Genomic DNA, 72089 nt, shown 5'->3' on the forward strand with positions numbered 1-72089 from the left:
GCCATACCTTTCTGCCTGGGCTGTTTTCTGATCTCTTCTACCCCAGTGTGGAAAGGTTCCACAGTCGTCTCTCACAACTCGGTTCTCCTTTCCTGTACCCGGGTCCCCTTCCTTGCCTCTTCAGAGTCACCTACTGTAGCTTTTCCTCCTTGCCTCTTGCATCAGTTACTTTCTCTTTGCTGGGAACCAATATCCAGCCAGAAGCAATTTATGAAAGGAAAAGGGTTAAATTCAGCTTGCAGTTTCAAGGGTGAAGTTTCATGATGGGGAAAGCAAGGCAGGAGCAGGGTATATGTAGTCGCATTGCCACAACCTTCCCAAACTGTGCCACTTCTCTGGGGAAAAATATTCAAATCCATGAGGCTGTGGGAGAGGGGCGTTTTGCATTCAAACCACAACAATTCTGTTTTCTTCACCCTCAAAGTTATTGCTCATTTCCCTCTAATTGTTTCAGCAGGATGAAAGGGGCCAGAGTGATTGCTGTGGTAGCTCCCGCTGACAGCTAGGCTATGGTGCTGAAGGGTGGAGAGCCAGCCTTGTGAGGAGCCATGGCTGTTGTACATTTTTTGTCATTAAGACTTACTTCAGGCTGGAGAGATTGCTTAATGGTTATGATACTTGCCTACAAAGCCAAAGGAACCAGGTTCATTTCCCCAGGACCCACATAAGCCAGATTCACAAGGTGGTATATGCATCTAGAGTTTGTTTGCAGTGGCTGGAGGCCCTGGCATGCCCATTCTCTCTTCCCTTTTTAAAGATTTTTGTTTTTATTTATATATTTTACAAAGAGAAAGAGAGAAAGAGAGAGAGAGAGGGAGAGAGGGAGGGAGAGAACGGGCGCACCAGGGCCTCCAGCCACTGCAAACGAACTCCAGATATATGTGTCACCTTGTGCATCTGGCTAACGTGGGTCTTGGGGAATTGAACCTGGGTCCTTTGGCTTTGCAGGCAAATGCCTTAACTGCTAAGCCATCTCTCCAGCCCCCATTCTCTCTTTCTATCTGCGTCTCTCTCTCATAAATAAATAAATATTTAAAAGGGAGAAATAATGGTGGGGGTAAGGCATGTGAAAAATGCTTATCAGAAAAAAAAGTTAATACAAGACAAAGGAAAATTGGGACCAATTGCATGTTTTTCAAGTTGATTTATGTTTTACACATAAAGACTGATGAAAACCATTACTAGCCATATTAACATAAAGTCAACACTGTGACTGAAAAGTGCAGTAACTATATTTACTCATCCAATTCTATATACACCCACCCATAGCAACATGCATACACTCATGAATACCACACACACACACACACACATACACATAGTAAAAGAAAGCATTTAGGAGCATCCTCCTCCCACACCTCTTCCCACAGCAGAAGTGACAATGTCTAGATCTTCTGGAGAGCGGGCTACCATGCTTGTGCTGTTCACTCTGCTTGTGCCACCATCCAACTGCGAACGTTTTTCCCTCACCTGCTGCGGTAAGGGTTGAAGTCTTGTCTGTAGTCCATTTTTATCCAGGGTGGTTTAGTCTCCACCTGTACAGTTCCTCATAAGAATGGAAAATCTGTGGCATCTATTTTTATGGAAAGAGTAAAAATAACAGTCCCACAGTTAAGCATCTACTTCCCAACTGCCACACTGGGCACAGCCACCCTAGAAACTAAGTATGTCCCAACTATAGTGTGCTCCTCATAGGTCAAGGACTTAGGCACAGATGTATTTAATAAGGACAAGATAATAAATCAAAAAGTTAAAGATAGTTGTGGATTAAGATAATTTTGTGAGGTTGTTGGGGATAAAATAAATATAAATTAATACTATTCATATATACCAAAAATATCCAACTGGAGATATTAAAGATCCCACTTGTAATTCACTTAAGGTAAAAATACAGACAGGGGCTTAGTGGTTAAAGTGCTTGCCTGCAAAGTCTAAGGACCCTAGTTCAATTCCCCAGGACCTTCATAAGCCAGATGCAGAAGGTGGGACATTTGGAGTTTGTTTGCAGTGGCTGGAGGCCCTGGCATGCCATTCTCTGTCTCTCTCTCTCTCCTTCCCTCCTTCTCTCTCAAATAAATAAAAACATACAGAGAAGCAAACTTAAGATACTCAACACCTGTTTGTTTAAATCTCAAAACATTCCGTGGGCTGTGAGAGAGGTTCAAAAAGTGGAAATATGGCCACATCTGTCAGGTGATTGGTTATCAGAAAGAAATCACTTTTCCTATAGCTAATCCATACATTTGGTTCTAGTCCCAAGAGGATTTATTTGGGCATTCCAAAGTTGCGTTGGAAAATTAGCAAAGATAGGTAGGAAAACGTGGGTGAGTGCAACCCAGCACTACCATGCTCTAAGCTGTGGCGTCACCTGCTGTGTGGATAGACAGGTGTCAGAAGTGTGGTAGAGGGCCATGGAACAGGCCTCACCACACTTTGCTGTGCTATTCTATGGAGTTTTAGCTTTGGAAAAGATGAGTTATTCAGTGAATCATATTGGAGCACAGCCTAGTGCTCTATCCCCAAAATGAAATGTGATACCAATCTCATGTCTTTCATCATATTAATATAAAGTGGACCAAATACTTAATTTGCAATACAAAGTTGTAAGAGCTCCCAATACAAAGCAACCATTTTTGTTTTATCTGAATCCTGGGATTTCCTAGAGGGAACTCTTCCTATGCATAAGAATTTATAGATGGTAATCCAATTACAGTCAAATCAAGCAATTCTTTTCTTTCTTTCCTCCTTTCTTTTTTTTTTCTTGCTATCTCTTTCTTTTCTCCATTTCTTTTTTCTTTCTCTCTCCCTTCCTTCCTCCTTCCTTCCTTTCTTTCTTTTTTTTAAGTAGAGTCTTACTCTAAGAGCCCATGCTGACCTGGGACTCACTATGTAGTCTCAGATTGGCCTCAAACTCAATGTGATCCTCCCATGTCTACTTCCTAAGTGCTGGGATTAATGTGTGCACTACCACTCATGGCTTTAAGCAATTCTTTTTAAAATTTTTTATTTTAATTGTGTGGTGGTTTGATTCAGGTGTCCCCCATAAACTTAGGTGTTCTGAATGCTAGGTTCCCAGCTGATGGATATTTGGGAATTAATGCCTCCCAGAGGGAGTGTATTGTTGGGGGCGGGCTTATGGGCTTTATAGCCAGTTTCCCCATGCCAGTGTTTGGCACACTCTCCTGTTGCTGTGTTCCATCTTATGTTGGCCAGGGGGTGATGTCCACTCTCTGCTCATGCCATCGTTTTCCCCTGCCATCGTGGAGCTTCCCCTCGAGCCTGTGAGCCAAAATAAATCTCTTTTTCCCAGAAGCTGCTCTTGGTTGGGTGATTTCTACCAGCAATGCGAACCGGACTGTAACAAATTGATTAATTAATTAATTTATGAGAGAGATAGAGAGAGAGAGAGAGAGGGAGAAAGGGAAAGAGACAGATAGAGAACGGACACACTAGGGCCTTCAGCCTCTGCAAACAAACTCCAGATGCATGTCCCACCTTGTGCATCTGGCTTATGTGGGTTCCACCTGGGTCCTTTGGCTGCACAGGCAAGTGTCTTAACCATTAAGCCATCTCTCCAGCCTGAAGCAAGTCTTAAGGACAAAAATCATACACAATAAAATTAAGAGATAGGTGTACATTATGAATTAGTAATTTCTTAATATGTGACAATTATTTTCAAATATATATATATACACATATATATATACATATATATATATACACACATATATATATATATATATATATATATATATATATATATATATATATATTGGTTTTTCAAGGTAGGTTTTTACTCTAGTCTAGGCTGACCTGAAATTCATTCTGTATTCTCAGAGTGGCCTTGAACTCATGGTGATCCTCCTACCTCTGCCTCATGAGTGCTGGGATTAAAGGCGTGTGCCACCACGCCTGGTCCAAATAATTTTTTAATTAGCATAGGAATAGAAAAATGTGTACTAACAGTTTATATGTAAGCAAATATCCATGGCTCTTAAACATGCTGAAAATAGTCAACATTACTTATAACTAGAGAAACACAGATACCCAAAAGATACAAATTTTTATAACACAATGGTTTCAAAGAGCCTAAAGAAGCATTCAGACTCATTTGTTGCTCCCAGTGGTATAAATTTTCACAAAGTTTATGGAAAACTATTGTCTAATACCTAACAAAAGTACAAGCTTCCATATACTGTGACCTAGACTGACCATATGAATTTATTATACACATGTATCTACACATGTGTGAAATGTATATGAAGATATTTATCGTATCAGTGTTTTAGCAGCAAAGATTAAAACGGTGTCCAAGAGCATAAAGAAGATTCTAGATAAATAGTTCATGGTCCCCCCATTCTATGGCATGCCTTTGCAACTGTGAGGAATCTGAAGCAGTTCTGGGTTATGGCTTGAATATAACCCACCCCCATCTGCTCATGTTTGAACACTTGGTCTCCAGATGGCGGCACTATTCGGGAAGCTTGTGGAACCTTCCGCAGGGCCAGCCTTGCTGTAGGATGTGGGTAGCTTGGAGCTGGGCTTGAGGTGTTACAGCCTAACTCCAAGTTCAGTTAGCTCTTTGCTTCTTGATTCTGGTGACAATTGACAAAGTCTTCCTACCCTGCTCTGCCATACCTTTCCCAGCATGAAATTTCCCTTTGAAACTAAACCAAATGAACCCCCCCCCTTTTTAATTCCATAAGCTCCTTCTATTTGGGTATTTTGCTCCTACAATGAAGAAGTAACTAAAAACATTCTGCATGCATTTGTACGCACCTGTTATGGAATGCTAACCACCTCAGTCATAATCACCCTATGCGTGTCCTGGCAGTGGTGGTTGGTGGGAGAAAGCTTCCAGTCTACCAGCTCTGTTGGCGTCATTGGCCTGTGTACATACTGGCATGACATAATCAGTGAAAATGAATCATCATTTTTGGTGGTGGTCTGGTGGTCGTGGAGAGGGTCAGGTGTTTACTGCACCTGAATCACACTGAAATGCACTTGTCCTCTCCTGCTGTGGGACAATTGAGAAGGTGGAGAGTTGATGACAAACTTCCTACCCACTTGGGGTACCGCTTGGGGACACTTAGCCTTCCACAGAGGCTCCTGCTCAGGGAGTGCTGGGCTTGGAGGTGGGGAGGTGTAAGAATGACACTTCAAAGAGCCCTCTCTACAACCTCCTTAAGTCCAGCTGGGGAACACAGAGACCATGTGTGAGGCACACTGTTTCTGATGGCCATATGTCACTGTCACAGACCTCAGTACCACGGTGGCGAAGGCCTGAGGAGCAGGCCTGACCCCATGCACTGCTGTTGTTTTGTGATGACATCTCAACTTGGAAAAGACAAATTATTTAGTAAATTATATCGGGGGACTGCCAGCACTCAGTTCAGAACATTGAAACCTGACCCAGAGCTGTAACTGCTTATACGAGGTCAGGGTGGCGGCTGTGAGGCCTTTGAGGAAGGCTCCTGTTGCTTTCTTGATGTGGTTTTATAAAGAGGGGCCACTGGCTCTAGGTGTATTGGACAGGGGACTCCTGAGGCGACATCCACAGGGCTAGGGTTGATCGCGACAGATGCTGGGAGAGGAGAAAACACTCATTGAGGGCTCACTCAATCACTGAGAGGTCTGAGGACCACCTGCCCACTGCAGGCCCTGGGAATCTTGCATCAGGAGGTTGACATGGTAACTCTCCATCCAGGCTGGCCACCTCTTGAAAGTCTGAGGGAGTGGGGGCACTGCTCATGTCTCAGAGTCCTCTGGGGGAACAGAGCTGGAGATCTGTGTCTCAAGGCTGGAAAGGGAAAATAACAGATTCTCCCCCTAAGAACAGAACCTGCCAACACCTTGGATTTGGCCAGCTCAAGGAAACGGATTTCTGACCTTTGATCCCCAGTGCCTGTGACAAGGCGCATTTGTGTGACTTTTACGTGTGTGGCACTTTATTAGAGCAGCAGGAGGAAACAGATACGGCTGCCTCCAGGTGGTCCGTCCCTTGTAGACACCTCAATTCTAGGGGCATAGGCTGCTTGCTTCCTGGTGTACCTATGAATGACGTGATGCCAGAGCTTCTTGTTGAGGGAGGCAAGCTGAGGGATGTGCCAACAGGCAGCTTGTGGCAGCTCAGTGGTACCAAAGTGCTGTGCTCAGGAGCTTTGGGGGACATCTTTAGGAAATGCTGTGGAGGATTTCTGGCTTGCAGATTATTGATACATTAGGTCCAAGACAGTCTCCACCTCACTCTCATCTCTGTGCGTGGGAAGCAGATACCGTGCATCCTGGCCTGCCCCGCTGAATCTTCTGAATATGATACGAGGCTTTGATTGTACTGTCATCTGCTTAGTTGACACAGCGGATGTGCAGAGGAGCAGTATTCCCAAGTCCCCCCGCCCCCAGCGTTGCATCAGCCCAGGCTGGGCTTCATGGACGCGGCATTTGCTACATTTAAGACAAAGGTCTAATTCTGGAGACACATGGACCGCTTTTGCAGATGGGACTTCTCTCCCTCTCCAGATAAATGGGGGCTTTTCTGACGGGTACCCGTTGGTGAGGTATTTCGGGGCAAGAGGGACAGTATGCCCACAGACATTCCTGTCTGTGAAGTTGATGCTGTCAGGGATGACTGAAGGTGGCAGAGACAAGTGTGATGTCTGGGCACTGATGTCAGTACTTAGCTTTTGTGATGTGAGGGCGGTGAGGATACTGAAGGGACTTTTGGGACAGTTTGTGTTCCTTCGTTCAGGCAGTCTTTCTGTGCACGGACTTCTGTTACGTTTAGAAATCTCAGCGGTAGAGGTCTGGGACATGCCCAAGGGATGACGTCACATTCCCTCAAATGACAACAAGGCCAAGTGGGCCAAAGGGTTTCCACGGGACCACGGGATGGGGTCTTGGAGAATGTATGTAGTCCAACTGCTAGTATCAAGATTTTCCTACAGTCTGGACAAGCGACGTGGCAGATGTTTGTTGATTGGCCTCTGTCATAGTCAGCTTTACCTGGATGGGAAGAACTTCCAAACCTGGCACAGTTTATGGGAGGAATGACATTTATTTGAGGCTTACAGATCCAAGGGAAGTTCCATAATGGCAACCGAGGCTAACCTCCTTTCACAGGTTCACACTGAGAGATTAATTCACCCCAGCACTATAAGCAAGCTCCAGGAACCCCAGGCAGAGCTCAAGTACTCTGCATATCTTTAGACTGGAATTCCAGATCCTCCCCTCCACCTTAGGGATAGACCTTAGAATCCAACCACAGTGACACCAAGACAGAAGCTTGAATAGCATTCCTGAACTATTGGGGGAACATTCATTCAAACTACCACAGCCTTTCAGAGCATTTGTATTTATTTTGAATGTATTTCTCTCTCTCATTATGCCCTTTTAAAATTTTTTTATTATTATTTATTTATTTGAGAGCGAGAGAGACAGAGAGAAAGACAGATAGAGGGAGAGAGAGAATGGGCGAGCCAGGGCTTCCAGCCTCTGCAAACGAACTCCAGACACGTGTGCCCCCTTGTGCATCTGGCTAACGTGGAACCTGGGGAACCGAGCCTCGAACCGGGGTCCTTAGGCTTCACAGGCAAGCGCTTAACCGATAAGCCATCTCTCCAGCCCTCATTATGCCCTTTTACAAGGTTAAATTATCCCAAGAAGTTGGGAGAACCAAGTACTAATATTTATTCATATCTACAAAGGGCCAGCTAGGGTTCCTTTGAGTTTGTGGAGAGCTATTCTGAGGCTGTGTAGGACATAGGCCAGGCTGCTGAGCTCTGGTTTGGATGTGAGAACCAGGACCAGGGAGAATGGACAGCCACATTGCCTGAGAACATCATCCCTGAGGATATGTCTGCTGGTGTTCCTGACAGATGGAGCTTATGGGCTGATCTGCTGCATCCAAGAGCAGGACTCAGAGGAAGGGCACAGGGTCCCAAGTGAAGGTTGCAGCCTCCCGTGGAAACACAAGGTGCTGCTGACCACAGCATCTCAAAGTCAAGGTGCTTGGTACCGACCTACATCTGGTCTACCAAGGAGACAAGCCTTATTCACACATGCTCCAGAGCATATTAATTTGCACACCTAACAGATGATTATATATACAAACACATGGGCACATTTTTACCCCCTTATAAGAACTTTTTTGGGGGGGGGGAGTTGAGGTAGGGTCTTATTCTGGCCCAGGCTGGAATTCACTCTGTAGTCTCAGGGTGGCCTCGAACTCATGGCGAACCTCCTACCTTGGCCTCCTGAGTGCTGGGATTAAAGGTGTGCACCACCATGGCTGGCTTAGAGAAGGGGATCTTGATGGTGAGATGGCTCTGGTACTGTCTCTTCCAGGTCCACCCTGGTGACCTCATCTGCTCACCTGTACGGCAGACTTAGGACCGATGTTCTCTGTAGTTCCTGTCACTTAGTTCTGACAGTCTTTGGCTGGAGCCCTACACATCCTATCTGCACAGAAGACAAACAGCCTGCTCAGGGTGCTTATTATTTGCAGACAATGCAGCCATGCCTCATTTTGGAAGTGGTCTGTAGGGAGATCACTAGCTGCCTCTTGTCAAAAGTACCTGGTTTTTATGCTCTCCCCAACCTCAGGTATTTTGCCAAAGGCAGGTGTGGGCAAGAACAAGGTAGTACATCCCAGTGTTAACAAAGAGGAGTTTTCAAGATGTCTCATAATGCTATGACCAGGTGTCTCAAACAATGAAATGGAAAGGACTGGAGCAGTGCTGAAAGTATGGATTCATTAAAAGTGAGCGCCTGGCTGGAGAGATGGCTCAGTGGTTAAGGTGCTTTACTGTGAATCCTAAGGATCTAAGTTCATTTCCTAATGCCCATGTAAAGCCAGATGCACAAAGTGGTGGTTGGATCTGGAGCTCATTTGCAACAGCTAGAGGTGCTGGTACACTAATTCTCTCTCTGTTTCTCTCTGCTTGCAAGTGAATAAATAAAATTTAAAAACAAAGTGAAAGTAAATGCATGCAATACCACCACAGGGCAGGTGTGGGCTGAAGTGAATATGTGGCTCAAGAGCCCTTTCTTCTCTCCCTCCCTCCCTTTCTCTCCTTTTCTTCCTTCCTTCCTTCCTTCCTTCCTTTTCTCTCTTTCTTTCTTTCCTTCCCTCCCTTCCCACTCTCTCTTTTACTTTCCCTCCCTTTCTTCCTCCCTTCCTATCTTTCCCTTCTTCCCTCCCTCCTTTCCTGCCCTCCCTTCCTCCCTCCCTCCCTCCCTCCCTCCCTCCCTCCCTCCCTCCCTCCCTCCCTCCCTCTCTCCCTCTCCCTCTCTCTCTCTCTCTCTCTCTCTCTCTTTCTTTCTTTCTTTCTTTCTTTCTTCTTTTCTGGGGGTTCCTTTTATGAGTTTTGGTAGAGGGAGGAGCCAATCCCCAGGGGTGGGGATGAGGGTGGGTCCTTATTCTGATTGAAAGAAGGGCTGTTAGATAACTTAGGACAGTCTGTACATATGTAGGCTGCACATGGCATAATTTTAAGTATATGCATGCCCTGTCATGCATACACATGAGATGGTAAGCAGGGCTCCTTCCCTTCTCGTCATGTCAAGTACAGATTGGCCTTCCCTTTGATTGTGCCTGACACTGATCTAAGCTGGCCTTTCTTCTGTCTCTTTCTACCAGGATGTGCCTGAACACAAAGTGCTCACAGGAGGAGAGGTGTTAAGTGCTGCCCAACTGGGAAACAGGCAGCCGTGGGGAGATGCAGGCTGGCATCGTGTTAGGTACCATCACTGAGAATTAATCTGAGGAAGTGGAATGTGGCATGTGAAGACTGAAGGTGGACCTGGGGGGGGGGTCACACCCCTACTTTCACTTCTCTTTGTTAACGGATGTGATGAGAGGCCATTGACAGATTGGCTTCCAGAGTCTGACTCCATAACCCCCAGTGACGCAGTGTTTGTGGTAATGACCGGCCTGACAGTTTATGAAGTATTTGGGACCATTATTATGCTAAAACTAGTTAAATAAAACATAACCCGTACAAATGTTCAAGCTGGAAATGTTTCCCTGTCAACCCATTTTGGTGCTTCTCTAATATGTCCAACTCAACACAGGGATAGGACTTGTTAACTTGACATTATTAAAAACACCTGGTATCATCATGGGTTGTACAAGTCAGATAGCCCATGGCTCTTTAAAATTTTTTTTGAATTAATGAGGGGGGAGGCGGGACGGGAAGAGAGAAAGCACCAGAGCCTCTTGCTGCTGCAAACTCTAGATGCATGGACCACTTTGTGCATCTGGGACTGTGGAGTTGAAGCTGGGCTGGCAGAATTTGCAAGCAAGTGCTTTGAACTCCTGAGCCATCTCCCTAGCCCCAATCCCTGGTTCTAAAAGGGGGTCAAAAAAAAAAATCTACTTTTTTGATAAATGAAAAAACTAATGAGCCGGGCGTGGTGGCACATGACTTTAGTCCCAGCTCTAGGGAGGCAGAGGTAGGAGGATCACTGTGAGTTCGAGGCCACCCTGAGACTACATAGTGAATTCCAGGTCAGTCTGAGCTACAGTGAAACCCTACCTCAAAAAAAAAAAAAAAAGAAAATAGATTACTACTCGAAGCCAGCAATTTGTGCTCACCTCAGCAGCACATATACCAAAGACAGGAATTAGAAGCCATGAAGACCGTGACAGGACAAACTCTTCCCTCCTTCTAGCCTTCCCTACTTCTTTCCCTCTCTCCTGCACTCTTCTTCCCTTCCATTTTTCGAACCATGTACCCTTTCCCTCTCCTACCCACTCCCTTCATCCAGCCACCCTTATGTCCCTCCCCTACCATCCAGCATCACTTCTTTTTTTTAAAAAAAAAACAAAACATTTATTTATTTATGAGAGAAAGAGGGAGACAGATAGAGAGAGAGAGAGAGAGAGAGAGAGAGAGAGTGAGAGAGAGAGACAGAAAGAGAGGGAGAATGGGCGTGCCAGGGCCTCCAGCCACTGCAAAGGAACTCCAGATGCGTGTGCCCCCTTGTGCATCTGGGTTATGTGGGTCTGGAGAATCGAACAGGGATCCTTTGGCTTTGTAGGCAAATGCCTTAACCACTAAGCCATCTCTCTAGCACCCAGCATCACTTCTTTATATCCCTTCTTCCTTACCATTTTCCCTCTCTTCACCCACCCACAGTGCTTCTTGTGTTCCTGCTATGTGCTTGCTGTTCGAGAACCTGAGGATTTGTGTCCCTATCTTCCCGGAGCTTAGACCTCAGCAGGGAAGATGGACAGTCAGTAACAGACAGCAGACAGTGCGACCGCTGTGGCCCGGAGACCGCTGGTTACTATTACCGAGGACCCATGACGACTTGGCTAAGGGTAGGGGTCTCTGAAGAGTTCTGAGCAAAGCAGCAGCGAAAGCCCAGGGCCCATTTGCAAGTGTAGCCCGGGGGGGGGGGGGCTGGGTGTGGCAAGGTCTGTGTGTTTGGAGTGTGTCAGGGGAGAGGATGGTGGTGGTTGGCCAGGTTGGTCAAGGTGTAGACATGTTGAGACATCGTCTTCAGGGGATGTGACCATGTACAGAAAAGGAAGGCAGCAGAGAAGGGCTCCAGGACTCAGGCTTAAACATCTGGATGGAGCTGCTTGTGCTGAGGATGCTGAGGCCGGGAGACATACGGACTGCAGGTAAGTGGGGAGGTCCTGTGCCCAACTCTGGATCTGTCAGTGCGGTCTCATCACCTTCCTCCCTCACTTCCTCTTTTCCTTTTTCCTTCCTCCTTCCTTCCTTCGTTCCTCCCTCCCTCTTTTCCTTTCTCCTTCCTTCCTTCTTTCCTTAAGTTGCTTTTGTCAGGTGTTTGGTTGCATCACCAAGAAAAGTAGCTAACATGGCGAGGTTTTAGATGCCCAGTGGACACTAGCAGAGGTTCTAGATGTGATGGGCGGCAGCGGGGCGGGGGGCGGACCTGCAGGGAGGTGTAAGAGGAGCTGGAAGCAGGCCTCAGCAGAGAGGTGGCTGTGAACTCACAAGCTGGGAGGCAGTAGAGGGGAAAGCTGGCATGGGGGTGGACTGGGGTAGCGCAATGTCAGAGAGAAAACTTGAAGGCCTGCCTACAAGACCGTGGAGGGGTCATTTACTCTGGCTGGTGGATTTATAAGTTATAACTTCAGCAAACCTTGCATCCTGTCCAATACTCTATGGTCACTGCTGTCACCACAAGGTCCCCAGAGGGGACAGCTCCAGTGGCTCTTATGGGAAGGGACTGCTCGGTCACACTCTATGTTTTGACTCCACTGATCAAGGAACAAGGTCTCAGAAGGTCAGTGGCCCAAGACTGGGCCTTAGTGGTGCTCGGGGCACTGTTGAGAACTGGTCTTGTTTCTTTCTCAGATCTCAGCTGATACGTTTAGAAGGGGTTCTGGAGATCGTGTTGCCTTCTTCCTGGGGAAGGGCCCCATTGCATGACGAAACACCACTAAGCTGACTTTGTCAGGAGCCCAAGCTCAGCTGTGAGGGTGCCCAAGGTGGACATGTGACGTGCCTGCAGGGACGAGATAGCACTCTGGTGTCCATGTAGACACCCCGAGGAGGTTCCTCTGTGACCTCTCCTGTGGATCAGGAACTTCCCTTTAGTTGGTCCCCCCTGTTTGGCTTATCCCAGCCACATGGCATCACCACTCAATCCCCTGCACCTCCTTCCCCGTCTGGTGCTTCCACAAAGTTCTCTCGTGTGTAACATGAGCTGGAAGCAGTCCTCAGCAGACAGGTGTCTGTGACATCACAAGCTGGGAGGCGGTACAGGGAAAAGGCTGACATTGGGTGGCCTGGGGTGGTGCAATGTCCCAGACTGCTGCAAAGAAGTGTGGTTATCTGTTGCGGGGAACAAGTGAGCACATTTCTCAGGCAGAAAATATTTATTGGTGGCTTCTTTATCACTGTGTGTCACCTGAATAAAAATAATTTTCTAGGGGCTGGAGAAATGGCTTAGCGGTTAAGTGCTTGCCTGTGAAGCCTAAGGACCCCGGTTCGAGGCTCGGTTCCCCAGGTCCCACATTAGCCAGATGCACAAGGGGGCGCACGCATCTGGAGTTCGTTTGTAGAGGCTGGAAGCCCTGGCGCGCCCATTCTCTCTCTCTCCCTCTATCTGTCTTTCTCCCTGTGTCTGTCGCTCTCAAATAAATAAATAAAAAATTTAAAAAAAAATTCTTTAATGGGGGGCTGGGGCTGGAGAGATGGCTTAGTGGTTAAGCGCTTGCCTGTGAAGCCTAAGGACCCCGGTTCGAGGCTCGGTTCCCCAGGTCCCACGTTAGCCAGATGCACAAGGGGGCGCACGCGTCTGGAGTTTGTTTGCAGAGGCTGGAAGCCCTGGGGCGCCCATTCTCTCTCTCTCCCTCTATCTGTCTTTCTCTCTGTGTCTGTCGCTCGCAAATAAATAAATTAAAAAAAAAAAAATTAAAAAAAAAAATAATTTTCTAGGACTTGAGTTGGCTAAAATATAGATGGGCAAAGATAAATGCCATTAACTCATTGTGAGATGTTAGTTGCACACACACACACTACCTCCCTCCTGAGAAGCCATGTTGTCCCACGCGAAGCCTGGTGGTAGTCCATCATCCTCACTGGAGTCTGCGATGTCTCAGAACTGCTTTCTGAGGATGATTTCTGGCTGTGTCCCCTTCCCTGTTGTCCAGAGCAGTGACCAGAGAGAAAGCCTGGCCTGGGTAACAGGGGCGGGAGCTGGTGAAACCACTTCTGGGATGAAGCCAAGCCTGTTCTCACTCCATCCAGTGGGAGGTCTCTGTCTCACTGGCTCAGCCTGGGTTTCTGTAGACCAGAGAACTCCATCCACAGACATGTGTTTAAAGCAGCCCCTCATGCACTATCTGGGCTACCTTACTTCACATCTAATAGGATGTGTTGATTTGGCCAGCATATCTGTTTCTCACATGAAGAAACAAAGTACATTTATTTCAGGGGACTGCTGGTAAAATTTGAAGAAAGCTGGCCTTGGCCCTGGGTTTGGGGACGTTGGCCAGCCACGAGCCTTCCTTCTGCTAGCCATACACCTTGTTTCTGTGGGTGTTTTCTGATTGCTGGACATGAAGCCAAGAGTCTTAGTGATGACAACTTGTCTCTCCCTGTTGAAGCGTGGAGGGGAAGTCTGTCAGTGTAGAGGGCGGGAACTAAGACCGTAGTTTTGGGATTCCTTGCCAATGTACAAATGCATACCAATGCACCAGCATTATACAGAAATTGGGGTTCCTCTGCCAATGCACCAATATACACCCATACAGAATACGATACCAGAATTTTGGGGTATCCCTGGATTTTTGGGGGGGTGATTTTTTTTTTTTTCAAGGCAGGGTCTTGCTCTAGTTCACACTTACCTGGAACTCACTCTGTAGCTTCAGGTTGACCTCAAACTCACAGTGATCTTCCTACCTCAGCCTCCTGAGTGCTGGGATTAAAAGTGTGCCCCACCAAGGCTGGCCACCCCTTCTTGTCCTATAAATTCAAAGAATTAAAATCCACAGACCAGAGTGTAAAGTTTAGAGAGACCGTATTAGGTTAAGAGAAGGAAAGAGGGGAGAGTACAAAGAGCTCCAAATTGGGGTCATTTATAGGTTCTGAACGGGGGCTGAGCTAACTAGCTCTTAACCAACATAGTGCCAGGATCAGGGATCTTAATTTTAGGAAAGGGGAACTCCTTCCTAGGAGGGATTCAGGTTGTTTATGGGAAAACAGATCTAGGATACTCCTTTAGGAAAGAGATAAAGAAAAGCCAGATCCTTCTGGAAGCTGAAATAAAGTGAAGACTACAAGTGTGCTCAAGAATAGGTGTTCATTTTAAGGGTCCAGTCACCCCAAATTGCCACAGAATGAGGATACAAACATCTTCCACAGGCCAGTGTGGGCACCCAGCAAGCCCCAGTTTCCAGATACGGCCACGTTCATTCAATCACACATGTTATTGGAGGAATCAAGTCCAACTCACATAAATGAAACATGTGGTATAGCTCCTTTGAGGCTTTTTGCTTTGGCTGGGGGAAGGCGCTGTTCCCCTCTTCCTGTGGAAAGTCTGCCTTAGACCATACTGTCGCCAAAGGACCCACTGGATGAATTAGCCCAAGGAAGGACACAGAGATTTCCAGAGAAGGACAGGCCTTCAGATGTATCCGAATAGAGTGACCTGTCAGGGGAAGTGACAAGGACACACAGGTGTTACCAGGGGGATATCCTCCCAGCCTGTTTCCATTCCTGAAACATAGCTTACTGGGTGAGCACATCGTTACCTTGGATAAGCCTGGATGTGATCCCAGACAGGTCAGAAAGTTCCAGTTGGAATTGGGGACTTGGGGTGTGCATGGGGAAGCTGGAGCAGGTGGACAGGTCTGAGGTAGGCAGACCCAGTTCCTGAAGACAAAGAGAGGGTCATAGTGTGGGTGTGACTGTTGTGACAACCGCAATGACTAGAGGTTTTTGTTGAGGATTTGTGGACGTTCAGCTTTGGGGGCAGGACTGCCGTGAAGGACCTGACTTCGGGTCCCCAGTACCTTCATGAAATTCTGGGCATTGTGCAGCAAGCACTTTACTTTACTGACTGAGTGAGGTCCCCAGCTTTGCATACGTAATAAGAGTTAAGACAGATATCTGAAGTTGCAAAAAACCCACAATTGCTCTTTTTTTTTTTTTTTAGGCAGGGTCTCGCTCTAGCTCAGGCTGACCTAGAATTCACTATGTAGTCTCAGGGTGGCCTCGAACTCATGGCAATTCTCCTGCCTCTGCCTCTCAAGTGCTGGGATTAAAGGTGTGCAACACCATGCCTCGCGATTTTTTTTTTTTTTTGAGGCAAGCCCACCCCACACACTGGCTTTTTTGTCATGTGAGAGTGGGGGTGGGGTGAGAGCTGGTGCACCAGGGCCTGCAGCCACTGCATCAAACTCCAGACATGTGCACCTCCTTGTGAGCATGTGCGATCTTACACACATACGTCACTGTGGGTCTGGCTTATGTGGGACCTGGAGAGTAGAACACGGGTCCTTAGGCTTCGCAGGCAAGCACCTTAACCGCTAAGCCAGCTCTCCAGCCCTTAGTTTCCTTTTCTTTTCCACTAAAGAACCTGGGGTCAGCTCTCAGAATCATCATTACCTTCATGTACTTCAAGTACTGGGGAGGTGGAGGCAGGAGGACTCCCCGGGGCTTGTTGGCTGGCTAGTCGAGTGGAATCTATAGCTCTAGGTTCAGGGAAAGACCTTGTCTCAAAGAATACGGTGGAAAACAATTGAGGAAGACAGCCAGTATCGACCTCTGACTTCCTCCTGTGTGTGCACAGATGTGCACCTGCACACACATGTGCACTCATAGTCATATGAACACATACACACACACCACATACACATGTTTAAAAAGAAAAACATTTCCTTGTAGGACTTGTGGTTAAAAAATTGAATAAGAAACTCACTACTTTCCTGTAGGAGATGGTGTCAGTTAACTCAGATACTAGGCAGAAAGCAGTATTTCCCAAGCCCTGTGATCCTTTGTGTGAACAAGGCGGGGGGGGGGGGTTGACTGGCACTCTGTGACATTTCCGCTGTCTTGGGCTGGTCTGTGAGCCCTTGCGTTAAGATTTTGGGCTGTGATTTGGAGCCAAGAGAATCATCATTTTGCAAACAACTTTGCAAACAGTGGAAAACAAAACAAAACCAATCTACCTCCCCTCCCACCCACCTCCAACATAGTTTCAATTCCTCAACAAGGAAGAATAAGCCATCTTCTTTGGATTTGAGACACTAAAGTTTAAGGACAGGCTCCCAAACTCAGACCCCAAGACCGGTGGGCAGGACTCAGCCTGTGCAGTGAGTGGGGGGTGATCTCTGCTGGCAGAGGTGACGGGAGCCTCTCTGGCCCTGGCAGGGAGGGCGAACCAGCTGCTGCCAGCAAGGCTTCAAACCTACTAGTGCTTTCTGAGAGGGACTGTTTCTGCTCAAGTGTTCCATATGTGGGGGAACTTCCTTTAACTTTTCAAAAGCTCCTGAAAAAAAAAAGTCCTCAACACTCCTAACCGTTTATTTATAATGGAGATATATTTTTCAGACTGATCACGCCATACCCCTTCAGAATGGACAAAGACCCCCACTGTCTTGAAGGTAGGGTGGAGAACATTGTACCCCAGGGCACATGACAACAAATTCTCCCAGATTGGCATGTCAACTCAGGCTACCTGGATGAAGGCAGTGGAGTGTGTGACCACTGGGGACCATCTGTGGCCTGCTCTGTCCCTGCCCATGGGTTCCTTGTCCCTTTTCCCAGAAGCAATCCGCACTGCACTACTTTCTGGGCATGGGGACATAAAGCTATGCTCCAGTTAACACCCCCCAAAATGACTAACACCGTCTTTGAACATCCACGGAGATCAGGGGGTTTCATGCTGCTTGATGGAGACGGGCTTCACAATGAAAAAGTTGCAGTAAATCTTCACACTCTAGTACAATTTGGCTCAGTCCATTTTAGTCATGGTCTTTAAACAACGAAAGCGAGGCACAGACTGACTGATGCCAAAATTAGTCAGTCCCGAGGAGCAATAGAGGCTGATTAAATCATTTTCTCAGAGGGTGGGAGGGGGAATAAAGCAGTGGCAAGGATTCCATAAGCTAGAGCCAGCAGCTTCACACCCTCTCCGCTGGGTGCGAACTCCCCTCTTCCACTTCCTCCATCCTTGGGATATCCAGTCCAGGCCCCTAGAGAGTAGAGGTCATGGGCCAAAGCTAAAATTCGGGCTCAGACCTGAGTTGGGAGGGAGACAGCTTTGCTAAATGCCAGTGGGTGACCAAGGGTGAATTATTTAAACTCCCCCGAGTCTCAGTTTCCTCATCTCTAAAATGGGCTGCATCATCTTAGTATCAAGGCCACTGTGGTGTGTAAGCACAGGACTAAAGTAAGATAAGCATAAATAAAACAGGGGCTGGGAGGATGGCTCAGCAGTTATGGCTCTTCTCTGCTAAGCCTAACGATCTGAGTTTGATTCTCTGGTACCCACATAAAAGCCAGATGCACAAAGTGGCGCATGCTTCTGGACTTTGTTTGCAGTGGGTGGATACCTTGGCACACCCGTTCTCTCTGTCTCTCATCTCTCTATCTCTCTCTATTTTCAAGTAAATAATTTTTTTTTTTTGTTTTTTTGAGGCATGGTCTCACTCTGGCTCAGGCTGACCTGGAATTCATTACGTAGTCTCAGTGTGGCCTCAAACTCTCGGTGATCCTCCTACCTCTGCCTCCCAGGTGCTGGGATTAAAGGCATGTGCCACCATGCCCGGCTCAAGTAAATAATTTTTTAAAAAAGTATTTAAAAAATGGCATAAAGGGCTGGAGAGATGGCTTAGTGGTTAAGCGCTTGCTTGTGAAGCCTAAGGACACCGGTTCGAGGCTCGGTTCCCCAGGTCCCACGTTAGCCAGATGCACAAGGGGGCGCACGCGTCTGGAGTTCGTTTGCAGAGGCTGGAAGCCGTAGCGCTCCCATTCTCTCTCTCTCTCCCTCTATCTGTCTTTCTCTGTGTGTCTGTTGCTCTCAAATAAATAAAAAAAATTTTTTTAACAATAAAAAAAATGGCATAAAAGATTGGGGGAGATAGCACAACCAATAAAGTACTTGCCTTATCAGCATGAGGACCTAAATTTGAGCCCCACATTTAAAAACAAAAAGCCGGGTGTGTTGGCATGTGCTTGTAATCCCTGTGTTGGAGAAGTGGAAACAGGTTGATCACTGGTGCTGCTCAGCCAGTCTGGCCTATTCCGTAAGTTCCAGAGCAGTGACTGATCTTGTCTCTCGAAGGGTGGATGGTGCCCGAGGAACCACTCCTCATGTCTGCACATGCATGTGCACACACGAGGGCACACACACACACACAGGTATGAAAAGGACATACGTGTTTCATGTTAAAAATGACCCATAATTAATCTTTAATTATAACCCAGGTAAATCCTATCATCACTAAACTTGCTGTCCACCCCTGTGACCTGTTACCTGTGACCTGATGCCAAGTACTCCATGTAATGACATGTTTTCTTTGAACTAGAGTTTGTGGGCCATCAATTTCCTGCTAAAGAGCAATATGTCTGAGAGAAGACTTGAGTCTGGGCCCGCACACACCACTGTGTTCATATGCCCTTTCTCTGCGACGTATGGGCATCTTTGGGTGGCATGAGCCATGAGCCTCCCCTGCTGACCTGACCTAATGAGAGTCACAGTGTGTGTGAAGACCCAGACTCGGGTCTTCCTGGCTGGCATTTGGTGCCAGTTTTTGCCAAGTTCTGGCCTGTTGGGCAAATGGCATCAACTTCTTTGTGGGCTGAGAGGGGCTTACTGGGCCGGGGGGCTTTTCTGCCTGTGGTCAGGTTCTCGGTGCTCCTGAGCTCCACTTGCATTCTATTGGCCCTTGTGACTGTGCAGCATCTCAGAAGCCCTTAGTACTGTTTGGGAGGGAGGCCTCTGTGGCCCCAGAGAGGCCTGGCTGGGAGTATAAATATTTTGTCACTTGGAGTCCTTTTAGGGCGACCCAGGTGGCTGTGCTCTATGTTCCACGACATCACACAGTCTGGTGCTAACCCCAAGAAGGACCTTGGGTGCCCAGTAAGAGAAAGAGGCCTGTCAGAAGTATAACAAAAGTATATTTATGGAGCCTACAGACCCCAAATAGCTTTGAAATGAAGTTTCCTGAAGCCAAAATTGAAGTAGCCAGAATTCCTTTTTGTAGTGTGCCTGCATTTCAGAAAAAAAAAAACCCAAAACAAAAAAAAAACAAAACAAAACAAACACATGATAATGTTTAAAAAAAAAATAACTTACTCAGCATGCAAAATTTGGGGTAGTAAAATCAATCCTGGGAAAACCTGGAAGAGCCTAAGATTACACAAGACATTCATCCTCATGCTGATTTTTTTTTTCTTTTTTTTTTTTTTTTTTGGTACAATCCTGTGTTGTGCTCAAAACAAAAATCTGAGAATACTTCTTAAAGGGGAAAACAAAGCTCGAGCCGGGCCATACATCTGTGAGTTTTGAAACAAAGGTTTGTTTGTGTGTCTCAATCACTGTGCCCCTGAAAGCAGACCCTTCCTTGAAAAACTTTCCAGGGAAACACTCTAAACCAACATCCTGGTATAAATTTGCAAAACGCAATACAGGCCTGATTGTTTTTGGAGTGGATGCCGGCCGCATACGAATGGCTCTTTCTGAAACGTAATGTTCTTTGCACGGCTCAGTGGCTAATGTACAATAAATCAACAAAAGAGCGCTTCAATAAAGCTATTGGGCAGCAGCAAGGCCACTGTTATTTTATCTTTTTACAGTATTTAATTGGAAGGTTTTTCCTGAAACTTTAGCCAGCCTTCAAATTACTAGACTCCACATAAGAAGAGATTGATAAGAGAGAGAAAAAAAAATTTTGTGTCCAGGATTTTTTTTTTTTCCTTACAAGAGAGCAAGTTTTTTTTTTTTTTTTTCAGAGGGAGAATAAAGTTACAAGTGTCTAGCGTTTTGCTGAGAGAGAATGAAATTAGATGCTGAATGGAGCGGATAGGAAGGCTGGGAAAATGCAGAGCTGGCAAGACTGCCAGGTCAGTGGAGAGCCCCCACTGTCCGCCCCTTGCGCCAGGTGTCCGGCATTCAAATGATACTATTATTCATAGACCAAGCAGAGTATTAAACTCCCCCCACCCTAAAAAATCATTTGCAACTGAATAAAGATATAATCCTGGAAATATAACTCTCCATTAACAGTCCTCATCAACAGTACAGCAGCCCCATTGTAAAGGAGTTATGTATATTTATCAAGTGAAAAAAAAAACTTGTCTTAGTGCTTACATGTTAATAGAAAACTTTTATAGCCTGGGTCTCAGAACTAGTTATGCATAAAGCATCTATTATTCCTTGGCAAACTCTTTAACTTTGACAGTGGATTGCTGATACATGAATGGTGCCCCTGGCAGAGGGATGCCTAGCGTCTTCCTGGCTAGCTCAGGCTGCCTGGGACTGGGGGACTAATTCCAGTGAGTCCTGTGAAGGACCTGGGCTTCTTCTTTTTTTTAAATAGTATTTTTGATGAATTAGATACCTTTCTGTGGCAGATAACGTGTTCTGCTTGGTAATAGACACATTTGGTATATCCCAAGACAACTGCGGCTGTCCTTGCTGTTCTCTCGAAGTCTCCTTGTCCAGGGTTGGCTGTGGCCTTCTGTGATCATGTGGCCTGTGGCTGGGCAGCTCCTCCATGGATTCCATGCACTCTGAAGGAGCCTTGGCCGGTGGGCACTGCTCTCCCTGCATCAGTCCTCAAAACCACGGAGCTGCCATCCACAGCAGCCCCAGGAAGACAGTAAACTCAGATAAACAAAACCCCAGAAAGTTCAGCCCTTCAGTTCTTCAAGGGCTCTCCCTTCTCTTCCACAAGCCTGTCTCACTTTTCACAGGTGGACGTGATCTACGGCAAAGTGGTGTGAAGACGTGACCCACTTTGGACAGCTTTGTTGCCATGCTGAAAGTGTCTGGGGGGCAGTCTGGGACTTGTGGCATTCCTTCCGGGTTCGTGCCCTCCCCAAAGCCCCGGCTGCCCAAGGCAGTGTTGCTATAGTAGGTGAATGTTCCAGTATCATGTGTACCCCATTCAAGGAAAAGAGCTTTGGCACAGAGGGAGACACAAGGGGCTCCCTGGGCCAGATGCCCATGTTGGAGGAGACATGTGAGCTGGGACCGGTGTGCCTCACCTCTTCCCTTCACTCTCGTCTTTGTTCTCCCCTGAGCTGACCTCTCTGGCATCCTTTCTGCCGCGTGCCCCTGATTCCTATCCAGGGTCCTGGCCCTCTACCTGTGACTGTGGCCGTGCCTGAAGCTGTTTTCACAGCTTCAACCAAGCTAAGATGGAGAAATTCAGGGGCGTGCCAATCTAGCACGACTTTTCCTACGGAAAAGAAGAATGTGCAGACAGAGACAGGCTCGTGGGGGAATATGTCACTTGATAAGGAAGGTAGAGATGCGTGATCCTTCCCTGTGCCAAAGGGCCCCAGAAATGGCTATGCTGGAGTCTAAAGGGACAGAGGGGTTTGTCATTTGTTCTCAGGGCCCCTGGCTGAGCCTGAGAGGCAAGCCTTTTATGACCCCTGTCTGAACCACCCCTATAGGTGGATGTGGGACACACATGATTTGGCAGAGGTACACATCTGCAGACTGTAGCTTCTGGACCCAGTGTGGCTTCCTCACCTGGTGCTGCCTACCTTGGGTGCCAGAAATTGTAGGGGAGGAATGGTTTGGGGATCCTTGTGTGCAGGTCTTGAAGTCAAACTGATGAGGACAGATTGAGGGAAAGTGCATACAAATTAAAGTAAAAAGCTTCATGTCATACTGGAGCCAGTGTAAGGAAAGGAAGCCTTTATGTAATGGGTAAACTTGTACAGTTTTCATGCTGAAAGTCCACCTGCCCATAGGAAGTTCACCTGCCCATAGGAAGTACATTTGTCATAAAAGTCCACCTTCCCGTAGGAAGCCCACCTTCCCATAGGAAGTTAATCTGCCTATATGAAGTCCACCTTCCCATAGAAAGTCCATCTTCCCATAGGAAGTTCATCCACCCATAGCGTATCAGCCAGAGAAAAGATAGCTCCCTTTTCAGAACACTTGCATTATGGAAGGTGACGCCGACTGACTTTTCCAGCCCTCACTGACCACTCTCTTCACAGTCTGAGAACTATGGTGTAGGTATGGATGAAGTCTTTTTCAGGTCTCACCTCTCCCACTTCTGTGTGACTGTGTGTGTTTTTTATGTGTACTTGCATTTATGTTCACATGTATTTGAGCATATACATGTGCGTATATGGAGGCCAGAGGTTGATGGTTTTCTCCTTAGATGCTCTCCTCCTTATGTTTTGAGAGAAGGCCTTTCATTGGACCTGGAGCTGATTTGGTTCAGCAAGTCTAGTTAGCCAAGGAGCCCCAGGGATCCTTCTGTCTCTGCCCCCTGAGGCTGGCATTCCACCATGCTCAGCATTTTCTTTTTCTTTCTTTTTTAAAAATTTATTTGAGAATGAAAGAGAGAGAGAGAGAGAGAGAGGGAGGGAGAGAGAGGGAGAGAATGGACATGCCAGGGCCTCCAGCCACTGTAAATGAACTCCAGATGCGTGCGCCTCCTTGTGCATCTGGCTTACATGGGTCCTGGGGAATCTAGCCTCGAACCAGGGTCCTTAGGCTTCATAGGCAAGCGCTTAACCACTAAGCCATCTCTCCAGCCCCTGATTCTCAGCATTTTCGACATAGGTTCCAGGATTCCAAACTCAGGTCCTCATGCTTGCGCAGGAAGGACTTGACCTATTGAGAAGCCTCCCAGTCCCATTGCTTTCTATCTCCATTCATCTCCATCCTCCCTTCTCTTACCTGCTGCTCAGCAATGCAGGCAACCTTCATTTGGGAGCCCTGCTGCTCCCTTTTTCAGTCAGAGAACAGAGAAACGAGGACACAGAGGAGAGCTGATGTGTTTCCAGCACCTGACTCAACACACTAGGCCTGAGGGGTACTAAGTCCCTGCCACTCTCAGCTTCCATAGTTCATTCTTGCCTGGATGACAGGTAACAGTGTGAGGCCGGCTTATTTCGCTGGGGTCCTCACCTGAGATCCACAGTTGCAAGCTCCTCCCAGCTCCCGTAGCCCAGGTATTGCTCATATCTTCCCACTGGCCTGTGAGCAGACCCTGGCTACACCAAGCTTGGCGAGAGAAGTACTTTGCCAGAGTAGCTGGTGGAGTTTCCCAGAGCAAGTGATAGGCCTTTTTATTTTTATTTATTTACTTATTTATTTTTAAATTATTTATTTATTTATTTGAGAGTGACAGACACAGAGAGAAAGACAGATAGAGGGAGACAGAGAGAGAATGGACGCGCCAGGGCTTCCAGCCTCTGCAAACGAACTCCAGACGCGTGCGCCCCCTTGTGCATCTGGCTAACGTGGGACCTGGGGAACCGAGCCTCGAACCGGGGTCCTTAGGCTTCACAGGCAAGCACTTAACTGCTAAGCCATCTCTCCAGCCCTATTTATTTATTTTTTACCTAGGAGAAACCCAAGGGCACAGTCCACTGCTCAGGATGGAGGTCAGAAAGAGTTCAAGGGGGACGCTGGCTCAGAATGCCTGAAGCTTCCATGTCAACTTGTTGCCAGAACTGTTTAATCGCATAGAGGTTTGGGATCCTTCATTCCCAGTTGGGATGAACAATGCTTCTTAAAGCCCAGGGGCATACCAGCTAGGTTCCTGCAGCGCACTTCAGGGTGGTATAGTGTCTCAACCTATATTCCCCTCCTACCTCCAGTCCCTTCCCCTCACCCTTCATCCACTTCCTTCTTCCCCCATTCTTCCTTTCCTTGTCTTTCCTTTCATCTCTCCCTCTTTTCTACTCCCCTTCCACTTTTCTGCTCAATGGAGTACCTTTTTTGTTTTTGAAAAAAAAAAAAAAAACAGTCTCGTTGCTTCAAATTTCATGAATGTGAGCTGGCAGATTTGTAGGAAAAAAAACTGTTGAGAACAGATCCTGCCTCCTGTGCTTGACAACGTGAGACAATACTGTAATACAGTTCAACACCAGGCTCATTTTTGTATTGGAGGCAACTAAACTTAGATAATGGAGCTAGTTTGCTGATGAAATTATTTCTCCTTGCAGGACCAAGCTGCGCAGAGCCAGCAGAACTGACCACGAGCCCCCACTGCAGGCCAGGACCTCTCTCACTGTCCAGTCACCTTCAGAACAGAGTGTATCAGAGATTCCATCCCGGATTTTGCTTTGGTCTAATTAGTATGTGAATTTTATTTAATCCTGACAATGTTCTGTGGCGTTCACAATTACCTCCTTACAGCTGTGAGGATACTTGCTCAGATTTGAGCAGCATTTACACTCCAAATGTCTGAGGGAGGCTCTTCACCTTAACCCCAGGCTGCCCTCAACCAGGGGTTCAAGTGTACAAGTGACTCTAAGTGTGGTCTAAAGATCCCCTCATGAAGAAAACATCGACTGAGTGGTATTTCAACTCAAAAGCCCAGATTTTAAAATTGCTAATATAGACGGGTGTGGTGGTGCATGCCTTTAATCCCAGCACTCAGGAGGCAGAGGTAGGATGATCGCTGTGAGTTCGAGGCCACCCTGAGACTCCATAGTGAATTCCAGGTCAGCCTGAGCCAGAGTGAGACCCTACTTCAAAAAATAAAAAAAAAAATTGCTAATATACAGACTAGAGAGATATCTCAGTGGTTAAAGCACTTGCCTGTGAAGCCTAAGGACCAAGGTTCAATTCCCCAGAACCCATATAAGCTAGATGTACAAGGTACCACATGCATCATCTGGAATTCATTTGCAGTGGCTGGAGACCCTGATGCACCCCATTCTGTCCCTCAATTTCTCATAATAAATAAATAAATCTCACACACACACACACACACACACACACACAGAGCTAATATTGTCTATTGTAAATTGGTAATGGCATCAGAAAGGTTAGAAATGAAAGGTAATTTTTTTTTTTGTTTTTCCGTGGTAGGGTCTCACTGTAGCACAGGCTGACCTGGAATTCACTATGTAGTCTCAGGATGGCTTAGAACTCTTGGTGATCCTCCTACCTCTGCCCCCTGAGTGCTGGGATGAAAGTCGTGCGCCACCACACCTGGCTTAAAAATTTTGACAGGGTAAAGAAACTGAGTGGAACCAACTATTTCATTAGTGTGTTTCCCATCAATATTGTAAAAAAAAAAAAACCTGGGACCGGTCATCTATAAACTGTCTATGTGTTTCACAGCTTTCGACTCTGAAAGTCCACACAGCAGGGTACGGGCTCTGGTGAGGGCACCTTGGATGCATCACGTTATGGTGGAGGGCACCGAGGCTGAGTGTGTGAGAACAGGAAGGAGAACATGGACACAAGAATCCAGAGACCAGGAGGGAGCTGGTCTTGCTCTTCTATGACAATTCTCATGTGAGAACTGACTTTCTGAGCAAAGCCCCACTCGTCCCTCTGAGGGTGATAGCTCTCTCTTCGTGATCTAATCCCTCCCACTAGACCTCCTGAAAGGTCGCACTGCCTCCCTCACAACCACACTAGGGACCGAGCATAGCACAGATGTCCATGATTTGGCTCTAATTTCCAGATGAACTGAAATGGCTTAAGCAGTCATCTATTCTTTTCCTCTAGTTACTGGCAAGAAAAGTGACTGGTCAATATATGAAAAAAATAAACTTATTAATTGGAGAAATGGTACCAACAAATAAATTTATTGTCATCCTGGATCCTAGATTTATAAATTAGATTTAACATGTCCAATTACAAATTGTATGCAAATTGTATTTATACAATATAAATTAAATAAGCATCTTTCAAGTCCTCTAGTATGCTAAAAACACAATGAAGAATTTCATGATTATTTGGTCATAAAGTGAATGGATTTTAAACAGGGCCTTGGAATTTCAACAACCTGGCAGCATAATATAGAGATTAAAAAATACATACATTTCAATCTCTAGTGCTGTAAATTTAAATATAACATATTTTTATGAGGTACAGATGTCAGGTCATCATTTATCAGAAGCCATCCCTCTTCATCATGTTGTGATATTTCTTTTTAAATTTTAAATATCTTTCTGTGTGTACTGTGCTAATGCATGTGTATGTGTGTGTTTATCTGGGTGTGAGTGCAAATGCATCTGTGTGCATGGGCATGTGGAGGTCAAAGGTTAATGTCTTTCTTAGTTATACTGCATCTTACTTTATTTTTTATTTATTTCAGGTAGGGTCTTTCACTAAACCCAGAGTTTACCGATTCAGTTAGATAATGCTAGCCAGCAATCCCCAGGGATCCACTTGTCTCTACCTCACCAGTGCCTGGATTATAGGTTCATGCTGCCATGCCTGGCATTTTATATGAGGGCTTGTAATTGAACTCACAACCTCATGCTTGCACAGTGAACACTTTACCCACCAAGCCATCTCCCCAACCTCATATCACAATATTTGTAGGCCCCCAAATTATTTTCTTTTTTTGAAAATTTTTTATTTTTAATTTTTTTTTCTATTTATTAGAGTTAGGGATAGAGAGAGGGAGGGAGGGAGGGAGGGGGAGAGGAAGCGAAGGAGAGAGAGAGAGGGAGAGAGAGAGAGAGAGAATGTGCACCCCAGGGCATCCAGCCACTGCAAATGAACTCCAGACGTGTGCGGCCCCTTCCTGGTGCATTTGCCTAACGTGGGTCCTGGGGAATTGAACCTGGGTCCTTTGGCTTTGCAGGCAACTGCCTTAATTGCTAAGCCATCCCTGCAGCCCCCAAATTGTTTTCTGAAAGGATACAATTAATTTCAAACATCATGTCACATCTCTAGGTGTGGCAAGCAAGTCCAGCTTGAGCATCCCTATTTGTATTGCTGTCTGGGATTACATAGTGTATTTCTCTTTTCTGCTGAGGTAATTGTGGGGTCCATTGCTAATAATCTACTTTTGAACCCTTCTTCTGCACTCTAATTATCCACAAAGCCTTTTAGTATTTTCTCTCTTATTACTTCTCATTTCTTTGCCCGGTGGAAGGAGTGAATATCTGTGAGGAGTGTTCTGTTGGGTGTTATTGTTTTGGGATCTGAATTATTTCTGTCCTTCAAGATTAATACTTCCCCATCAAAATAGAGGTTTTCCAACACAAGTATGTTCAGCCAGCACAGCCTACCCACGGCGACCAGCCCTGGGAACCCCATGCTGTTGTTTGTGTCCACGCCTTCTGGATCAAATAAATCAGGCAGGTGCAAGGTTTAGAAGTTACCGATTTCTTATGGCTTTTCCATACTTTGTGGGTTTAGCTGGTGAGAATGGTTTTATTCCACTCACATGGACAAAACCCAACCAACTGTCTGGGCTGATTAAATTCAATTGTTGCATGAGCACATGGCAGGCAGGGGAAAAATTATGGAATCTCAGTGCCTATGCCATGGCAACTGGGCAAACGGCTCTCCAGAAGAATGTGGATAATAGGAAATAGCACTATTTCTCTGAGTGTTCTCCCTGCTGACAGTTTTATCCTCACATCTGCCCTGTGTGCAGCGTAGGCGGCGGGCACTGGGGCCGCCGCCACCCTGAGCTTTTGGCTCTGCCTCCACCTCTCTCACTTGCTCTGTGAGGTGCTTGGAAGGCAGCAGCACTTTTATCTAAGTTTCAAAGACACAGGCAAGGAAAGTTTACCTTCTGAGTAACTAAAGAGGAGTGAAAATCAGCAATGCAGGCCGAGAAACTGCAATTGGCCACTTAAATGTACCCAGTGCAGTATATTATGAGTGTTTATTCACTAAGACCATACAATGGCAAAGATACTATGTGGATCAGAGATCAGGGCTCAAGAACCTTTAGCTAAAGGGAGAAAATGGAGAATGCATACAAGTATAGCTCTAGAGTGTGAATCTCTATTTTTAAAAGTTTGTGTGTGTGAGTGTGTGTGCTCAAGCCAGGGCTTCTTACTACTATGAAGGAATGCCAGCTGCTTGAGCCATCTTTTTTGTTTGTTTGTTTGTTTGTTTTTGTTTTTTCAAGGTAGGGTCTCACTGTAGCTCAGGCTGACCTAGAATTCACTATGGAGTCTTAGGATGGCCTAGAACTCATGGCAATCCTCCCACCTCTCCCTCCTGAGTGCTGGGATCTAAGGCATGTGCCACCATGCCTGGCTTCTTGTGCCACTTTTTGCATCCAGTTTGCAAGCAAGCATCTTTGACCTCTGAATTATCTTCCCAGTCCCTGTATCTCTATTTTTATTTTAGGAATAAATTGCAAATCAAAGACACATGATCTAGAGTTCTAAGAACAAATATAGCAAATAGTTATTCTAAATAAATTCCCTTTCTACTTTGAATCAGCTGGGAGGGGGGAGGGGCCGGAATCACCCTCATTCCATTTTGGGCCCCCTCTCACCCACCAGCCAGCCAGAACTTGAGATTGGGGCAGGATTTCTAGAGGTCTTAAAAGTATATGTATATATATTTTATTTTATTTTTTTTTATCTATCAGAGAGGCAGAGATAGAGATGAGACAGATGGGTGCAGGGAGAATGGGCATGCCAGGGCCTCTAGCTACTGCAAATGAACTCCAGACACCAGAGCCACTATGTGCATTTTGCTTACATGGGTTCTGGGGAGTCGAACCTGGGTCCTTCTTAGGTTTCACAGGCAAATGCTTTAACAGGAGCTAAGCCATCTCTCCAGCCCTCTAGTGGTCTTGAAACAGAGGAAGCAGGACCATGGACAGCACCACAGTCTGGGGGTCTGGGGGCTGGACCCACTCTTGTTTGAGTTACAGCTTTCATTTCCACCTGCCCTACCTATTGACTGCAGGGATTCTCTTTGCAAAATCTCCTTGGACCTGTCTTGGCAGTTCACTTTTGGATCAAAGTCCTTGCTCTGCCAATGGCTTCTCCGTGAATTTGGAAAATAACCATGATTTGTATCCAATTTATTGAGGTCACGAGAGGAGACAGTTCATGAATGCATTTCGACAAATGTCTGACATGCAGACAGAAATGATTATTATTTTGTGTGTACATGTGTACATCCTTTCCATTTATTTATTTATTTATTTATTTATTGATTGATTGATTGATTGATTGTGTGTGCGTGCATGTGAATGTGTGTGGTGTGTGCTTGGGCATGCCAGGGTCACTTGTCATTGCAAACAAATGCCAGACGCTTGTGTCACTTTTTATATCCAGCTTACATAGGTGGTTTGGAAATGGAATCTGGGACGACATGCTTTGCAAGCAATCACCTTTAACACCTGAGCCATTTCCCTTTCCATCTTTTTTGTTTGTTTGTCTTTTTGGAGACAGGGTATATTGTTGACTTGGAGCTCACCAAGTAGGTTAGACTGACTGAACACAGAGCCCCAGGAATCTACCTTCCTCTGCCTTCCCAGCACTGGGATAAAAGGGGCACTTCACCATGCTCAACTTTTTTTTAACATGGCTTTTGGGGATCAAACTTAGATCTTCATGCTTGCATAGTGAACACTTTACTGACTGAACAATTAACTTGTCAGTGCAGTTATTGCATTTTTAAAACTCTTTTTTAATAATTTATTTATTTGACAGAGAAAGAGGGAGACACACACACACACACACACACACAGAGAGAGAGAGAGAGAGAGAGAGAGAGAGAGAGAGAGAGAGAATTGGCGTGCCAGGACCTCCAGCCACTGAAAACAAACTCCAGGCACGTGCACCCCCTTGTGCATCTGGCTAACGTGGGTCCTGGGGAATCAAACCTGAATCCTTTGGCTTTGCAGGCAAATGCCTTATCCGCTAAACCATCCCTCCAGCCCCTCGGTTATTGTTTTTGTAGGACTCAGGTGTGGGCTTGTTTCACAACATAACAGAGGCAGCTCACAGTGTGGGTTCTTTCAGACTTAGATCTATTATTAACCTGCAGGCAAGACTACTCCATTTATTTATGAAGCAGGATACTTATGTAGTAGGAGCTGAGATGGAACTTCTTGCCTGCTGAAATTCCTAGACCTCCAGATTCACCATCAGATTCATCAAACACTGAGTATCAGAAATCAGGAATAACTCTTCATTTATCTTTCCCATTTCCAGGGAGATGGTCATATGCTTTTGTTATTCACTTTATTATGGGGCTCAAATTGTGCCATGTCATTCATAAAGAGTCAGTGATGCTACCTTCGGAAAAAATATTTACAATCTAAATGTAGTCTGATAGATGAATGTTAAATTTCTGCCTGTGTGTATTAACATGCTAGCTTAATATACACATTTTATTTTATTTTTATTTTTTTATTTATCTGAGAGAGGAAGAGAGAGAGAAAGAGGCAGATAGATAGAGAATGGGCATGCCAGAGCATCTGGCCACTGAAAACAAACTCCAGACACATGTGCCATCTTGTGCATCTGGCTTATGTGGGCACTGAGGAATTGAACCTGGGTCCATAAGCTTCACAGGCAAGCACTTTAACCACTAAGCCATCTTTCCAGTCCACAAATTTTACTTTTAAAAATTATTTAATTATTTATTTGAGAGTGACATACAGAGAAAGAAGGGGAGAGAGAGGGAGAATGGGCATGCCAGGGCTTCCAGCCACTGCAAAAGAACTCCAGACTTGTGTGCCCTCTTGTGCATCTGGCTAACGTGGGTCCTAGGGAATTGAACCTTGAACTGGGGTCCTTAGGCTTCACAGGCAAGTGCTTAACCACTAAGCCATCTCTCCAGTCCACAAATTTTACTTTTTTTTGCATGTTTTTTTTTTTTTTAACAAATGAGTGCTTTCATGTCACTAATTTCTTGCATCTTTTTGATTGATGATCAATCAGTCAGTCAAAGTATCATAAAACACCAGAGGCCAGAGCTTCAATGATAGAAGTGTGCTTTCTTATAGCTCTGGATGATAGAAGTCCAAGATCTGGGTTCCAGCATGGTTGAGTTCTGGTGAGAGCTTTTCTTGGGTTGCTACTGGCTATCTTATTGCTGACATAGAGAAGTGGAGAGGAGAGAGAGGCTGGGACAGAGAGAAGATAAGAGAGAGGAGAGGAAGAAAAAAGAGGAGAGGAGAGGAGAGGGGAGAAGAGAGAGAGAGAAAGAGAAAGAAATAGAGAGAGAGGGAGAAAGAGGGCATGCACTCATAGCTTTTCTTTTATGGACATTAATCCCATCCATAAGGTCCCCACTCACATGTCATCCCCAAAGCTCCCACACTCCATCCCTTGAAGATGAAAATCTGGGCTTATGACCTTGAGACGTATCAATATCAGTCAGTTACAAGAAGGTTTCGGGACCTCTGTGATTCCACATGGCATTTTATTTGACTTAGGCAGCATAGAACCAGTCCAGATAGAAGAGACCAAGGTTCCTGAGAGGAGCTGTGGCTGACACACTAGGCAGGCTTCTTCACTGAGAGGTGGTGGCACCTCTGTCAAGCAGGGTGTCAAGTTAACGTCTCTGCCGCTGAGAACTGCAGTGCTGCTGACCCACGTGGAGGCACGGGGTCCTGTGGCTCCACTGTGAAGGCCGGGAGAGCACAGGGCGTCTCCTCTTCTGATGGGTTCTTATGGCTTAGATTCCTGACTCGAGGGTTCGCCACAGGACCTGGTCTCCTCAACACACAAACTTTGCTGTCATTAAGATGGACTGTCTTTCCATTTCATCTCCTGAAACAGCAGCGGCATGGGTGATGTCTCCTCAAGACCCATTCTGGCCTTTTCTCTTTGAGGGTAGGGCAGACGGGAGGTGATTAGCCTTCTGTGATGTGGCCTGCTGTTTGAGGGAGGCCCGAGTCCCCTGTGATTCTTCATACCATTTCCTGGTTGGCTCCTGATGCTGGGTTTAATCTGTAGACTTCTGTTTTCAGGAGTGGCAGAGAACCTGGGCTGCTCTCATTCCCACCTCACAATATGCAGCTCTGGTTCTGCGAAGAACGTTACCTGGTGTATTATTCTTCTTATTTCTGTAACCAAATACCCGACAAGAAGGAATTTAATGGAGGAAGGATTTATTTCAGCTTACAGTCCTATAGGAAAAGTCCCTCATGGTAGGGAAGGCAGGGAATGGGAACAGGAGGCTGTCTGGTCAAATGCATTCTCGGGAAGCAAAGAATAAGAACAAATGGGCATTCTGCCCATTGTGGAACACTTCCTATAGTGAGGCTTTACCTCCTAAAAGTTCCCAAACAGTATCACCACTGGGGTACCAACTGTTCAAGCTCATGAGCGCATGGGGGGGGGGGAACACTTCCCATTCAAATCACACCACCTAGTGATCAGTCAATTAATCAAATTCTTTAGTGAAGGTGTATTTATCAAGTGTCTTCCATGCTCATACATGGAATTTGGTCCTGTTTACTGGTAACATCTTGTCTTCCGCATTCACAGGCTTTGGTCTTCTCTAACTTTTCTGCTTCTTGCAGGAGCTCCCCACCCCCCAAATGGTCTGCCAGAGCCAGTTTACCCTGCCTGGACTTCCTAGACTCCTGACCTGGTCAACTCACTCTCCTTACATTCCCAGGCTGAGTTTTGATGGGTTGTTATGGCTTCAATTTAAAATGACCCCAAAGGATATGGGTAGAAGACTTGGTCCAAGATGAGAGGTGGATCGAACACAAGGGTGCTAATTTCCCCAATGGACTCACCTGTTGATGAGTTCAGGGGATGGGCTATTAGGAGGAAAGGCCTAATTAGAAAACGTGGGTTACTGGAAGAGTACACTCGAGGATGCCTACGCTATCTCTCCACCCCTGTGGGTGACATGAAGCGAGTTGCCTCCTCTGTCACACACTCTCGCCACTCTGTTGCTCTGCCTTAACTCAGTCGTACAGCAATGGACCCATCTGATTGTAGACTGAAAATTCTGAAACCAGGAGCCAAAATGAACTTTTCTTCCCTTAAGTGTGAATCCTCCTGTACCAATCGTCAATGTGACTTGTCAGTGATGGAATGATGAGTAATATACTGGTGACCCTTTGAGCCCTCATTGCATGGAAAGACCTCCGAGCAGAGTTCCTCTACCATTCTCATGTCCTCCTTCCGAACCAGGACCATGCACTGTAAGTGTGAATAATAGATGGCCAATGAATATGAGGTCTCAAACACGAGTGTGTGATTACAGCTTCTTTGAACTCAGTCACCTGACCTTACCTGTGTGTCGTCAAGGCTAATGTGTTTCTGTATTTGAAACTTAAAAAAAAAAGTATTGTTCTGGTGAAATTTCTGTATTAATGATTAATTAATTCATAGCTCAGTGAACTAAAGTACAATGGCCTATCTTAGCAATCAATCACAGGTGTTATAGGTAACGGGGAATATGAGCAGAGTGGCCCTTTGAGTAATCCTGCGGTTTGCTGAGTGTCCTACCTGGGTCATTTGAGCTTCACTTTACCTGGAAGGACTTTGACAATGCTGACCGAGGAGGTGAAGGAAGTGGCTGATGGAGTAAAGGCATGCAGAGCTGGAGCGCAGCATCCCGCCACCTTCTGACACCAAGCACGGGCCCTTCCTGCTTCAGCAGAGTGGCTCCTGCTTGTCATTCCACACTTACCTCGGGCTCTGGCTCTTGTGATGGGACAGAAACTGATGAGAGTAGGCTGCTCCTGATTTGATGGAAAGCATAAACACATGTTTTATTCATGAATGTGACCACGTTTAGGCTAGCAGTACAACACTATGCCAATCTCAACTTGTGGCGGGTTGGTGTATTCATTTACTCTTCTCATTACTATGACAAAATACCTGATAGAAGCAATGTAAAGAAGGAACGGTTTATTTTGGCTCAAGGTTTGAGGTGATGCAGCCCATCATGGTGAGGAAGGCATGGTGGTGGAAACATGATATGGCTGGTCATGTATCCTGTAGTCAGGAATAAGATAGATAGATAGATAGATAGATAGATAGATAGATAGATAGGGAATGGCTTACTACTTATGCCATTTTCATTCAGTGTGGGACCCCAGCACATGGAATAGTGTCACCCATATTCAAGGGTGGGTCTTCCCTCCTCAGTTAAACCTCTCTGGTAATGTCCTCACAGACATGTCCAGAGGCGTGCCTCCACAGTGATTCCAAATCCAGTCATGTTGACAATGAAAGTGACATCACAGCTGGTGTAGAAAGCCTGTGGAAAGTAGGCAGAGTTCAGACTTATCACAGTCATGTGGTTATACCTGTGATCTTCCCTGAACATGGATAAAAGAGGAGGGTAGGAGACAGCTCGCAGGCACTAATGATGAGGAAAGCCTGATTGCAGGGCATAGTGTGTGTCAACATGAGTGTGTCAGTTATTTTTATCTTGTTGAGACCAAGTTAACTGACACATATAACTTAAAGGACGAAAGATTTATTTGAGCTCACAATTTCAGAGGGTTCATCCATCAGGACAGGAAAGGTGGGTCAGGAAGGAAAATGAGAGGGAGAGAGAAAAAGAGAGAAAGAGAGGAAAGAACAGAGGAGAGAGAGAGAGAAAGAGAGAGAGAGAGAGAGAGAGAGAGAGAGAGAGAGAGAGATATTAGGCATTATATACCTACTGCCAGGACCCCCCCCCCCCCACACTCCAATAAACTACTTCCTGAAGCTACGCCCACCCAAAGTTTCTATCACCTCTCAAAATAACACCAATGGAGGACTGAGCATTCCAAACACAAGCCTGTGAGGGAGGGACACTTAGGATTCAAATCATAACAATGACTGTGGAGCTCTCCTTTCATGGAGGGTGTCCTAGGTTCTTTTGGCTGAGTAGCTCCTAAGAGGTGGAAGGTGTTTCCCCAGGACAGAAGTAAGGGATGGAGGGATTTTTGAATCAATGTGGACCTATTGTGCTTTAACAAGGTCATCTTTCTTTTCTTCCTTTTCCCTCTCCCTTGCTCTCTTCAAAAGTCATGGCACTCAGGGGCCTTCAGTCTGTCCATGATGAGGAGCCACATCTGAGCTCTACACATACACCCCAGCTGACACCCTCAGATGCAGTGAGTCTCAGGATAATTGTCAACTCCTAGCTCAAATCTTCAGGACCCATCTTGACTCTCCCTGCCGCCTGTGGATGTGCCTGCTAGGATTTCAGGACTTGGGTGGTCAATGCCAACAGCCTTGGGATAGGAAGTTCTGGGTGGCCTGACAAATCAATTTTTCTATCACAACCTTAAATTTTTAAAACCTTGGCAGAGAAAGTGATGAAACAGCGTTGCAATGTAAAACCAATGGGGAGTTTGACTAGCTTTGGAAATAATGCTCATGGCAGAAAATCATCACAGAAGGTCACTGAGGGGCTCTTACTTTAGAAACATGAGGATTCGAAGAAAGAGCTTGGTCTTCACTGACCAAGTGCCAATGGCAGAACATTCACCTCTGAGCTGGGAAGGAAATAGCAGAACTCAAAGACCTTGAGGTTAGTGCAGTCCATGATTCTGTAAATCTTTGAGATTTTCCTCATGAAGCTCACTGTTCATGGGTTCTCGCTTATCACCAGTCCCCAAGTATGGGCTTACCTCCATGCAGCCTCATGACAAGCCAGTCTCGTGTGTGAGCTGGAGGCTGGCTGAAGGTGAGATACTTGGGGCCGTAGGACAATGGGGGAAATTTCTAATTATAGTCTTCATGTAAATAAAATGGCTAGAACCCAGTGCAATCACTTTGGGCAAGATCTTTTCAAAAGGAATGTTCCATTTTCAGTGTGGTGACAACAGCTAGGAGATAGCATGTTACAAATTAACCTTAACATCCACTGTAGGTTCTAGAGAGCTCACTCCTGAAAGCCAGCCTCCTTTCTAGGGACTCAGAGATGGATGCCCACCCCTAAGTTCTTGGACAGACAGGTGCAAGGGATGCAACCACTTTACATGCTGGGACAAGGCAAAAGGATACATTTGATTGATTTATCACATGTTTGCTTGAGAAAATTAAGCTACCAAGAAATTCTATATATCCCAGATATTAAAAGTCAGGAGACAGAGTTTTTGAAGGAGCTCTCCCATTCATGTTGCCTGTTAGCCCTGCCTTGCTCCTGTGACTGTGAGGTGCATGTTTTGTCAGAGCTTCCACCTCTACCTGGTCCAGGTCCTACTATCCTGCCTCTGTCTCTGCTGGTATGATTTCTCAGGCTTTTAGATCTTGGTTTTTCTTCCTACAGGTGCCAGCCCCTACAACAGTGCAGGACTCTTGGCGTCTTGGTCCTTCTCCTGGGATATTTAACATAACTAAGACCCTCTCCCAGGCCCCTGTTCCCGACCACCCTGGACTCACCTCCATTGTATCCTGGCTGTGCCAGAGCTCTAGTTCTTGGCTCACTGGACCATCTAATGTCCCAAGTCTCTTACCCAGCCAGCCTCCTGCTCCAGCCATGAGGACTGTTGATGGGCATAACAACATATAAGAACTTAGCTCAGCAGCTGGTAAGATGTACCTCTGTGGGGTGGGATTTCTGTACATGTACTATGCTCTTGATTCAAAAGAAAATTTTTTTTTTGTTTGTTTTGGTTTTGGTTTTTCGAAGTAGGGTCTCGCTCTGGTCCAGGCTGACCTGGAATTAACTCTGTCATCTCAGGGTGGCCTTGAACTCATGGCAATCCTCCCACCTCTGCCTCCTGAGTGCTGGGATTAAAGGCGTGCGCCACCACGCCTGGCTCAAAAGAAAATTTGTGTGTGTGTATGTGTCACACCAGGATCTCTTGCCTCCACAAACAAATGCCCATCTGTCTTTATGAGGGGGCTGGGAAAGTAAACTTGGATTTTGTAGGCTTTGCAAGCAAGCTCCTTTAACAGCCAAGCCATCTCCCTAGCACCATGACACTTTCTTGTTAGACTGATACTCATTCTCACTCACACTTGCCACTCTGTCTAGAACTTTAAATACCTTCTGAGAACAAACAAACATATTTTTCCTTGATTAGGCTTTAATTTGCTCCATTGTTTTACTGCTTTGCTCTGGTAGTTTATAATGTGAAGAATCAAAGTTTTTCTGAAGTTCATGGAAATTTGTCATTGTAGAAAAGGTGATTGGCTTGACTGTGGTGTTCATGAAAAAATCTAACATTTCACCAAGGTAGGGAACACTCCATCTTCACATGAGATTTGTGAACACCTTGTCAAATGTCACCCAAACACTCCCAAGCATTGACAGATGGCTAGGCTGCCACCTACATCTGTTTTGCCCTCAGCCCTGGGCTTCACCACTGGAATCCACGGAATTATTTCTTCTTTCTGGATACCAGAGTGAATTCAGGCGCATAGCTTGCATTTTTATCTAAAAACATCTTTTATAATTACTTAAACATCTTTACATGTGCTAATGCATAGATGCATATGTGCACACACATGCACACATGAAGCATAGAGGCAGAGGGACAGCAGAGATTCTTGACAGACAACTCCATCCTCTCTATAGCACCAGCTGGTTTATAAAACTTCAGGGATTGAAACCAGATCTCAAGGAGAAACCATATTGTTTTGTGTTTCATATGCCTCAAAAGTTTCCACACTAAAAATGTGTGTGTGTGTGTGTGTGTGTGTGTGTGTGTGTGCGCATACAGAGAGAGACAGAAAGAGAGAGAGAGATTTTTGTCATCATTGTTATTTGGGACAGAGTTACAGAGTTTCAACTGTGTAGCTCAGGCTGAACTCAAACTCACTCTCCTCCTGCCTCAGCCTCCAGAGTACTGAGATTACAGATGTGTACCACCATGTCTGGCTAAACACACACACACACACACACACACACACACACACTCACACACAATTTAAACTTAAAAATATATCTATTTAAAAAATGTAGATATTTAATGTTAGACCTCATTTCCTTAGGGGGACTTTTGAAGTTTGTACTTGATTCCTTCTGTAAGCTGTGAAATAGACACACTCCCAGGGAAGGAGCAGGAATTCAGGAGCCACAGGTGACTTTCTGAGACCAATGAGTACCAAGAATCCAGAAATGTGGAATGTAGAGGAGGCTGTCACCCTGAATGCTGTGTGTTTCCAACAGGTGATCAGAAATGGGTGGGGTGTCTGCTCAAGCACTATGGATCTTGAAATGCTGCTTTCCCTATAAAAACAATTCCAGAAACATGCCTTTTAACGTTCCCACACTAAAAAGATTCAGGAGAAGCAATTTAAAAAAAAAAAAAAGAATTCTCTTTCACTACTCCAAAGTTCTTTTCTTTCTTCCTTTCTTTTTCTTTTTTTTTCTTTTTGGTAATTTATACTAAGCCCTTTAGAATGTCATATTGGTCTTTTATTAGTAACCTTGACAATATGATTAGTCTCCAAAAAATGTCTACTTGTTAGTGAATAGCTTTCATTCTCTAAACTTTAAAGAGGCTACTGAGCTATGACCAAAGCAGGCTTTATTTTTAAGTTTTTTTGCAACACAAAAGCACAGATGGTAATAAAATATACGTTTAGATCAAGCAATCAATTAAACATATCTTTTAACAGTTAAATACATGTGGTAGTGTTATAGATTTATTTTAACAGTCTATTTAATGCTATAATTTGGGCAGAACTCTAACTTCCATTTTCTGAATTAGAGTTGACTCTAAATTATAATTACAGACATGATTTTGTTAAAATATAGAGTAAATGTTTGTCCTCTTAAACGTTATTTCCTCTTTATTATGTGTTGAATGCATTTAGATTTTGTTATTGCTGCAAATAGTAAAAAGATAAGTTGCTAAAGTTAAAATAATTGAGCTAAATCTTTAGTTATTTTTTTGACTAAAGGGAGACAATGCAATCATTAGCTACATTAATTGAAATGCATCTGGACGGCATTGATTAAGCCTGAGGGGCAAACAGACAACCAACCCCTGCCAACCAAAAATGAAAAATAAAAACAAAGAAAGGAAAGCTTTAAAACAAACACCAGAGAAACAGAAGAACCCAAGCGAGTCTTTCCCACAACAAACATCATCAACAAACAAAAAACTCCAACTTGAACCTTCCAGAGAGCTCTCTTGGATTGTCCGCTGAAAAGTCCTTACTACCTTTTGAGCTTTGAGCACCCCACCCGTCACTCAGTCCCTTCACTGCCCATATGTTATTGAAATGCTGATGATCTTGCTGGTGGTAATTTCAATGAGCCTCAGCAGACATATAATGCTTCCTGTTTTAATAGGTGCAAAGTGAGTTATTGTCACAAAGCAGATATGAAAAAGGATGTGGGAAGAGAGTCTTGCCTAATCCCTGTAATGCGGGCATGCGAGGGTGCTAACATGATCACCTGAATTATGCATGGCCATTGTTCAGACATCATAAATCGGTGCCTGAATACCCTCCAAATCATTTCAGTCCGTGAACATTTATATACAGAGCTCTTGAGCACTGCAAAGACAATTAGTCATATTTGTATGCCGGAATTAATTGAGAGTGAGAAGCGGGAGGCGAACGAGGGAACAAAGAGCCCTCTTTGTCAGTTCTTCCAACTGACAGGGATAATTAGATATATGAAATTGAAATTCCTCAGCAGGGGGTTTCTGTTGACAATGAATTTCCTTTTGATTCCATTCTGTTATTCTTTTATGCTGTCATCTGTGGCAATTTGTTATTCAGCTTGAAGCTTAAAAAAGCAAAGCATTCCGCTTTTATGAGTAGATGATGTCAGTTTGTATACTGCTGGGAAATAGATATTAAATGTAATCTTTAAACTAAAAAAAAAAAAGAGAGAGAGAGAGAGCGAGAGAGAGAAAGAAAAGAAATAAAATCAAATCAGTTAAAGAGACAGTGTGCTGTTTACCAGGCTGCGGGAAGAAACTTCACAAGAGGAAGCCAGAACTTGCCCAGGGAAGTTGTTGGGGCTGTTAATCCGCCGCAGTGTGGAGGGATGGATGGATGGCCAGATCTCTCTTCCATGAGGCCTCGCTTTGCTCAGAGCCCGAGCGGCGGGTCGCTGTGAGTGGCTGCACTGGAGCTAGTTAGCTTCACAACACCCGATGCGTTATGCGCACATGATCTCGTGTGCTCACGTTTGAATCGAATGTGGTACTCGGAGAGTATACTCCCTATGACAGGAGTTGGAAGAAAGCCTTTGAACAGCCCCTTAAAGTAAGGACTGCATCATGTATTCAGATTCATTAGTAAATCTGAGTTGGAATAGCCACAAATGAGACCTTGAGATGAAAATTAGATGCAGCTTGTAGATTATATGCACATAGGAAGTCATTTCAATATATACCTTGGTGTTAGTGTGAGGAAGATTATGGCTTACAGCTCATTCCTCTGCTGTGTTGACTTTTTCAAGGCTTTTCTTTCAGGCAACTCAGCCCTTTTCCCTTTCATCCGTAAAGAAAAGCACAAGATAGGGAAAACTTATGTCCCTGGGAAGATGTAGCACAGCATCCAGGATGGAGTATATTTCTCTTAAAAGTTTCCTCCTGGGATAGGGAAGTGACTCAGGAATTAAAGGCATTTGCTTGCAATCCCCCAGCCAGCCATGTAAAGCCAGCTGGGCATTTGTTTGTAGCAGCAGACCCTGGCACACACAACACCCATGCAAATAAACAGGTAAAAATTAAAATAAAAGGCTAACCCCTGCTGCTCTTTTGTAGGACTGTCATTACTCCTTAGCCTTGAACCATCTTCTCATGTACATGCCCCCACTGTTCCTTTTATTTTTAAGTGTGCATATTGGGTACCAAGCACCAAATGCACTTTTCATGGTCTTGAGCATGAGGCTCAAGATGGAGTTCAAGGTGGTCCTCAAGGGACTCAATTTCCATATCTACCTCACAATAAGCAACAACAGTATCTATTATGATGTTGTGTGTCACCCTCTTTGGATCCAGGGAATCAGGATATTGGGAGTCTGGGTGCCATCACTTGTCCAGATTCATCTCATAGACCAGCAGAGTATTCATCTTACCTGTTCCTGGAAGTGTCTTTGCTCAGAGAGGCTCACTGGGACTGTGGGTATGAACTTTGGTGTCACCATCAGTCCTCCACCAGGTGGGGCGTCAGGTCTTCTGTGTGTTTTACCCTCACTGGTGGAAACACTCTGTCCAGAGTTGACATTTATCTGAGTGCCTTGGTGGCTATGTGGGCACAGATACTAGGAAAGCATAGGCCACTGGGCCAGTGACAGCTCCAGGGTGTCTAATACCAGCTCACAATTGAGATGTCTGCGCAGGTGCTGAGGATGAGGGAGAACCTAGACAGAAAGGGTGGGTATAGTCTGGATGACGCTGGTATGTATGCCTGTGCACCGCAGATTCCTGATGAAGAAAAAATCATCAAAACAGACATCCAGAAGCTGCAGGAGAGCTTAACACTAACAGGGACTTACAACGTGCCAGCCAACGTTCTGGGAACACTGTGGAAGAGGGGGCAGAAAGATTGTAAGAGCCACAGGGTGGGGAGGGGTACACTAAGGCGCTGTGCCCCCTCTTCCCACAGAGACTGGCTGATGCGTTCAATAACCCCATAGTGAATACCAATAACCCCGCTGAGGAGGGCCCTCTGTGGCGTGGGAGCTTGGGAAGGAGATATAAGAGTATAACCCGATGGAAGTATGACCAATATGTGACATGCTTGTACAGTGAAGTTCATGATAAAGAAAAGAATGAAGCCAGGGGAAGCGCAGGGTTATGGGCACAAAGTGAACCGCCCTTAGTATATAATGTTCTGTGCTCTTTCGCATATCTGCACACACGATGCTTAGACTCCTGAAACAGGCTATAAGCAACGTCCCGTTTCCTGTGTTTCTGATTTTGCTCTCTGTTTCCCTCTCGCCCCTTTCCATTCCACGCAGGAGTCTCTGCCTCTGATTTCCCATCTCATCCATTCAGGCGCCTCTGAGTTTGGAAGGTTTGTTCCCCCAAAATGAACGTTCCCTAATCAAAATCAGCACCCTGGTGACCGAATCAAAAGGAGCAACAACACAAAAATCTAATTTTCCTCAAAAACAAAAATCCCATGAGGTGTTGGCCAACACTGCGTTCCAGCTCACTGCTGTGCCTGTAAATACGCCGTGTGGAACCTCGCCGAATGAGGCCACACTGAGCGTGGAGGGCCTTATTTAACTGAGGAGACATTTGAGGGAAATTTCAGGAGAGCAAGCCAAGAAAAGGAAAAGGTCACCCGTCGATTTAAGAAATCGTCAGGACAGAGAATGAGTAGCACACAGTCCTTCTGGAAGAGTATTCAACGAATTCAAAAACCAAACAAAAGCTATAGTTTTTTATTTTGCGTGTGTGTGTGCTCTGTGTGTGTGTATGTGTGCATGTGTGTTCCTATGTGTGTGGGTGCTCATGGAGGCCAGAGCTCAATGGCAAGTGTCTGCCTTGATTGCTCTCCACTTTATTTTTTTGAGATAGGGTCTTTAATTGAGCCCAGAGCTCATGGCTTTGGCTAGACTAGGGTAGCCTGCAAGCCCTAGAGATCCTCCTGGCTCTGCTTCCCCAGCGCTGGGATTAAAGGCATGTTGTCACACCTAGTGTACACGTGCACACTCACTTCATTGGCTGAGCCACCTGCACGGCCCTGAAAGTCATACTTCTGTAGAACTTAATTAAACTGAAGATCGATGTTCACCTGCTCTTCCACTGAAAATCTCCCCAATCAAAACCTTTTGATTTCCTTCAGAGGAGTGCCGTGGCTTTGGTTTTGTCATTCTCACAAGCTGGGGTTTCGGAAATCTAGGTGGTAGTAGTCCTTGGCATGGCAGAATCACTGGTCACCAGGGGTAGCATGAGAGAGGCCTACACAAGGGCCATCTTGGATGGCTTGGAGATGTATTGTGTGCACCAAAGGGACACTGGTCAGGTTCTTGGCTTGATGTTGAGGTGACGACTATCTGTAGGTCACTCTTCCTCAGCTTCTCAGGCACCTGCTAGTGCCCAGGGTCATAGCCACTCAGCTCAGATAGGCGTCTCTTGACTGCATGCACGTGGGTACATAAGGCAACTCCTTTGGAGGCCAGCATTATCTTCAGGCCCTTCTATGAAGGCCATCACAGCCAGGGTGAAAGGCATCTTGAAGAAGGAATGCTGGTATGTGCCCAAGCAAGGTGAGGTTCTCTAAACCTGGGCTTCAGATGGACATAGGTGTAGGGGCAGCAAGCACAGGAGGGACTCTAGATTAGAGCTCTGGAGATACCTTACTGTGTGCCTGGGAGACATTGGCCTGAGTGGCCGTGGAAACCAAGAGCATGCCCCACACCAGGGGAGCCTTTCTTCATGTGAGCTTCTGCAAACTACCTCAAAAAGTGTGGTGGAGCCAGGCATGGTGGTGCACGCCTTTAATCCCAGCATTTGGGAGGCAGAGGTAGGAGGATCACTGTGAGTTTGAGGCCATCATGAGACTACGTACTTTATTAGTCTAGCTCAAATAGGTATGCACTAGCTAGCACACACTTGCTGTTCTCACCCTGCTGCTGATAAGAGAAGATGTAAGCCATTGGCCGTGCTCTGCCTTGCTTTCTCTACCATGATGAACCTTCCTTTCAAACCTTTAAGCCTTAAATAAACCCCTTTCTTTCATAAGATGCTTCTGGTTGAGTGTTTTGTCCCAGTGACAAGAAGGTAACTGCTATAAAATACATGGCCTTTCTGGAGGGCAGGCAAGAGCCAGGCTGCTGTCAGGCACTTTCTTTGTTATAGAGTCTAGGAAGCTAGAACTTGGATCCAATGTTCCCTTAAGAAAATAATTGACTTGTACCCATTGAAATGGTAGCATTTGTTAATTGGTCATGTTCAACTTGCCATTTGACTAATCTCTTTAGGGTCTGACATGATTCAACTTCTTCAGAGAGAATAATTTAAGGAAATTAACTTTCACAGAATTGTGTCATAATTGTATCACTTTTTTGTGTTTTAGAGAGAAAGAGAGAAAGAGAGAGAGAGAGAGGGAGAGAGAGAATCGGTGTGCTAGGGCCTAAGCCACTGCAATCGAAGTCCAGATGCTTGTGCCACCTCTTGGTCATGTGCAGCCTTGCGCTTGCCTCATCTTTGTGCATCTGGCTAATGTGGGATCTGGAGAGTTGAACATGAGTTTTTAGGCTTTGCATGCAAGTGCCTTAACTGCTAAGCCATCTCTCCAGGCCTTATCTCAATATTTTAATGGTGGTAGTTGTCTACAAAGTGAAGAGTCAGAAGGATTTTAGGAGAAATTAATCAGGTCATTTGTTCTCATAAAAAAAGGAAACCGAGTTTGAAATTTTGGATCTGGGAAGCAATAGATATCTTCAAATAAGAAGCTGAGTTGCATCTACCCTTTAAATGTTCTGCTAGTGAGAGAATATTCCAGGCTTCTTGTTCATCCCATGGTCCTTGGGGTCTTCTGCCTCAGGATACAGGAATACATGAAGAACAGGAACCCCATCATCAGGATGATTGGGGTGCATCCTAGCACCTTATTTTCAAACATGTACCCAAGACAGTTGTGTAGCAGACTGTGTGTAGTGGAGGTGACCCTTACAGGCCCATCCATCTCTGTCATAGGGCTCCATGGGGCTCAGTCCTGGGGAACCCCATTTAGTAGTCTCTGGACTGTGAAGCACTGGGAAGTGTCAATTCTAGGTGCGAGCCCCTGAGAACTCACTAGCTTGCCCCTAATCACTGATTCTTGAGGGTTTCTACTTGCCATGGAGCATACTCTGTGGGTCAGTCTTCCTTGAGCTGTTTACTTCACTTACATTTTTTAAAAAAAAAAAAAACAGTATTTTATATACAATGTAACAGGTTATACTCTTCCATCCCCTGACCCCAGCCCATGCCACCCTGGGGCCCTCCCCTGTGGTGTCATGGTATCCACTGTGGGGCATGAAGGCTTCAATTACTCCATGTCATGTAGAGGGGAACCATGTCTCAAGGTATTCCTACCCACTCTGTGGCTCTTACTATCTTTCTGCCTCTAACTTCCACAATGTTCCCTGAGTCATGACAGGCCTGTTGGCAGTCTGATTTGTGTTGAGTTCTCTGTAGCATCTGAATTTCTGTTTTGATGGGTTTTGACTGATCACTGTGTCTGTCATCATCAACCTAGAGCTGGTTGTCAGGCTAGCAGTAAGAGCAGTGTTCACGTCATCTCTTCCTCTGAAATTTCTCCTGTTCCCTGGAAGATGTGGAAGAGGTGGGAAGTTTCATGGTGGGCTGGTGGCTTTCCTTTTGTTTTATTGATAAGTATTGGCTGTCTCCTGTTTTCTCTGCCATTTGTAAAATGGTACAGATTCTCAAGCCAAGAGTACTTCACCTTACGAGCTTTTTCCTTCATCTGTTTACCAACCATCTATTCAATCATCTATTTTATCTATCTATCTATCTATCTATCTATCTATCTATCTATCTATCTATCTATCTACCTACCTATCTGCCTACTTATATGACCTATCATACAATCTATCCATCCACTCATTCTCTCCCCATCACTGTCTCTCACTTACCTTCACTCTCTTTATCTCTCACTCTCCTATGTGATTTTTAAAAATCTTTCAGCCATATACACGTCCAGACTAGGAGGATCACCATGTGCAGGAAGAAGGGTATTGGTGGCCCATATAGTATGAGAGACTCAATGGTTCACGCCTGACTGCTCTGGCTTTGGGAGCCTAGGTTCCTCTCAGCCTCAGTTCTCTGTGGAACATGGAGTAATAGTATCATCTTTTAGAGTCATAGAAGTTAAATATGATAAAATAGACTGAGATGAATTGGGCCAATTATTTAGAAAACCACACACAAATTGGAAAATAATATGCATTCATAGTTCACACTTGGTATGAAAATAAATTCTAGGTGGATCAAAAGATATAGTCTACGGAGATGGCCTAGCACCTAAAGGCACTTGCTTGCAAATCCTTTTGACCTGGGTTCAATTCCCCAGTACCCATGTAAAGCCAGATACACAAAGTAGCAACATGCATTATGAGTTTGTTTGTAGAGGCAAGAAGCCCTGGCAAACCCATGCTCCTCTATCTCTAGCTAAAAACTAAAAATGTACTTTTTAATTAATTGTAAAAAATGGAACCATGCAAATTCGAAGAAACCATGAGAATATTTTAAAGAACATTTAAAAATATTCTTAGCTTCAGGGAGATCTTAATTTTGAATACTAACTTTTAGAAAGTGAGTCATAGATCCAGTCATGTAACTATTCTTCTGAGTTTGCCCAAAGGTGAGTGCAGAAATGGCAAACAATATTTATAACTCATCTCGTAAAAAGGTCCAATTCCCTTTAAATATAAAGAACTCCTACAGATCAAGAAGCAGGGAACAACCATAAACAGAATACCAGACACAAAATATGAATGTTTTATAAAATATACAAATGGGTATAAATCTCCAGGAAAGGTATTTGACTTCATTAACACTTAACTATCATTTCATATTCTTGAGACAGACAGAGTTCAGAAAGCTTGCTAACTAACACACTACTCAGAAGGCAGGAGAAGCAGCTGGATTTTTCAAACTGCTGAGGCGTGTATAAGCCCAGCTTCTAATAAGGACTCTTGAAAGATCTGTCCAACATCCCAGGATTCAGAAATGACGCCTTCAGAAAAGTCACACCTATAAGAGAAGCAAAGTTTGAAAAATCAAGGATAGGCAGGCAATTGATGCTTCTCCCAGGAGACCTGGCAAACACTCCCTGAAGCCTTGTCATAGAATGGAATCCTTTTATTTATTTATTTATTTATTTATTTATTTATTTATTTATTATTTTTTATTTAGGTGTCTCCACCGTGAACAATCCAGGGCTTGACGGAAGAGCGAAGGGCTTTCCTGTTACCAGGAAGTGAACTCTGGATACCACCAAGGACAAAGGCAAGGTCAGAGCGGGCAGGAGTGCTCCATGACATGTGGAACCCATAGAAAACTAAGGAGGGAGCCAACTCACATTTGTGGAGGTTCCTGGCTCACCACAATGGCGGGGGGGGTGTGTGCAGGGCCATCTCACCCTCAGTTTCCCCAGGAAGAGGGAGGGATTGGCACATGGGGGAGGGGTATGCAGGCTTGGTCCCTGCTCCTTCTGGACTTTCCAGAGTGAGTTGTGATTGAAACAGCTAAATCAACATATCCCAAAGGCTAATTAGTGAACGCCCCGTAACAAATACCAAATCTCCTGACAGCCTTCAATCAAGGATGGGGGTGGCTATGGATGTTTCTGGTAAAGCAGTGGGAATGCACAAAATGAATTATTTTGTTAATTTATGTCAATCAAGTTAGTTTTTTTTTTTGTGTGTGTGTGTGTGTGTACATGTGTGGTATATGCATGTGTGTGCAAATGTTGTACCCCATGCCTGTGAGTGAAGGCCTAAGAACATTTCTCCCCCCCCCCACTTGCTCATGTGATTCTCTCTGCATCGATTCCAGAGCCATGGTGTGTCCACAAACCCCAGTCAGTGTCTAGTCTCTGCTCCCCACAGAACTGGGGTTACTGATGTGGATATGCTCAGCTATTTCCATGGGTTCTGGGAGCCAAATTCAGAAGTGTCAGACTCCTTGGGTTCCTCATGCTTACTCAGGAAGCCCTCAACTACTGAGCTAGCTCTCCAGGCTGGATCAAATAATTTTTAAAAAATCGTGTTGCCTGGGACTGGAGAGATGGCTCAGTGGTTGAGGTGCTAGCCTGAAAAGCCTGAACCACCTGAGTTTGACTCCCCAGTATCCAAGTAAAGCTAGATGCACAAAGTGGGATGTGCATCTGGAATTCCTTTAGAGTGGCTGGGTGCCCAGGTGTGCCCATTCTCTCTCTCTCTGCTCACAAATAGATAAATACAGATAAGTAACTTATTTTTTTTTTTAAACAGCATTGTCAATGTCTCCTATTCTTATCACATAGTTCAAGCTGTGCCCAGGACATGGTCCAGCTCTGCCAGTACCCGTGGCTCCACCGAGGCTACTCACTGTGGGTAGCTCCTGACAGCAGCTGTCGTTGCTGTACCTCAGAACCTCCCCTCCCAGTTCCGAAGCTGGGAATCTACAGTTAGAGCAGCATGCATCCTGTTTCTGAGACGTCTAGAAGGGAAATGTATTTCCCCCCTCTACCTGTTATGCTTCCCACTGGCGAGCAGTGGGGCGCAGTTTGGGGAAGGACACAATGTGTGCAGGCCATGCTCCCGCGTGTTCCAGTGGTGATGCCATGGGCACCATCCGACTGTGAGGGCTGAAGGTAGCGAGTGACCAAGTCACCAAGGAGCCCAGGGACTCGCGCGGGAGGCATGGCAACCCAGCCGCAGCCCCAGGCCTCTCGCTGAAGTTCTCAGCGGCATGTCTGTCTGTCTGTCTGTCTGAGGTCTCACCCCTCAGCTTCACTCCTATGATTAACCATGAGGATGGTTCACGTGAGGAATCCAGTTACTGCTGTTCTGAGAAGTTCACAAATCTTTAGAGAGTGGGAATGCTTTCATTTAAGAATTGATGCCTGGAGGTGGGAGAGACAGCTCAGTCAGTAAAGTGCTTGTCAGGCCCCTTAAACCACACAAAACCCACAGGTAGCCACGCACGTCTGTAGTCCCAGCTCCAGGCAGGCAGACACAGAGGACCTCCAGGGCTTGCTGGGTATCTAGTTTAGCTGAATGAGTAAGTTCTAGTTCAGTGGAAGACCCTCTCTCAAAAACTAAGGAGAGGGCTGGAGAGATGGCTTAGTGGTTAAGTGATCGCCTGTGAAGCCTAAGGACCCTGGTTCAAGGCTCGATTCTCCAAGACCCACGTAAGCCAGATGCACAAGGTGGCACATGAGTCTGGGGTTCCTTTGCAGTGGCTGGAGGCCCTGATGTGTCCATTCTTCCATTCTCTCTCTCTCTCTCTCTCTCTCTCTCTCTCTCTCTCTCTCTCTCTCTCTGCCTCTTTCTCTGTCTGTCTGTAGCTCTCAAATAAATAAATAAAAATAAATATTAAGAAAAAAAACTAAGGAGAAAAGTGTTTGAAGAAGACATCTCTGGCCTTCGTACACATGTTCCAAGGCATTCCCACACATATGTGTCCACATAATACAAAAATGTATGAATATATACATGCACACCACATACACATACATAGGCAAGAGAAAGAAAGGAAAGAAAGAATGGAGGAAGGGAGGAAAAAAAAGAAGGAAGAACAACCAGCACGGTGTTGCATACCTTTAATCCTAGCACTAGGGAGGCTGAAGTAGGAGAATCACTGTGAGTGAGTTCAAGGCCAGCCTAGGGATTCTGAGTATTGCACTCAGCTTTGCATTGCTGGCAGAAATCATCTGACCACTAGCAGCTTGTAGGAGGAAAAGATTTATTTTGGCTTACAGACTCGAGGGGAAGTTCCACGATGGCAGGGAAAACAATGGCACGAGCAGAGGGTGGACATCACCTCCTGGCCAACATAAGGTGGACAACAGCAGCAGGAGCGTGTGCCAAATACTGGCAAGGAGAAACTGGTTGTAAGTCCCATAAGCCCGCCCCCAACACTACACTGTCTCCAGGAGGCAGTTTCCACCAGCTGGGGACCTAGCATTCAGAACACATAAGGTTATGGGGGACACCTGACTCAAACCACCACACAGAGTAAGTTCCAGGTTTACTTGGGCTAGAGTGAGACCTTGCCTTAAAAAACAAAACAAAACAAAACAAAACAAGACAGCCAGGCGTGGTGGTGCATGCCTTTAATCCCAGCACTCGGGAGGCAGAGGTAGGAGGATCTCCCTGAGTTCGAGGCCAACCTGAGACTACATAGTGAATTCCAGGTCAGCCTGGGCTAGAGTGAGACCCTACCTCACAAAACCAAAAAAAGAAAAAAATAAAGAGAAACATTTGCTACCAGAAGCAGTCAAGACCATCCATACTCCATGCTGCGTGTCATTTCTTGCTGTGTGTCTTTAAGAAAACGCTCACTGCCTTGTCCTGGTGCATCCACAGGGCAAATGGATGGGTCCCCGGTCCTGTGCGCACTCCTGCATTTTTGAGGTGGCCGGATCCTGTTCTCAGAGAGCTGAGTTGGCTTGTGAAGAAAGGTCTAATCCAGAGTGGATGCCAGTGCTGCGTGGAGGCACAGAGGAGATTTTTCTGAGAAGAGAGAGGGTCCCTCAAGGGTTGGCTTTGCACTCATCTCCCTGGCCAGCTTCACGAGCCCCTGCATGCCAGTGGTTGGGTCTCCCTGATGCGGGGCCTGTGTTGCAGGCCATTCCTCCTCCACAGCGCCTTCGACCCTCACCATGTGCAGGACATGCTGCCCTCTGAGCCATCTGCTGCTTGACCCCAGCCTGTCTGACCTCTAGTGGTTCTGGTGAAGTCTCTCTCTACTGCCTAGGAGGCAGGGCTTTGACTCCCCAGCTTTGTGGTTTAAACTTTCCACTAAGAGGCCCATCATTATGTTTCAGTTGACTCCATGACATTACTCCACTCCAGCTGACTGCTTACTGTTTCCCTCACATATTGGTATTTCTCAGCTAAGCACAGCCCCTCAAACTGAGGACTCTGAGCAGTTCCCCATCATAGCATCCAGGGGGCAGTGCACACCCAGCCCCAGAGGTAGGTCCAGCTGTCAGTGGTCAGGTTGGTGGGTCACTCCAGCCTCGGTTCCACCTTGAAGCCTGTCTTCCATCCTACCCTGTTCCTCACTCATGCGAGAGATCTCACAAGAGCAGAGAATCTGTTCTGACCATCTCAGACTAAGAGGAACAAAGTTGGACAGGCAGCTTGGACAATGAGCAAAACTGGTGGGTGTTTAATTGAGAAATGACCCTCACAGGATCATGTGTTTGTCAAATGATCACCAGCAGGCGGCGCTGGCCAAGGAGGTTGTGGTACCTTTAGCAAGTGGACCCTTGTTGGAGAAAGTAGGTCCCTGGAGGTGGGCAGGTCTTGAAGTTTATAAGCAGTCCTACTTTCCTGTCCTGACAGAAGGTGAGGAGGTTAAATAGTTTCAGCTGCATGCTCTGCCTGCCCAGGAGTCCCCTGCAGTCAGGCCTTCAAGGCCATGATAGACTGTGTCTCCTCAAACCGTGAGCCAAAATCAGTTGTTCCTTCTGTAAGGTATTTCTGTGAAGTATCATGTCTTAGCAGTGAGGAAAGTAGTACAAGTGGGGCTTGGCTTAGGATGAGCTGGACTCTGTTTGCTCCCAGGACAGAAGCTCTTGGCCCCTTCTGAGGGGAGGCAAGGGCTGTTCTGGTGTCTTCCTGCATCCTCGTCAGTTTTAGCATGAACCTGGTGTCTTGTGGAGGCCACAGACTTGTCTCTTATGGACCTGAAAGCTCATTAATGGGTGTGGAAGATTCACTGTCTGGCTCCTGGTTCACAGATGTGGTGACAGGTCCACACAGCTCTTGGCGACCTCTTTGATGAGGGCACTGATCCCATTCACAAAGCCCCACTTTCCAGACATCATCATCCCTCCAAACCCAGCCTCCTGGTGCAGTGACTTGGGGTTAACCCATTTATATTCGTTTTTTGGTGAGGGGTGGGACACAAACATTGAGGTCACAGTGCTCTGTACTAGTGGCTTGGCTTCAGGTGTAGCTGAGATTGGGGGTGCAATTCCAGTCTGGTAGTGCGTTTTCAAGAGGAGGGCAGTGTGTGCAAAGCTGGGGCTGCACTGTGGGGTGAGAGTCGCCAGCAGCATCGGCTGGAATAGGGAACCCTGTGAGGTCATCAGCACAGGATCTCCAGGAATTCTGTGATGCTGGAAGTGGTCATCTGACTGGTCAGTTATTCTTGGCTAAGCAAAATGAACAGGAGGAGCAGGATGAGGAGGGATGGAGTCCTTGCCATGCAACAAATTCAGACACTAGGTGTCCTTCCAGGTGTCCTGGTTGGACACCCTTGAAGAGGATCCAAGAGGGAGGGACCTTCTTGATGAGAGTCAGAATGAGAGGCAAAAGATGAAGCAGGTCTTTGGGAGGTAGGGACTGAGCTTGTTTCTGTGCTGCTTTTGCCTTCCTTCCTGTGTGAGCTGGGATTTGAGAAGGGCACTGAGGAGTTGCTAAGAGCGATGTCTTGAGGTCCGTCCCAGGAACTGGTGTCCAAACCGTAGGCACCTTCATTCGGAGACCACACATCCTTATTAGTTCTGTCGCCACGCAGAGCCCGGTGCCGCCCTGCTGTGAAGACAGTTGTCCTGAGAGGAAACAACTACCCCAAGCTGGCTGTAGTGTCTGGTACACACCTGTAATGCAGACACTGGCGGTGATGACAGGGGCAACATGAGTTGGAAGGCAGCCTATGGTGGCTTGAATCAGATGTTTCCCAGAAACTCGTGTGTTTTGGATGCTTGGTCCCCAGCTGGTGGCAATTCGGGTGGTGGTGCCTTGCTGGAAAAGGTGTGTCACTGGATACAGGCGTCAGGGTGTTGTAGCCCAGCTTTCCCCTTGCCAGAGATCAGTGTCCTCTCTTGTTGCTATTTTCCACCTGCTGAGGCAAGATTGTGATGTCCAGCCTCTGCTCTGTGACATTGCATTCTCCTGCTATCATGAAGCTTCCCCTCGAGACTGTAAGACAAAATAAACCCTATCCGGCCATCAGCTGCTTTTGGCCAGGTGTTTTGTCCCAGTTATGGGAAGATAACCACAACACGGCCAGACCTACAAAGTAAGACCCTGTCTCGGAAATCTGAACTGAAACACAAAACCTGAAAAGAACCCAAACACTCCCTTTCGGCTGTAAGTCTGCATCTATGGTATTCAGAGGAAAGTGGCCGCCAACATCCCAGTGGGAGTGACCCAAGTCACCTGTGGACATATCATGCAGTTACAATGAGAGCAAAACCAGTTAATTAAAAATGCATGGTCAGGAGAAAAGAACCAATGATGGTTCATAAGATATGAGTCATCAATGTAATTAAGAAGTGGCCGTCACTGAAAAGATCAGCGTATCTTAGCCCAGCTGATATTGTATGGACCGATTAAATATTTAGCAAGTATCAGGGTGTGGGAGGAGATGCTAAGGACACACACACCATATTTCTGTTGCAAAGGGAGTTCCGCAGTCACACACAATGCGAGGGGTCTGTGATCACCATCACCAAATGGGGCAGGAGGACTAGATGGGGACATTCACTGAAGGCTTCCCCTGCAGTTTTCTTCCTGTACCAAGTGCCCAGGGCATCATTCAGGGAAACCTTGGCTGAGTAAAATATCAATTGTACTATTTTGTAACCCTGCTTCTTATAGGTTCTATTTTCTTTGGGAGCGAACTACATTGCCAGGCTACTTGGGAAGTAGCAGAGAGCACTCTTGCTCTCTCAATCTGAAAATGGAAATGGAATGAGGAGGTAATCAAGCAACACACAAACACTTAAATTGTTATATCATGACAGGCGTCATGGTACAAGAAGCCTCCACCTTGTGTCAGTTAGGAGAGTTCTCGGTAGGTGCTATGATGGGCAGCTCCTGAATCAGAGACTCTGGACCATTCTGAGGATGTCTTTCTTAATAACCTGGCTGAGTTTTTGGCATTTCCTCTGATGTGTAGCATTTCAAGGGTCCTGGCTACTTTGTGGCAGCCACTATCTTTAACTCCAGCCCTCTTCCACTGGGCAACTGAAGCTCAGAGAGTCACAGATTATACCAGACAGCGGTAGTCAGATGCACCGTGGGTGACTTCTGCCTTCGCCTTTCCTTGAGCAGGAAACTGCCTGGTTCTACCCACTGCCAAAGAGGCTGGCCTTCCAAGGCACAGAAAGAGGCAAATGAATTGTCTTGAATCCCTTGTGTGGTTCTGAAAACAATCCAGTCCAAAGGCAATAAAGGAGGCTCTAAGAGCTCCTGGAATGAGAAAGGAGATGGGTGGGCAGCAGGAGCACTTCTCTGGTCAGCTTCAGCCGATGGGGTTTCTGGGCAGAAGGAGAAAACACGTCATCCTGTCTTGTCCTTGGTACCCATGAGCTGCAAGTTTGAGACAGGCACAAATGACTGCTCACTAACATGGGAAGCTGAATTGTTAATCCAGAGCAGGGGAAACACACTCTCTTTGGTGTGGGCTCAGGAAAAAAATCCTAAGAGGCTCCAGTTCAGCTGAGCAAGAGGTAGAACTAAGGGAGGGTTAGATTTGTAGCATTGTGCCCCAGGAGCCAAGAGGCAAATTGAGGCCTGTGACTCACCTGCGCTGTTGGCGGCTTCATCTTCAGTGTAATACCTGGACCGAGTCTTCCCCTCACCTGGGATACCTGTGGGACCCCCTGGACCCCATACTTAGGACTGCATCTTGGCAAGAGCTAGGTGTCTGGGTGCTTTGGAAGAGGGAGGCTCTGTCCCCAGCATGTCTGTGGATAGAGTGTGTTGGCAAGAGCTGTAGGATGTTCCTGAAAATCTTAACTTTCTTGTGGGTAAAATGGTCAGCAAGGGATTCCTTATAAGTGTATACATTTTCTTCTTGTGTGGAGACAAATAGAAAATGATCCTAAAAGTAGAAATGTACAAGTTTTAAGAGAAACAAAGACATTTCTGATACAATGATGGTGTCCGTAGCTGTCCTGACCCTTTGGCATCAGGCAGTCTCAGAGCTGGCTTGCCTTTTGCCTTCTGCTATATTTCTCTCCTTACAAAGGAAGCTTCATGGCTAAGAAAAACATTTTTTTTCTTTTTTCTTCCAACCTCTTCTGAGCATGAGACTCACACATGGAGTGTGTGCTCAGAATGGCATTAACCAGGGCACTGAGGTTACGGCTGTTGTCCCCAAGGACAGTTATGGAAATGAGACCCCCACCTCAGAGACCTCTCAGTGAAGCAAGGAGATAATACATAAATAGAAATAAATAAATACCCCCAAAGTAACTTACAAACATTTTTGCAAATATAAAGTGTGTGAGCTATTGTATCCCGAGGGTATAGAATTAGCTCGCACGATGATAATTTATATTTTATGTGAGTTTTATTTTTATACACCTGCTTTTCTCTGCAATTCATGAAAAAACATATTGATATCAAGGCAATTGTGCTGTCATGGAATTCATAATCCTAACTGAGAGCCTGTGCATCAATATGACACATCTCTTTTATGCTAACTCTGGCAATTTAAACAAAAAAAAAAATACAGGTTATAAACAGCTAATAAAACTTCCCCATTAGTGAGTCTGATCCATTTTCTCTCCACTCAGTGGAGTCAAAAAGTTCTCAATTGGCCCAGAAGAAAAAAGCTGATGCACAGTGGGTGTGGGGAGGTATAGTTAGTATGTCCATCTGGGGGAGTCACCCACATAGTTTTCTGCTTGCCTGATTTGGGGCAGTTTCATCTTACAGCTCTGTCTTGGCCTATGGATTTGAGGCTAAGCTCATAAAAATGTCCCCTATAGTATAATTCTGAAGTCTACATGCTCCAAGGGTCAATAGAGGCCAGGCAGCCTTAGTATGTATAGGGCCAGCTATGAGAGAGTTTGGATTTTGCTGGTCAGGTGGCCTTTAGAAGTGGGGTCCCTGTGGACATGTGGACGTCATTGGCTGCAAGGTCAGCTGTTGTGGTGTGTGAGCAGGAGAGATGCCTCCTGTAGGTTGAGATGTTTGAACATTTGGTGGCTGGTTGGTGGTGTTATCTTGGGGGAGGGCTCTTTGCTGGAGGAAGCAGGTCACTAGGGGTGGGACCTGAGCTTTTATAGTTCAGCTGGATGCCCTTTCAGTCATCTCTCTGCTTCCTGACTACAGATGCAGTGTGGCCTGATGCATCATGCTCCTGCTACCACATTGCCCCGGACATGATGGACTGTATCCTCTTGAAGGGTAAGTTGAAACAAACCCTTTTTTTTAAAAAAAATTATTGATTTATGAGGAGGGGGGGGAGAGAATAGGCATACTAGGGTCTCTAGGCACTGCAAATGAACTGCAGATGCATGTGCCACCATCTGCATGTGGCTTATGTGGGCTCTGGGGAATCGAACCTGGGTCTTTAGGTTTCGCATGCAAGTGCCTTAACTGCTAAGCCATTTTCTCCAGCTCATTGAAATAAACCCTTTCTGTCTTGCAGCTTCTTGCCAAATATTTAGTCATAACAGTAAGGAAAACAGCTAATATGCCAGCTGTACCAATCACCTTCCCATCGCTGGGGAAAACATCTGACCACAAGCAGCTTCTGCAAGGAGAGAGGGCTTATTTTGTCTTACAGTTTCAAGGGGAAGTTTCATTATGGCCGGGAAGGCTTGGGAAAGCAGACGGCTGGGCATCACATCTTGTCACATCAACCGGAAGGAAGCAGCAAGAGCGAGCTGGCAAGAATGCTGTGTATAGAGCCCCACGTCAGCCGCCAGTGACACACCTCCTCCAAAACTCTACATTACAAAGGCTCCATGAACTGGAGAGTAAGTATGAGACTTAATCACAAACACGAAGCTATGGGGGACCATTCACATTCAAACCACCACAGATATAGCAGCAAAGAAAGAAACTAACACACCAGCAGAGTGTGACTGCCAGGGCTGGACTTGAACCTTACATAGTCTCACATGTTAAGAACTTCCGTTCCTCTCATCCCTTTTCTTTTTTTAAAAGTTAATTAATTAATTAATTAATTTTTTAGCTGCTATTGTTTTTTCTCCAAATTTTTATTAACAACTTCCATGAGTATAGTACCCTCCCTCCCCCCACTTTCACCTCTGAAACTCCATTCTCCATCATATCCCCTCCCCATCTCAACCAGTCTCTCTTTTAATTTTGATGTCATGATCTTTTACTCCTAGTTATGATGGTCTTGTGTAGGTAGTATCAGGCACTGTGAGGATATCCATGGATATCCAGGCCATTTTGTGTCTGGAGGAGCACGTTGTAGAGAGTCCTACCCTTCCTTTGTCCCTTACACTCCTTCTGCCACTTCTTCTGCAATGAACCCTGATCCTTGGAAGGTGTGATAGGGATATTTCAGTGCTGAACACTTTTCTGTCACTTCTTAGCACCATGGTACCTTCTGAGTGATCCCAAGGTCACTGCCATCTGTAAAGAGAGGGTTCTCTAACCAAAAGTGAGAGTAGCATTAATATAAGGGTATGAACATTAACAGAAATGCTTACTGGGCAGTTTGATAAATATAGTATATATATTCAGCCAGACAATAGCAGACATTACACCCCTAGGGCTCATGACTACCCCTGTTTTAAGTTTTCAATATCAGGGATGTATTCCCTCCCATGGAGTGGGCCTCCAGTCCAATTGGAGGGCAGTTGATTTCTTCCATGATAGACATGCCACTATTGCACCCGTTGGCTCATTTGGCCTGGCTGGCCAAATATAATGCTTGCAGTGTCTCACTGTTGAGTATCTTCACTGGTGATTTCTCTTTCTCCCATTGAACTGCATGCAGACTGGCTTCTTTCAGCTTTCTGTCAGATGGTCTACATGGAGGAGGTTATCAGCTCAATTCCAGAAGGATTTTTCAGTGGGCTTGCAGCCCAAGTATGTGGAGTCTTCAGCAATATTAATTAATTAAGTTTTTTATTAATTAGTTTTGTACTCAGTGTATTCAGTCAGTTGGTACCATAGTTAGGCTCGTCCATGCCCTTCCCCGTCCCCTTGTTGAGGTATATAAGTCATGCATTATGGAGTTAGCCCACAGTTATGGGTAGGAGAAATGTCTCCGTGTATCATGACCCAACGTGTGGCTCTGACATTCGTTTTGTTCCCTCTCACAAAAAATTTCCCTGAGCCATGTTGGGTTGATTGTTGGTCTGCTTCAGTGATGAGGTGTTGGGAACCTCTGTGTCTCTGGATATCTGATTTGGTAGGAATTGATTGTTCTCTGTGTCGATCTCCTTCACCCTTGTGCTTGTACCTGGTTCACCAAGAAAACAGCACCCTTGCTTGTTTCGCCAATTATTCTTAGTTTCAGCCGGGGCCCTTTTGAGGTATGATGGGGTGGTTATCTCCTTAGGAGCCACATCTTTCTTTCCTGGGGAGGTGAGGCACAGTTAGGCAGTCGCCATCTTGGTTGGAAGTCCTTTCTATCATCCCTTTTCTACCTGAAGTCTCACAGCAGGCAGGGCAGGATGGAGTCCAGACTGCACTGTGTGACCCAGATCTACAATTGTGGAGACTCTGGGATCTACTTGCTGTTCTCTATTCCCTCTCTCCCCCATCCCCATCTGTGGGAGCTCCCACCCCATCTACAGCTCCAGTGCTGCCCATCTGAGAAGCACCTGCCACCACTCATTGCATGGGGGACTGTGGGAATGGGGAGGGAACATTTTCTGGATGGGGCAGAGCAAGTGACCACAGGCATTTGCTGTCACCACTTCTCACCATTAGCTGATTAGACTTAGAACTGGGCCACCACTGGATTCCCTGCAGTGAAGGAGGTCACAAGCCCAGGCAGGAGGAGTCTGTTCCTGCCTTCCTGGCTTGCTGGGTAGGGGTTCCTGCCTCCTGTTCCTTCAGCACTGTGGGATGACACAAGTGCTCCCTTGCCCAGGCATCTCAGAGTTTGTTGTGACAGGGTCTCACTTCCATGAGCTGGCCAGATGAACAGGTGGCATCTCACTCCTCCGGACACAGCAGGATTTTCTCCCTGGAAGGCTGAGGGGGGAGATATTACAAAATGTTCTCACAGGGCATTCGTGTTTCATTCATGGGCAAGTGAGATGGGAACCTCTGTTCCAGGAGCATTTGGCAAGAGGTGTTGTGTTATCTGCTTGGCTTGCTGCCCCAAAGATGGGAGTCACTGGGTTGTTAAATTCTCCCTCCATTTGCACCCACCTCTTCACCTTAGGACACACTCTGAATCTAGTTGTGGGGGCTTGACATTTTGCACCTTAAAGGAAGTAGTGTGGAGGAGGGTGTGGTGTGTAGATGCAATGAAACAGGTACAACAGAGAATAAATAGCACCCGAGGTTGGCAGGACTTTCTTCTTCCTGGGGGATCTTCAGGGGCCTGTTATACTCCTGCAGGGAGGACTTTTTTTTCCTAGACCCAGTGACCACCTTTGGGAGCTGAAGTATTCACACAAGGCTGGAAGGGGTCTGGAGATCACTTCTCTGTCTCTGCTTCAGTAAAGACAAGGCTCTACCCAGAGACCCTGGATTTGTCCCCAGCACTGAGCAAAAGGACAAAAAAAGATGAAGGATCTCTTCTCTCTGTGAAGTAAATAAATAAATAAAAATAAAATATTTTTTTAAAAAAGGGCTGGAGGGATGGTTTCGTGGTTAAGGTGTTTGCCTGCAAAGGCAAAGGACCCAGGTTTGACTCCCCAGAACCCACGTAAGCCAGATACACAAGGGGGCACATGCGTCTGGAGTTCTTTTACAGTGACTAGAGGCCCGGGCACTCCCATTCTCTCTCTCTCTGTCTCTCTCTTCCTCTCTCTTTTCATGCGCACACTCTCCCTCTTTCTTGGCCAAATAAATAAATAAATAAAATGAAATATTAAAAAAAAAGATGAAGGAAAGAAGGCATGAGCCCCAACAATAGCATTTCAGGTGTGTATTGGGTTGAGATATTCATTTCTTACTGTTCAATTCATTGCATTCTCTTGGGGAGGAATTTAAAGATTCATCAAAAGGGCTGAGAAGATGGCTGAGTTGGTAAAGCGCTTGCCGAACAAGTCTGAAGACCTGAGTTTGCATTCCCGGTGAATTTGCACGTGAGAGACCCTGCTTCATTAAATAAAGTGGATGGTGGGCTGGAGAGATGGCTTAGCGGTTAAGCGCTTGCCTGTGAAGCCTAAGGACCCCGGTTCGAGGCTCCGTTCCCCAGGTCCCACGTTAGCCAGATGCACAAGGGGGCGCACGCGTCTGGAGTTCGTTTGCAGAGGCTGGAGGCCCTGGCGCGCCCATTCTCTCTCTCCCCCTCTGTCTTTCTCTCTGTGTCTGTCGCTCTCAAATAAATAAATAAAAAATTAAAAAAAAAATAAAGTGGATGGTGACTGAAGATGACACTCAGTGTCAACCTCTGGTCTCTACATGCACACACACACACACACACACACACACACACACACACACACACCCAGCTGCACATGTGTGGAACCACAAACGTGTGGACATGCATACATACTTACATGCATGCACATTAAATTTGCATACATAGGTTAAAAAAATAAAATTTCATCAAAAAATCATTGAAATACTTATGGCGTGCTGACACTGTGAACACAGTTTGTCTTTGGCTCCCTGAGAGTGCAGAGGGGCTATGTGTGGACTCTAGGTTTGGGAGTGCCCTGTAGTGGTTTGGATTTAAAATGGTCCCCACAGGCTCGAGTGTTTGTGACTCTTCGGGAGGTGGAGGCTTGCTGCGGGAGGTGGGTCTCTGGGCACGGGAGGCTTCTGGTTTATTCGTCCGGACCTACTGATGTGCAGGGCCGGCTCACTCTTGCTGCCCCTTCCCAGCGGATGTGGCAAGGTGTGATTCCTCGCCTCTGCTCTGCCATGCTTCTCCTGCCATGATGAAACTTCCTCCCAAGATGACAAGCAAGAATAAATCATTTAATTCCATCAGCTGCTTTAGGTTGGACATTTCCCGCCACCGCCCCCCCACCCCCCAGCAACAAGAAGGTAACTGTCACTTGCTTGTTCTCTGCTCATGAAGCTCATGGTTGATGTTGTCTCTCCTTTGGCTCTTGGTACTTTTTCATCAACTGTTTAGCTGTCAACTTTCAGAGTCTTCATGGTGAGCTGAGGCCTCCCCTGCCCATTCTTACTCGGGGTCAGACATTCCTGACATTCTCTCGTTAAGCTCCTTAGCTGCATCTCGAGTTCATTCATCTTTGATTCCGTGTTGCTGCAGGAGTATCTCTTTTCTGCCATTTGCCTCTGTCTTTGGCATCTGCATCAAGCTCACTGTGCTCCAATATATTCCTTAACCTTCCCAAAGGCAGGGGCTTGGGGCTCACGCTCAGGGGTGGAGTGGGCGAGAAGAATGCACTGCCCCCAAGCAAGCCAGGCATACAAGCACCTCTTGCCTCTTGCTCAGACAATGGTGCATTCTTCCTGCTACAGCCGTTCAGCATTCTGGGACATCTAAACTCTTCTAGGTACTTTTCTCTGCCATTAGTGGTTTTCTGCTCATGGTTGACTGGTTTCTATGGGATTCTATTGTCAAGACATATCCAATGAGGGTTGATTCTTCAGCGATTTTGGCTCTCATGATCTTGCAGAGACACACTCAGAATGCCATTCTGAGGGTGCAGATTTGGGGGTTCTTTGTAGATTCTTTGCTCATGGGTATATTTCCTCCACAAGTATCCTCCCAGCTCCTCCGTTACTTCTGGGTGGTTTCTTTCTTTCTTGAGTAGGATGAATCTAGGATTGGAGTAGGGTAAGGCTGGGTCCCTCTGTCCCCAGCAACCTGGGCACAGCTCTGATGTGCCTGACTTGGGCCCGTGGGTTGGCTGCCTCACACTCTGAGTGCAGATAGAACACTTTGTGGGGAACATTTCATGAAGATCTGGAGGTAGAAAAGAGAGCAGAAAGAAGTGGAAAGATGCCAGAGGAAAGGTAACCAGAACTGTCAAGATACCAGGCGCTCAAGGCAGGGGCAAGGTGGCTATCTGAATCAATGGGCCCCTGCCACTGAGCTCGGTCTATTAGATCCCCTTCCTGTGGCCATTGTTGAAGGGTCACAATGGAATGGCAGCAGGAATCACAAAAAGGATGCTAGGGGTAATTCATGATGCTGGGGCAGAATTGTTATTGTCCAGGAGAAATAGCAAGCAAGCAAGCAAACAAAAACGCCCACAGAAACTTCAACCACGTCTTGGGGCAACGTGATTTAGTTTGTGGGAATGAATTGACTCCACAGGCCAAGCATTGCAGACCCGAACCCTGGAGCCAGAGCTCTGCTCCGGATCCCTCCTCGTTGCTGCTGGGGATGATCAGTCCTCAGCCGTGAGAGCCCAAACCAGGGGGCCCTGAGAGCCAACCGAGGGTAAGGATGCCTGCTGCCTGTCCCCTTTGCAGAGAGGCGACACTAGAGTCAGGATCACAACTTTTCCCCTTCCCAGGAAAAAAAAAAAAACAGTGTTATTATTATATTTTTAATTCTCTAATGTGTGACCCAGCGGTCCGTATCATCTTACAGAGGATGAATGGGGAGGAGAAGCCCAGGCTGTGCGGTCAGTGTTTTCAATATCCCCCCTGCCGGCCATTACATCACCCAGCTCCCTCTCTAAGAGGATTTTCAGCAGGCTTGGCTTCGTTATTAAAATAGTAATTAATTTTTTCCTCTCCACAAAACCCGGGACCTTCAGACGCAGCCTCAGGAGAGAGGGCGATCCCCTTTGAAAGTGGCCTTTCTGGCAGCCGTAATCGGCTCTCCAGCCTGCAGTACACATGTTCCCCCGTAAATGTGATTAAAGAGCCATACAAAAACCCCCTTGCAGAAAATTAATTCAGTTTCCAGAATAAAAAGTCTGATAAAGTTGTGCGATGCTCCGGTGACGGGACATAATAGAAGGGCAGAGTTTGATCCCCTTGAAGGATAAATGAACGGCCAGAAAGGTCTGGTAGTTCCCAGAGTAAAAACATCTGCTATAGCTAATTCACTTTAGCTGGGGATTGTGGGATTCATGGCCCATCAGGCCGCGAGTTTCAAACACCCTACAAGGAAGTCCAGCCTATCAGGCTAGGATGCCATGTGTCCTCCTAGGCTGTTGTCTGGGGCTGACCCACTTTAAACGAGGGAGGGATGTCCTTCCAGAGGCTTGGAAAATACTGGGCTTCCTGGAGTTAGAGGAAAATTTTTGGTCCTTGGAGCTGACTCCCCAAGTGGACTCTTATCACTGTGCCCAGGGTGGTTATTGCAACAAAAAGACAGGGACGAGATGGGAGGCTCTTCCTACTGCTTACCACCACCCTGGTTTCACTGACCTTGGATTTCTGTTCTAAAAATAACTATGATTAGGACCTTTTGGGGGCTTATTGTGAAGGTTAGGGAGTGATAAACCATGCTGGGTCCCAGTGCTAGGCAGAGTGCAGACTCAGAGACCATAGGCTCTCGTCTCCCCGCTGAGCAAGTAGAGAAGGGAGAAAAAGCTTTAACTCACATGCTTTCCCTGGGGACAGAAGCCCTTGAGCCCCAGCACTGAGTGATCAGCACCTCTCATTATTCACCTGAACCTTGGTCTTAGAATATGACCTACGTGGAAGTTGTTTTATTACAAATTTAATTAATAAGGTGTCTCAATAGACCTGGATCTATTGGCAGGTGTGTGGCATACACCTATAATCCCATTACTTGGAGAGTGAGGTAAGAGGATCACCATGAGTTACCATGAGTTCGAGGCCAGCCTGGGGGCTACAGGGTGTGTTCCAGGTCTGCCTGCAAATACTGTGAAACAGAAAAGGAGAAGCCACAGCAACCCAAGCAAGTTATAAAGATGAAGATAGAGGTATGGGTGACACACCACAGGCCAAGGAAGAACTGTAGTGGCCAGAAGCTGTGGAAGGCTGGAAGACCCTGTCCCGGAGTCCCCACGGGTATGTAGCTTTCTGGACACTTGGATTTTGGACTTTTGGCTTCTGGAATTGTGAAATAAAGTTTCTGTTGTTTTAAGCCCCTTCCCATGTCTTCTCCTTATGATCTGCTGTGGTGGAAGCAGATCGGACCCATAAGGCAAGTCAGGTGTCTTCTCCAATCACTCACCACCATCATATATATATACATTGGAAGTAAGGTATCTAACCCAGGCTAACCTGGAATTCACTTCATAGTCTCAGGGTGGGCTCGAACTCATGGCAATCCTCCTACCTCTGCCTTCCGATTGCTGGGATTAAAGGCACCATCTTATATTTTGAGACAACTATTATTCCCTGAAACTGGGACTCATGGATTTGGCTAGACTAGCTAGCCAGCAAGTTCTGGGGAATTCTAGTATCTTTGCTTCCCCCATGCTGGAATTATGGAATCATGTTACATAATGTGGCATTTTACATGGGTGCTGAGAATCTGAACTCAGGTCTTCGTGTTTGGGTGACAAGTACTTTATGCACTTAGTCACTTCACTAGCCCCCACTCTTTCTTTGGAATGCCAGCAATGGCTTTTCTAACTACTGGGGGGTGGTTAACAGTGTAAGATAATCTCTGAGTCACTGTCTTTGGCACTTTGACGGTGTTCACTACATTTTGTTAATACAATATTTGGCAGCTTTCTCAAAGAGAATTGTATTAGAGGGAAAAATTCACAAAGCCTCAAACCAGGGTGGTTTCTCATGCCACTTACTTTCCATGGTTAGAAGCAAAAACGTCTCTGCCAGACTCCCTTACTATTTCTGTACCTAGGGAGACAACGAGACCCAGAGTAAAGTCTGTTTTATTTATGGAGGCAGTTTCTGCATCGAAATAATAATTGTTAGTAGAATTGGGTGAGAACATGCCCTTCCTCAGGAAGCCGAGATCCCTACAACCATACGTATTTCAACACGATGATTACCAGCAATCATCCACTTGAAATTCCTCTGAGGGATGTGTGTGTGTGTGTGTGTGTGTGTGTGTGTGTGTGTGTCCATGTGGGAATGCAGGAGAAATGAAGATGAGATTTGCATTTTGTTCTATTTCCGCACTTTCCTTATATCCATTGGGTATCTTCAGGGCTGGGAGGGACGAGCTTGTTCCATGTTTTGTAGTTGGCTTGCCTGCAGTGAACATCCGTGAGTGTGAGCGTGAGGACCCAGGTCCTCATTGGTATGAATGCTCCCAAATGCAGCATGACAACGTGACAGGCTGGGGCATGGAACATCCATGTGGGTCAGCGTGCCACAAATGCCAGTGTGTGTGTGTGTGTGTGTGTGTGTGTGTGTGTGTGTGTGTGTGGCGTGTGTGTGTACAAGTTCATGCGCACATGTGTGTGTACCTGTGTGGAGGTCAGAGGACAACCCTAGGAGTCAGTCCTCAGGTGCCACATGACCTTTTAGAGGCACAGTCACTCATTGGCCCGAAACTCACCTGTGAGGCTAGACTGACGGCTCAGCAAGCTTCGAGGATTCTTCTCTGCCCTCCCAGTGCTGGGGTCACAGGCATGTGCCACACATCCGGCATGCTTCTAATGTGTGTTCAGCCTTTTCATCTTCTGTCTTCCAGGATACACACTGACGGTCCCAGGCTCCATGACCTGCCAGAGAGGGACGTCTGTGACGTTCTTCCGCAGTCTTGGAAGATCTATGTTATTTGGTCGCCTTGCAGAGCAGGCCCACTGCCGGCATGCTTGATGGTGGGGCATCTGCCTTGGTACCTTACACTCTGTGAGTATCACCCCTTGACTGTAGGGACAATGAAGCTCTGCAGCTGTCCACGGGGTTCCCTTCTGGTTCCCTACAGCATCACTCCTTCCCCAGCTGTCTTTGCAACCCATCCTGGCTGCTCTGAACCTCTTGTGGGTGTACAGTATGACACCCAGAATCCAGTAAACACTTGTTCATACTGTTTATTCTAACTTACTATGAATGCTTAACTACAGCTACTAGTGTCCACCAGATTTCACACTGATACCTCTAAGCCTCTTTTACATAAAACTACACAGCCTGCGAAGTTAAGTTTGTTTCCCCTCTAACATTTTTTTCCCCCTTTGGTTTGAAATGAAGCCAGCCCAGCCCTTCATTCTTGCAGTGATCTGAGAAGACTGTCCCCCACACCCCCGGACAGTCCCATTCAGGGTCTGCAGGTACCAGCTAATGGTTCAATTACATGTAGGGGAGAGATGAAAGGGCAGGAAATGGCTGTCATGGCCCCCGGAGGTAATATTTGCAGAAAAAGGAGCACACTGGCAAATAAAGTGCTAATTAATGTCCAGGTCCAGCACTGATAAAGGGACCACAGCAGTGTGCAGACAAACCCCCTTCCTGTGGCGGAGGGACTCGGCAAACCAGGAGCAGACATGATGGCCCCTTATTTTCAGATCCACAGATCTGGGTAGCAGAGCTGACTGTATCTATAGCTATGACCTTCGATGTGTACATTTCAGGTTTATTTTCCTGGGAGAGGGTCCTAGACCTTCTCCTACCCCTGAGTCAGCCACGTACCTTGTCAGAGAGTACATTCACCACCACGGAGCAGCTCTGTATCTTGCCGGAGTGCGCGTTAACCACTCCTTTCATTTCTGCCCAGGCTGTGGGCAGAAATACGCTTCTATAGGCTTTGAGGTGGGGAGAGGTTGGATATGGGGACAGCCTCCTTTTAGCAAAGGTCCCCCTTGACTTTAAAATTCTCTTAATTATTCCCGAGACTTTTATATAATGTATAAAGAAAAGCTTACATTGTTAAAACACAAGAAGAGCTGGCATTCTAATTTCTCTACTATACTGTTTGTAAAGTTGCTAGGATGTGGATAGACCTGAGCTTAGGAAAAAGAATAAAGCCAGATTTTAATTCTCTTTTACATATCTCACTCTGCATTTTTTTCATTAGACAAAATGAACTATGAGAAAAAGGGAAGTTTTCTCACCCACCCCCCAAACTCTAGGTAACTGCAGAAAGAGAAGTGTCTGGATGGCTTTGTGCGAAGCAACTCTTGGAACCCACCCATGGACCAGGTTAGGGTGGACCCAGTGACATCTCACTTGATTGGGACACTTGGCACATTATCTGCTGCCAGTTTCATTTTTTCAGTGTTGTACCTTGATTGTGTTGACGGAGAATCTGCCCCCAGTTCTGAGAAAGCACTGCTTCTGTGATCTTAAATGTGTTGCCAAGGAACAAAGGAGAGCCTCCATTAGCCAAGGGAATGTCACGATAATTATTTCTGGTGTGAACATCTAAGAATCACATCTTAAGGTAGGCCTTTTTTTTTTTTTTGGGGAGGTGCTGATGAGTGAATGCCAGAAATAATAATCTGACATTAAGCCTTTGTGATCTGACCAAATGAATGTCTAAGAAGAGAATTTATGGCGAAGTCAGATTGTATGCTATTTCATGAATGCCTTCCTTTTCGAATGTAAATGACAGAAAAATTATTCATTTATACCTATAATCAAACTACAAGTTTAAGAGATAATGAAATGCACACAAAAACTATTAAAATGACACCAGAAATATGGCTTCAATCAACAAAAGGCAAGACATTCAAAGTGAGTCTTGAGAACTTTAACAAAAATGCCTTTATTGTGTTAGATCAGGACTCTCAGGTGCCGGGAGCAGTTTAATGGGCTGCTGATACTTTTGATAGAAAATCAAGCCTTGGGAAAGCATTTTTTTTTAATATAGTCTTTTTTCATGATCTGAGCACTGCAGAGTTTTTTTCAGACTAATTTCGGAGAAATGTCTCACATCAGAAAGCTACGGAGCAAAGAGTCACTCATCTGTCCAGAATATCCCACAGGGAGGACACATGCTTCCAGGAGCTGGAGTAGAGGGCAAGGAAGGACCTCAGCTCCCTCTGGGTTCTGTCTTTTCCACTTGAACTTAATCCAATCTTGGATTTTTTCACATGAAACATACCTGCCACCCACCTCCCCTCCATGCCTCAAAATTGTCAGAAGGAATTTCAATAGAGATGCCCATGGGTGTTTTCTTATATTTGGAAGTTTCATGCTGCCTGACAGCAAGAGAGGAGAACTGACTGGACATTCCACACCAAGGACAAACCATGACTTTAGGAAATTTGATTGGAGCCAGCTGTTTCCATGTGCAGACCCCTGTTCTGTACCCTATAGCGTGTATACCTTCTGCAGCTATTGAGGGATTAATTGCTCTCTTTCTCATGACCACATTTTCTTTTGTTTCAGCAACAGCAGAAGACCACCCAGCTTCCTCACTCCTATTCCCTCTGAAAGACTTCTCTGGCCCCTCATCCTTAGAGAGTTGGCTGATGGATTGCAGCACCCGGATCCTCCCTCTTCTGTGTTTCCACCAGCGTCCCCAGAGCTCCCATTTGACCCTTTCCACCAAACTCTTGATACAGACACACACTTGGGTTGCTAATTTTCCCTCAAAATTCTATCTGTGAGCTCTACCTCCTAACTAGGACGAGCTAATGTTCTCTCAGACTGGACGAGGATGTGCCTTATACCTACCTGTGGTCCACTTCAGCTGTCCTCTTCTCTCCTCATCTGGCCTGCTGCTTCCCCTACCCCCATGTGAAGGCCACATTGTCATCTACCTGACCCACTCCAAGCAGAGTGTTAGATGCTGTGTGGGCCCGATGGAGCCTGTGGGACCTGTTGTTTGGAGAAGAGATCTTTGAAGATGTGACTATGTCTATGGTTAGGATTTCGAGAAGAATCATCCTGAAGCATACTAGTGGCCTCCTATCTGATGCTAGATCTATGTCCATCTATTGCCAAGCAGGAGGGATCAGAAGTTCAAGGCTATCCTCAGGTACATAGCAAGTTCAAGATCAGCCTGAGCTATATGAGACCCTATCTCAAAAAAATAAATGGGCTAGAGAGATGGCTTAGTGGGTAAGGCACCTGCCTGTGAAGCCTAGGGATCCAGGTTCGATTTTCCAGGTCCCACGTAGGCACATGGTGCACATACACATGGTGGCGCATGCATCTGGAGTTTGTTTGCAGTGGCTAGAGGCCCTGCTGTGCCCATTCTTTCCCTCTATCTCTGTGTCCTTTTCTCTTTCTCTAAAAAATGAATAATAAATAAATAACTCAGAAAAAAATTTAAAAAATGAAATGGGATTTATTTACAAAAGGCAGAACATGGTGACACATATCTCATCCTGTCATTTGAAAAGGTGAGGATCAAGAGTTCAAGATTACCTTTGTCTGTAGCTAGTTCAGGGGTGGCCTGGGCTACATGAGAACTTGTTTCAAATGACGAGACAAAGACGAGAGACCCACAGAGTAGACACCAAGGAGATGAAGGAGGAGGCCGTGTGATGCCCAGGTCAGAGACCGGAGTGCCACCGCGTGCTAAGAACTGCCCTGAGCTAGGTGCTTCCAGACATGCTGAGTGTGGGCTGCCCACTAGCCTTCAGCTTGGCCCTTGGAGTGATCTTGGCTGAATTCCGCAGTCCTTAAAGGGAGGCTGGGCTTGTGAAAGCAGAGGATTTCTCTCTGGCAGTTTCTCTTTTCTTCCTAGGTCGGCACCTACCTGCATCCCTGAACACTGCCCTCCTCAGGCACTGGGCATTCTGCAGCCTTGTGGCGGGCTGGCGCCAGCTCAGATCTGACATTATTATGTCCCCGGGAGGTAGCTTGTCAGGGCTTCTGGATAAGACATATCCCGATGACAGTGACCCTGCACTTTGCCCAGAGCCACAGTCTCAACTACCAGAGTACAAGCAATGACAGTTGACCCTGGCTGCTCTTCTATCCTGGAGACGCAGGAAAAAAGAGGCCCTGTGACTGGGCAGCGAGAAAGGCCATCACCGAGGGCCCCAATAAGCAGCAAACCCCAGTGACTTCATAGTGAGCTTGCACAGCCATCCTCTCCACCCATTTGCTTTTGCATGCTCAGAGACTTCCTGTCATCGCTTGCTCTTCAGGCTCTATGTGTTGGCATCCTGACCTCAACATCTTCTAGGATATCTTTTCAAGGGTTTACCAAGAATAACTCTGGGGAAGGGGAGTGGGTATGTGCATAATTTTTATAAGTTTAATTTGAGTTTAGGTAAATGTGGAAATTCACCTTCCAAAATTTTCACATCTAGATTTCCCAAAGAAGGGTATGATTGAAGACTTTTGCATATTGATTTATTTATTTGGGAGGAGAGAGGAAGAGGCAGATATATAGAAAGAATGGGCACACCCACCAGGGCCTCCAGCCACCACAAAAGAACTCTCCAGATGCATGCCCCACTGTGTGCATCTGGCTTTACGCGGGTACTGGGGAATTAAACCTGGGTTGCTAGGCTTTGCAGGAAAGCACCTTAATGACTAAGCTATCTCTCCAGCCTGACTTTTGCATTTTTTAGAAAACAATTACAATTTAAAAAGTTAAAGATTCTTTTTTAAAAAATGTTTTTATTTATTTAAGATAGAGAGAGAAAGGGAGAGAGAGAAAGAGAGAGGGAGAGAGAGAGAAGGAGGCAGATAAAGAGAATGGGCATGCCAGGGCCTCAAGCCACTGCATTTCCATCTTTGTGTTGTCAGCCCCAGGATCATTTGGTGAGATTGGGAAGAGTCTTTAGCCCTGCAGGACACGACCTTCTACCAGCGTCTGTGGAGTTGCCTCATCAGACCTGATGGAGCTCACAGCCTGCAGTGGAATGCCCGCCTTTGTTTAGCACACCATGTGTGGTCACTCCCACTTCCGCCTGCCTCCCAAGTTCTCCCTGACTTCTACCACTTGGAGTTTGGGGAGATGTGGCTATGACTTCTGGGTATTGAAAATAGCACTCACTTCTTTTTTTAAAAAAATATTTTACTTATTTATTAGAGAGAGAGAGAGAGAGAGAGAGAGAGAGAGAGAGGGAGAGAGAGAGAGAGGGAGAATGGGTGCACCAGGGCCACTAACTGCTGCACACAAGCTGCAGATCCATGCACCACCTTGTGCATCTGGCTTACGCGGCTACCGTGGAATCGAACCTGGGTCCTTAGGCTTTACAGGCCAGTGCCTTAACTGCTAAGCCGTCTCTCCAGCCCCATTCTTGTTTATGCTCGTGATTTTCATATGTGCCGTGATGGGATCAGATGCTGCATATTATCCACAGAGTGTCACATGAAGATGGTGTGAGGTCTGTGGATTGCCTCCTGTTGTTCAGTCCAATCCAAACCAAGATTTATCTTAGCTTTATCTTCATTGATCTTTAGCTCCAGAAGCCACTGAGTATGACCTTGGAGCGCGGCAGATCTTCTGGGATGTGGACACTAAGGGAGAAATGTACTGTTGGTATTGGGGAAGGAGGGTGTTTGGGACACTCTGGGCAGAAAGATGGTGGGAGTTGGCAGCTCAAAGGCCTCAGGTTGGGCAGAAGGAGCTGCCCTGGGGTTGTAAAGGAGATGAGGGCATAGACTCACAATGCAAAGGAGGTGAGTTGAGTCAAGGTACATAGCTCATCAAATCTGGGAGAAAGAAACTCCTCACCAATGTCAAGTCAGCTCTGCAGTTACATTAAAAAAATAGTCAAAAAATGATTAGAAAAATAAATTCTACAGACATAATTTCAAATTGCCACAAACTGCTCTTGCGGCTGGGGAGCTTATGGTGATGAACTTGGTCTATGGGGAAACAGGAGGTTGCCAAGAGGACATATTGGATCTTAGTGGCTCTATGACAGTTTTGCTAGGAAGGAAACCTCAGAGAACCAGGTCGAAGAGGTTCACTGCTGGCGCTGTGACAATTTCAACAGCATCCCACCACATGCTGTGGTTGAAGCTGGGAAGGTGGCTCCCAGGCCAGCTCCCCGCCTGAGTTTCTTTTCAGGAGCGCTCCCCACAGAAATGGCAGCAGATGCCTCAGGGAAGCAGCGCCACCACCTGGCTGGTGGAAGCCAGGCACCTGCACCCACTCTGGAAACCCACTTGATGGCCTGCAGTCCATTGTCCAGTCCACAGCCATAGTCATTGGGAGGTAGAGGGGACAAATCCCACACCCAGTGGGTGGCTGTAGTGAGCTTACAACACTTCCCTGTGGGATCTGGGTGGCAGCTGATGGCCAGGAGGGACCTGACTGTTCCATAGCAGCTTTTGAGGACAGCTTGCTTATCTAATGGAGGAGTAGGACTGAAGGAGGAAGAGGAGGAGAAGGAGGAATAGAACTGAAGGAGGAAGAGGAGGAGGAGGATGATGATGCCCCTGGAGCTGTCCAGGGTACCATGTCCTGAGATGTCATTCACCATGGTCAAAGCTTACCTGAGACGTGGTGTGAGTTAATTCTGACTGTACTCGTTGTGGACAATATGGCGGGGGTGGGGGCAGACCTTGATCTGCTGTCCCCCAGG

The 72089-nt window shown here is 46.2% G+C and overlaps 1 long non-coding RNA gene across 1 annotated transcript; it reads right to left on the reverse strand.

The window, feature by feature from the left end:
• Positions 1-31251: 31251 nt before the first annotated feature.
• LOC123458858 lies at positions 31252-40391 on the reverse strand. Its single transcript, XR_006635812.1, has 3 exons — positions 40198-40391; positions 33862-34072; positions 31252-32434 (listed from the first exon to the last, which is right to left on the reverse strand). It is a non-coding gene; the product is annotated as an uncharacterized LOC123458858 (long non-coding RNA).
• Between the last annotated feature and the right edge of the window lie 31698 nt (positions 40392-72089).

Source organism: Jaculus jaculus, chromosome 2 (assembly GCF_020740685.1).
Source record: "Jaculus jaculus isolate mJacJac1 chromosome 2, mJacJac1.mat.Y.cur, whole genome shotgun sequence".
Lineage (NCBI taxonomy): Eukaryota > Metazoa > Chordata > Mammalia > Rodentia > Dipodidae > Jaculus > Jaculus jaculus.